The sequence below is a fragment of the Magnolia sinica genome, chromosome 17, assembly GCF_029962835.1.
Source record: "Magnolia sinica isolate HGM2019 chromosome 17, MsV1, whole genome shotgun sequence".
Taxonomy (NCBI): domain Eukaryota; kingdom Viridiplantae; phylum Streptophyta; class Magnoliopsida; order Magnoliales; family Magnoliaceae; genus Magnolia; species Magnolia sinica.
This window is the reverse complement of record NC_080589.1, coordinates 412739-484511: the sequence shown is the minus strand read 5'-3', so window position 1 is coordinate 484511 and position 71773 is coordinate 412739. Positions and strand designations below refer to the sequence as shown.

Genomic DNA, 71773 nt, shown 5'->3' with positions numbered 1-71773 from the left:
GATGTGGTTACATTCACTGCGTCCTAGATCCATTGGCACATGGAACGACATGCAGAGGGAATTCATAAAAAAATTCTTCCCACATCATAAAACGATTACTCTCAGAAAAGCAATCATGAACTTTGCCCAAAAGGAAGATGAAACATTCTTTCAATGTTGGGAAAGGTTCAAAGATTTGGTCAGTTCATGCCCACAACACGGATTTGAAACGTGGCGCATTGCAAATTTTTTCTATGATGGACTAACATCTTCCATGCACTAAATGGTCGAGACAATGTGTAATAGAGAATTCATTAATAAAAATGTTGACGAGGTATGGGATTACCTCGATAGTCTTGCTGAAAAAACACAATCATGGGACTATTACCCAAAGTCAAACACCACGTCTAGGCTGACTCAATTAAAGGAGAAAGGTGGATTATATCTCTTGAAAGAAGAGGATGATCTCAAGTGTAAAGTGACTACGCTCATAAGGAAAGTTGAGGCCATGGAAGGAAAGAAGGATAAGGTTAATAAAATTATTTACGGCATCTGTGATTGCAACATTCATACAACTGAAAATTGTCCTACAATACCCGCCTTTCGAGGAATGTTGAATGAACAAGCCAATGCCGTAAACAACTATCAAAGACCTTTTACTGGACCTAACTCCAATACGTACAATCCTGGTTGGAAAAATCATCCAAACTTTAGTTGGAGGAATGGACAAACGGCTACCCCTCAAGGTTTCTTCAATCAAAATCCAAATCAAGGGAAACCTCAAGAGGAACCGGTTCAAAATTCCATACAAGAGCTGGCTCAGGCAATGCGGGGAATTACAGATTTTATGCAAAAGAGAGATTCTCGTATGACGGTTATAGAAAAGGGGATGCTTCTTTCACAACCTCTCCCCAATCCTAAACCGCAGTACGAGATTAATGATCTCAGCTCTTCAAATCAGATGGGGTACGCTAAATCCATCACCACTCTTAGGAGTGGAAAGATCATTGATAAAACTCTTCCAGTTAGGCCCGAAAAGCCTCAAGAACCAGAAGAGGACAACAATGATGGATCTAGTGATGTCCCACAAAAATTAGAACCGGAACTTCTAGAGAAGCCAGTTGCTCCGTTCCCCCAACGGTTGGTTTCACCAAAACCTCTCTCTAACTCTCAGGATATCCTAGAGGTGTTGAAACAAGTGAAAGTTAACATTCCTCTACTTGATGTCGTGAAACAGATACCTTCATATGCCAAATTCCTGAAAGACTTATGCACGACCAAAAGACGGCAAAGTATTCAAAAGAAAATCTTCTTGACTGAGAAAGTGAGTGCCATCCTGAAGCAAGACGTGCCGCAGAAATTCAAGGATCCCGGTAGCCCAACCATATCATGTGTAATCGGGAACCATCGAATTGATCACGCACTTCTTGACTTAGGAGCGAGCGTAAATCTGATTCCCTACTCGGTATACAAACAGTTAGGTTTGGGTGAATTAAAACCCACCCTGACCACACTACAACTTACTGATCGCTCTGTTCGTGTACCAAGAGGGATAATTGAGGATCTGTTAGTCCAGGTCGATAGATTTTACTACCCTATAGATTTTATCATCCTGGACACTGAACCCATCAATAACATGAGCACTCAGATTTCCGTCATTCTTGGTCGCCCATTCCTTGCCACGTCAAATGCAATTATCAATTGCAGGAATGGTGTCATAACTATGTCTTTTGGAAATTTGACATTGGAGTCAAACATCTTTTTCAATAACGGCAGCAACTCAGAGGATGATGACGATTTTCACGACATTAACATGATTGACTCTTTCGTGGAAGATACGACACCTCTAACCTTATCCTCCGACCATCTAGAGACGTGCCTGGCCCACTCCCATGATTTTGATGATGACATAATTAGGGAGACGTGCGCCTTGCTTGATACTACACCGGTACTTGAAGTTAACCGGTGGAGGCCATAATTTGAAGAATTGCCACAAACCAATGTAGTGCCTCTACCGTCTAACCTCAAGCCACCGAAGCTTGATCTAAAACCTTTGCCCTCTGATTTGAAATATGCCTATTTAGGTCAAGATGAGACATACCCGATGGTGATCTCTGCCCACCTGGAGAAAGAACAAGAGAGTATACTCATATCTACTCTCATTGAGCATAAAGGAGCCCTGGGATGGACGATAGCGGACCTCAAGGGAATCGATCCCTCGATTTGTACTCACCGCTTATATCTTGAGGATAATGCAAAAACCGCTCGGCAACCATAACGTAGACTAAATCCAAACATGAAGGAAGTGGTTAAGGCCGAGGTTCTTAAACTATTGGACGTAGGTATTATATACCCTACATCTGATAGTCAATGGGTGAGTCCAACTCAAGTGGTCCCTAAGAAGTCCGGAATCACCATCGTAGCCAATGCTAATAATGAACTCGTGCCAACTAGAGTCACTACTGGTTGGAGAATGTGCATTGACTACAGGAAGTTGAATACCGTCACGAGGAAAGACCACTTTCCTTTACCATTCATTGATCAGATCCTGGAAAGGTTAGCTAGTCATTCCTATTACAGTTTCCTTGACGGGTATTCGGGCTACAACCAGATAGAGATAGCCCCTGAAGACCAGGAAAAGACCACATTTACATGTCCCTACGGCACCTTTACCTATCGAAGGATGCCATTCGGACTATGTAATGCCCCTGCCACCTTTCAGCGATGTATGCTTAGTATCTTTTCTGATATGGTGGGGCAATATCTAGAGGTCTTCATGGACGATTTCTCTATTTACGGTCCATCTTTCAGCAAGTGCTTGGAAAGTCTTAAATGTGTGCTGAAAAGATGTGAAGAAAAGAACTTGGTACTTAATTGGGAGAAGTGTCATTTCATGGTTCAGAAGGGAATTGTCCTTGGGCATATCATCTCGTCCAAGGGAATCGAGGTAGATAAGGAAAAAATCGATCTTATCTCTAACCTACCTCCACCCAAAAACATCAGAGACATGCGATCCTTCTTAGGACACGCAGGATTTTACAGGCGATTCATAAAGGACTTTAGTCTCCTCTCTCGTCCTTTATGTAATCTTCTTCAAAAGGATGCTCCGTACGAGTGGACTGAGCAATGCCAAGAAGCTTTCACCAAGCTTAAGGGCACGTTAACCACTGCACCTATCATGCAGCCACCCGACTGGAGCTTTCCTTTTGAGCTTATGTGCGACGCTTCTGATTATGCTCTTGGAGCGGTTCTAGGCCAGAGAAAGGATAAGAGACCCTACGTCATCCATTACGCGAGTAGGACTTTAAATCCGGCCCAAGTGAACTACTCAACTACGGAAAAAGAACTCTTAGCCGTAGTGTTCGCCTTGGACAAATTTAGGTCCTACCTGATCGGATCCAAGATCATTATCTATACAGATCATGCGGCACTGAAGTATCTTCTTTCTAAGAATGATTCTAAGCCCCGCCTGATACGATGGATCCTTCTACTCCAAGAATTTGATTTGGAAATTAAAGATAAAAAGGGAGTAGAAAACGTTGTGGCCGATCACCTTTCTCGCCTTAATACCTCTGATTCCCTTGAGACGACCCATATCAACGACATGTTCCCTGATGAACAACTGTTCAGAGTCTCCCATTCACCTTGGTTCGCTGATATTGCTAATTATCTTGCTACAGGTGCCATACCGACACAGTGGACTGCGCAAGATAAGAAGAAATTCTTCACCGAGGTGCGCAACTTTTTCTGGGGTGATCCTTATTTATTTAAATATTGCCCAGACCAAATCCTAAGGAGATGTGTACCAGACAATGAGCATCAGAGCGTCATCTCCTTCTGTCACTCACAGGCCTGTGGTGGTCACTTTTCTGCTAAAAAGATCACGGCCAAGATTCTGCAGTGTGGCTTTTACTGGCCCACTATGTTTAGGGACACTCATGAGTTTTGCAAAGCTTGTGAGCGTTGTCAGAAATTGGGAGCATTGTCCCATCGAAATATGATGCCTTTGAATCTCATCCTTATCATTGAAGCATTTGATTGCTGGGGCATCGATTTCATGGGACCATTCCCCCAATCGTTTGAAAATCTGTATATTTTGCTCGCCGTGGATTATGTCACTAAATGGGTCGAAGCGATTCCGTGTCGAACTAATGACCATCGCACGGTCATTAAATTCCTAAAAGAAAACATCCTTTCTCGATTCGGAACGCCTCGAGCCATCATTAGTGATGGGGGCTCACACTTTTGTAATAAACCAATTGGGAGCTTAATGAAGAAATACGGTATCTTTCATAGGGTGAGCAACCCGTACCACCCACAGACAAGTGGGCAAGCTGAGATTTCTAATAGGAAAATTAAACACATTTTGGAGAAAACGGTTAACCCTGATCGTAAGGATTGGTCAATCCGATTGACCGATGCCTTATGGGCATACCGTACTGCCTTTAAAACCCCTATTGGAATGTCTCCCTTTAGACTTGTCTATGGAAAAGCTTGTCACTTGCCTGTGGAGCTAGAACATAAAGCGTACTAGGCGATCAAAAATCTTAATTTCAATATGGACAACGCTGGCTTGCTACGCAAACTTCAATTGAATGAACTTGAGGAAATCCGGAATGATGCGTATGATAATTCGAGAATTTACAAGGACAAGATGAAAGCATTTCATGACCAACACATTTTGCGAAAATCATTCACGCCTGGTCAGAAGGTCCTTTTGTACAATTCTCGATTACATCTCTTTTCGGGTAAGTTTCGATCTCGTTGGACCGGCCCTTATATTGTTGTTACTGTTTTTCCTAATGGGGCCGTTGAGATAAGAGATCCCGACAATGGCAAGGAGTTTAAAGTCAATGGACATCGATTGAAATCATTTGTTGAGAAATTTGATTCAAAGGACATGTCCATGCCCCTGACTGCTCCTGTTTACCAGGATTGATCTCCTAGTCTGATGGAGGTATAGGTAGGTTTATCGCTTTCATAAGACTAGGATAGTTGCTTTATTTATCTGGCTGAAGACGGTAAACTTAGCGCTCCTGGGAGGCAACCCAGCTCTTCATTTCATTTCATTTTTATTATTAGTTAGTTCAATGTTTGTGGGTAACATTACTGCAAACCCTCACGAGACTATAATTCGACCACTGGGGGCAACCTAGGGGTTTAAAGGCTTGTTGCATTCGCTAAATGCAATCGAGAGTACCTACGAAAGTAGTATAGGTAGGACCTTCTTTTTGTGATTTTATTTTTATTTTTATTTTTTTTATTTCTTTCTTGTGCTAACTCACTTTTTCGTTGATATTTTTGAGAAAGCCTCTTGATTCTTTCATCCAAGTACTATCTTTCCCTCACTCCTCTTATATTTTCGTTGTCCCATGTGCACTGCATGCTTATTTCTTTTACATTGAGGACAATGTAGATTTTAGGTTGGGGTGGAAGATTAGGTTTCCTAATCAGTGTTTTCTTGGTCTTGAGCAAAACATTGTGAAAATTTTTAATTTTTCTGGACTTTCTTGTGAATTCGAAGGGATTTTGACGGCCATCTAGGGCACTTGGAATTTCAAGATACGTGATGTTGGTAATTTAAGACGCTTGGATTCAGCATCTGTTGGATTTCATAGTTAAGTTTGAATTGTTAATCCAGAATTAGAAGTTGTAAACATTAATTGAGTTATGATCTCACATGTCACATCTCGCTTTCACATTAAGGTTTCAGTTTGATATTGAAGGATTTACTTGGTACTCGCTAAACATGAAAGGAACTGGCCTGAGAAAATTGAAAGGATTGGGTGAATAATTTTCACTATAGGTTTGCTCCCTATAGGTGAAGGTTTGATTTCCCAAAGTAGCCGTCGAAAAGGGGTGGGCAATGGTCTTCATCATAGGTTTGCTCCCTATAGGTGAAGATTTGATTCCTCCCCTTGGCGGTATTTTAATGAAAAAATATATATATCAAAGGTCGATTAATGAAAAGATGATCCGTGAGGAAAGTTTTGGTTATTATGAATTATTTTATTGTTTACCGATAATATCATAAAAAGTGAACCTTGATGATAAGTCGAGAATACACCATACACCCATGGAACTCGATGTTTAGAGTTGTTCTAATTAATGGATTAATATTTGAACTAGATTATGAAGTTTACCGTAAGCTTGATTTCAGGAGAAGGTAATGACCAACAGTCATGAATCTTAGACTTCTATTTTTGGATTAGTTTTGAAAATCACTTGAGTCATAGAAATTGTCCTGTAATTCTCAATTTATTTTTCGCATACCTTGCTCGGGACTAGCAAAATGCTGGTTGGAGGTTGTGTTGAGGGTCAAATATTGCATATTAGACCCCAATTATTTTCTGAATTTACAAGCATGATGCCGTTTAATGACCCGATTTAATCGTATTTGTGATGCAGAGTATATTTACGAGCATGGACTGGAAAGGATGCTAAAAGCATGGATTTAAAGCTCAGGCATCACCAAGGCATTGGACGGGGCCCCATGGGACCATGATCGAGGATTTACACGTCAGAGATCAGAGAAATTCCAATCACTCACTTCAAACAGGCCTGAAAGACATCCATAATGCAAGATCACGGGGTTCCCACCATCTGATTGGCTCCAAACTTTATATAAGGCCTGATGATCATGAATTAACCGTACACATCAAAAATCATCCATTGGATCGCTATGGAAGTGACCCAACGGACGGATCAGCCCACAATTTACTGATCTGGGGCCCACCTGAACTCTGGATATACCTCATCTTCGGTCTCAACACCTTAAATTATATGAAGAACCAGATGGACGGAGGAGATTTTGTATATACTCTATAATGGACCCCACGTGTGCATTGCATGTGCACAGTGTGCACGTGTACTAGCCGTGCACCCATGCACTCAAAGTCGATCAGTGGGCGCTGACCGACTAAAACTCAAACTCTCCCAAAACGCAATAGCGTTAACGTTGTCCGGCATTGGGTTTGCTTTGCGGACCCCACTCATCATGTATTTAGAAGATCCGGACCGACCATTAGGATTTCAAAGGCCTTATTACCAAAGCCTAGGTGACGGAATTTTAGGAGATAGCGTATATCATATCTCAACCGTCAAAACGGAAGATGGACGGCAGTGAAAAAACTCCTGTGGGCCATGCATACATCAATTCAAAACCATCCATTCCCTAATGGATATTCGAGAGGATCATAATGGACGGAATGGATTTCTCAAAAAGATATCTAATTGGGGCCCACCATCATCTCAGCGCAAGAAAAGCAAAAGCTCTGTTCGCATGTGACCGGAAGATCTGGGCCGTTTTGCATTCATGGCCAGGATCGGTTCGACGATCTGAACCATTCAGAAGTCTCCAATGACCCAGCTAATGTAGACCTAGGAGAGCGAATTTGAAGAGAGCTGCATGATCAGTTTTTCATCGTTTAAACGCGATTCAGACGGCGGTCTAGAAAGCTCAGGTGGGCCACACCAAAACAGACAAAAAACAGTCATGTACGACCGGTTTTCCATGACAGTCCAATGAACGGACCAAATCTCGCGAGAAAATCCAAGAAATGGGCCACACCATCATCCCAGCGCAGGTCCTGCGCAGGCCGTGCGTCCACGCAGAGTCCGGGCGCTGCCGTTTTCTTGGCTGCGTAAATGGACTTGCGCAAGGAGCTTCAAAGATGGGTGGCTGAGCATACAATCCGACGGCAGCCAGGCCTCTCCGCTACTCCTAGCAGAATATATAAGCAAGGGAGAGAGAGAGAACGAGGGGGCGATTGGCAGGAGGGAGGACTTGAGCTTAGATCTAGAGCAGGGAGAGAGATAGATAGTAAAAGGTTTTTTTTTCCTTTTTATCTTTGTTTAAGGGTTAGCCGCATCATGACGGGCTAAACCTCTTAGCTGGGGCTAAGAGGTGAAGCTTGTAGCCTGATGGGAGCTTTTTACTTATGCCTTTTTTGTTTAAACTGAACTGATCTTGTTTTTAGTTTAATTAAGGAATTGTTTTTAGTTTTTTTATGGGCTGTTGTGACTAAAATTACAATGGGTCTGCGATGACTTTGAGTATTTCTCCCTCCCTTTGATGTTTATGACGTCGAGAAGCCCTGTTGTTCACCATTGTCTCATGGGCATGGTTGGATGACGGTATCCTTCCTAACCTTCATGCATTGTTGAGTGGTTAGTAATTAGTTTAATTCTGTTGTTTGCTTTGCCTCCTGGGCATGGATTGATGATGGAATCCATTCTAATTCATATACCTTTCATCTCTTTAAAAACTATATTAAAAGAAGTTCAGTTTAGTTTACATGGTGATGGCATAAGATCTCCCTGATCTCTACAAGTGGATCCTCTGAATCCCCAGTTTCCCTTCCTCTGAATTCCTTAAGTTTAGATTAATCTCTCACCATTATTCATCAATTTACATTGGATTTAGATTTCATCTCATTCTAGTTCTAGTTCTAGTTAGCTTCAGATTACGTACAGGTTTCAATCCCTTAGGATTCGACCTCGGTCTCACCGAGTTTATTACTACATCACAACCCTATACTTGGGGAGTGAACAGTTTTCAAATTTTTAGCTTCCCTCCAAAATTTAAAAAGTTTTGGTGGTTTTGAATCGTGGATTTTGTCTCACATCGGATTTGGCAAAGAAAACTATCTTGTATATAAGATAGTCTTCTTGCCTTGAGCTTGAGCCCCATTCAGGGGGCATGTGAATTTGGTCATGTGAGGGGCTATACTAATAGCTCTAATCTATGTCATTGACCACACACGTGGGTGCGGGTGCGGTGTGAGTATACTTGCGTGGGTGTGTGTATGGGTACTCGTGGGACTTTATTTGCGAGAGTGTACTCGCACTTGCGCATTTTCGTTTTAAACCAGAGATATGCATCCGTTCCGGTTGATCGCACCTATTGGGTTTAAACCTAACGGACCTAACCTTTTCTAAAGAGTGCTTATGCACCAATTCGGAGTGTATATAAAGACTACCGATTCCAGTTTCAAATATATGAAAATCATTCTCTTTTATAAAACTCTCTCTGCTATTCTAGTTTAAGAATTTTACTGAGTTCATCGCTGAATCAACTCAGCACTTTCGGATTAAACTGCAAGTGGTTTGAGCCCGCATACAGTGAGTGCACCGCTGGGACCAGGTCATAGTTGTTGTATCCTAGAGGTCGATTGCTCTGGAAACCTGTTGCACTTAGGACGCTGTCCAAGGGAAGCAAATTCGATTTCAAGCCGAGTGACTCAATCACGTCTCGACTCAATTCAATAAGTTCTTCTTTCTCAAAATCTCATTTTCCTTTTTTGGTTCTCGATTTTAATAGTTTATTTAATTTAACCAAATATTCCAATAATCTTGAAATCGAATTTGTTGAATTACATAAACTATGGGTATAGTAACTGTAAATGTTTCTGCAGAGTTAGCCAAAATCGAACCGTTCGCCGGACAATGCTTTAAACGGTAGAAACAGAAACTGATGTTTGCATTGACCACCCTTAAAGTTTCATACATACTATCTGAATCATTTACTATAGATCCAGCAAATCAAACTGAAGTAGCGGATGAAAATAATTGTAAAAATTATATTCTAAACTCTTTGTCTAACGAAATATATGATGTGTATGCTTCTTACGAATCTGCTAATGACATATGGACTGTTTTAAAAAAGAAGTACATATTGGAAGATGTAGATGCTAAGAAACATGTAATTGTTAATTTTCTTTATTATGAAATGACAGACGATAAACCTATCACAAATCAGATTCACGATTTTCAAAGTCTAGTTCACGAACTATCGACAGAAGGAATTAAGTTGGATGAAGTGTTTCTATCAGGAGCGCTAATAGAAAAGTTACCGCCCTCCTGGAAAGAATATAAGAATAGAATGAAACATAAAAAGAACGGTGTTTCTTTGGAAACCACTATCGTACACATACGAATAAAGGAGGCCAATAGAATCAGGGACCAAAAAGGAAATAGAAATGAGATAGATTCCAAGGCCAATCTTGTGGAATCAAGTCGGGCAAATAGTAAGAAAAATGGCAACTATCATAACTGTGGCAAGCCTGGACATTACGCAAATGAATGCAGGCTCAAAAAGAAGAATGCAAATAATCAATTCAAGAAAAATGAAAATTGCTACAACTGTGGAAAGCCCGGGCATCATGTTAAAACCTGCAGGCTTAAGAAAAATAAAGATAAGCCGCAGGCTAATCTTACAGAAACAGGCAATGAGTCTGACATGATAGTAGTTGTGGTGTCAGAAGTCTTTCTTATAAACAACTTGGAGTGGGTACTAGACACTGGTGCAACTAGGCACGTGTGCAAGGATTGTAGCATGTTTACCTCCTACCAAGTATCAGGAGATGATGAACAGGTATTCATGGGTAATGCTAGAACGTCTCCAATTGCAGGGAAAGGGAAAGTACTTCTAAAACTTACTTCTGAAAAGACTCTCATGTGCCTGACATTAGAAGAAACTTGGTCTCTGGTTCGATCCTCAATAAGGCTGGTGTCAAGTTAATATTTGATTCAAACAAGCTTGTAATGACTATTAATGAAATTTTTGTTGATAAGGGATACTGTAGCAATGGTTTATTCATTGTAAATGTATCTAATGATAATAATAAGAAGACATCTATTTTTGTTTATATTGTTGAACTTTTTTATCTATGGTATAGTAGATTAGGTCATGTGAATGTAGTATCTTTAAAGAAAATGAAAAGATTAGGTTTATTACCTAATATATCTAATGAAGGATTCGATAAATGTGAAACATGTGTAAAATTAAAATTTATTAGAAAACCCTTTAAATGAATAGAAAGATCATCTATTCTATTAGAGTTGATACACGATGACTTAGGTGATTTTAGAAATCACATGTCTAGAGGTGAAAAAAGATATTATATAACTTTTGTAGATGACTACTCTAGGTTCACTAAAATCTATCTGTTAAGAAACAAAGATGAAGCTTTAGATGCTTTTTCTAAATACAAAATTGAAGTTGAAAATCAATTAAATATAAAAATTAAAAGACTTAAAACAGATAGAGGATGTGAATATGAATCTTCTCAATTTAGAGAATTATATGAAAAGAATGAAATAGTTCACGAAACTACAGCTCCTTATACACAAGAACAGAATGGAATAGTAGAATGTAAGAATAAAACTCTAAAAGATATGATGAATGTTATGTTAAATAGTTCAAGTTTACCCTCAAATATGTGGGGAGAAGTAATTCTAACTACTTGTTATATTCTAAATAGGATTCTTTCTAAATCTTCTGAACAGACACCTTATGAACTTTTGAAGAATCATGTTCCTAGTTATAAATATATTAAAGTGTGGGGGTGTCTTCCTAAAGTAGGATTACCTGAAACTAAGAAAAGAAAGTTAGGTCTTAAAACGGCCGACTATATATTTATAGGGTACGCACAAAACAGTGCGGCCTACAGGTTTCTAGTTTTAAAATCTAAGGATAATATTCTCTCCTAATACAATTATAGAAGCTAGGGATGCAGAGTTCTTTGAGAATGTATTCCCTATGAAATCTAAATCTATAAGAATAAATAAAGTCAATGAATCAGAAATTACGTCTACTAGTAAAAATGCATACGAGAAAATAGTAGAAGAGATACAACTAAAAAAAAATACTAAGGTTATAAGAGAAACTAACCTAAGAGATGGTTTTTTCACCTTCTTCGTAGAAGATGAACCTACAACCTATATAGAAAGAATTAACTCTCCAGATGCAACCTTTTAAAATGAAGCAATAAATGATGAGTTAGAATCTATTATATCTAATAACACTTGGAAACTTATAGACCTATCACCTGGAAATAAACTAATCGGATATAAATGGGTGTTTAGAAATAAACTAAAACCAGATGGGACTATTGATAAGTTTAAAGTTAGGTTGGTAGCAAAAGACTTTAAATAAAAAGAATGAATAGATTACTTTGATACATATTTCCCTGTAACTAGAATTACAACTATCAGGGTCTTAATAGCGATAGCCTCCATATATAAACTGGTGGTACACCAGATGGACGTTAAGATAGTTTTCCTAAATAAAGACTTAAAAGAAGAAATATATATGGAACAACCTGAGGGTTATAAGATATCAGGTAAAGAAAATAAAGTATGTAGACTAATTAAATCAATATATGGTTTAAAACAGACTCCTAAACAATGGCATGAAAAATTTGATGGTGTTTTAAAATCAAATGGTTATCATATAAATGATGTAGATAGATGTGTATATAGTAAAATTTTTGAAAATGATTATGTTATTATATGCCTTAATGTTGATGACATGCTTATTTTTGGAACTAATATTAAATTAGTTAATGTAACTAAGAAATTCTTGTCATATAAGTTTGACATGAAAGACTTAGGAGAGGCTAGTGTAATCTTGGATATTGAAGTCCAAGAAAAATGGTGTTATTATATTATCACAATCTCATTATATTGAAAAGATATTGAGAAAGTTTAACCATTTTAACTGTTTACCTGTCAGTACTCCTTATGATTATAGTGTGACTCTCATGAAGAATACAGAAAATAGTGTGTGTCAATTGGAGTATTCCAAAATAATTGGTATCCTCATGTATCTAACAAACTGCACTAGACTAGACATATCTTTTGCAGTGGGAAGGCTAAGTAGATATACACATAACCTTGGAAAAGATCATTGGAATGCCTTGTCTAGGATTTTGAAATACTTAAAAGGCAGTATGGCCTATAGTTTACATTATAATGGTTTACCTACTGTATTAGAAGGATACAGTGATGCTAACTGGATCAGTGATTCAGATGAGACAAAATCTACTAGTGGATATGTCTTCACTTTGCGTGGAGGAGCAGTCTCTTGGAAGTCTACCAAACAAACACGTATCGCTCGGTCGACTATGGAATTCGAGTTTAATACCTTAGAAAAGGCTGGACCAGAAGCGAAGTAGCTTAGAAATCTCTTAGCTAATATACCATTATGGTCAAAGCCTGTATCGACCATGTCTATTCATTGTGACTGTCAAGCAGTTATAGTAAAAGCAAAGAGTAAAATATATAATAGAAAGAGCAGGCATATTAGACTCAGACACAATATAGTGAAACACATGTTGTGTGATGGAGTAATATTTATTGACTTTGTGAGGTTAGGAAAGAATCTGGCAGATCCTTTGACAAAAAGACTATTTAAAAGGTTAGTCAATGATACATCGAATGGAATGGGGTTGAGCCTAATATATGAGCTGCCAGTGTCGGCAACCCAACCTATACAAGTGGAGATCCCATGAGATAGGTTCAATGGATAACTAACAAGATAAGAGGTAGACGATTGCACTGAGTTATATGAGCCCCTTCTATAGTGTATAGTGCGAGCAGCAACACAGAATGATGAGTTTTTTAAAACGCTTAATGAATCCATCGCCATATATTTGGTGGTGTATATAGTTGCTGCATACACTTAATGAAATTCACCTATATAGGTGTAGAGGTGGAGGCCGCTTCCTATGAGAATCTAGGTAAATTCTCTAGAGCACTAATGAAATCCAGGTAATGGTGTATGGCTGAAACGCACCGAACCGCAAAATCACTTGAAGAGAAAGAGTTGTGTGAGTGACATATACTTTCGATATACATTAAAATGATTCAAGTTCAAGATTATGGTGTCACCTGATTCCTGTAAACCTATCTTACTTACTCTAATGTCGGTTCAAGTCTATGGTGACACCGGTACCATTGCACAACTATTATACCTTAATTCGAAATAGTTTTATTTTAAAACATATGGGGGATTGTTGTATTTTATTTCAAAATATGTCTAAAAAATTTGGTTTCCCTCCAAAATTTGAAAAGTTTTTGTGCTTTTGAATTGTGGGTTTTGTCCTACATTGGATTTGACAAAGAAAACTATCTTGTATATAACATAGTCTTTTTATCTTGGGTTTGAGCCCCATTCAGGAGGCATGTGAATTTGGTCCTGTGGGGGGCTATGCCAATAGCTCTAATCTATGTCATTGACCACACGAGCCCGCGCCGAGCCGAGCCATGCCGTGCCGAGCCGAGTCTGAGTCCGTGTGTGCGTGCATGACATGATGCGACGGGATGGGACGGGCTAGGCTAGGCGTGGACGTGGGTGTGGGTGCGGTGTGAGTGTACTCACCTGGGTGTGTGTATGGGTACTCACGGGACTTTATTTGCGAGAGTGTACTCACACTTGCGCCTTTTCGTTTAAACCAGGGAGATGCATCCGTTCCGATTGGTCGCACCTGTTGGGTTTAAACCCAACGGACTTAACTTTTTATAAATGGTGCTTATGCACCACTTTAGAGTTTATATAAAGACTACCGATTCCAGTTTCAAATATACAAAAATCATTCTTTTTTATAAAACTCTCTCTGCTATTCTGGTTTAAAAATTTTACTGAGTTCATCGTTAAGTGAGCTCAGCACTTTCGGATTAAACTGAAAGTAGTTCGAGCCCACGTACAGTGAGTGCACCGCTGGAACCGGGTCATAGTTGTTGTATCTTAGAGGTCAATTGCTCTGAAAACCTGTTGCACTTGGGATACTGTCCAAGAGGAGCAAATTCAATTTCAAGCCGAGTGACTCAATCACGCCTCGACTCAATTCAATAAGTTCTTCTTTCTCAAAATTTTATTTTCCTTTTTTACTTCTCGATTTTAGTAGTCTATTTAATTCAACCAAATATTCCATTGAGATGGCATTTGTTTTCAATTCATCCTAATGGGCATCACCTTAAGAACGAGTTAGATAACATATAAACATTACAGTGAGTTTCACGAAGATTTCAATGGTGGGCATTTCCATCACGAAGATTTGGACTGTTAATCTTTTCAAATCGCGCGATCCAACGGAGATGCTCATAACTCCCTTGTTTGATGTCGGATTGGGTCAATTTTTAGTCATTTGAAAGGTACTTTAGTGCTTTTTCATTCTTGACTTGAATCATTGTATTTCGAGACCATTTGCACATCCGTAAGTGGGATCGCAGTCTTCGGTCCTAAATTTTTCCTTCATCTCCTTGTCCTATAATAACCTTCATAACTCTCCCTTCAATGGTCGAATTTGGACTATTTTGAGCTCATTGAAATGGTAACATGACAAGCTACCAAATGGGACCAGAATTGTCTAATTCTGAGGCCGTTCGATATCCAAAAAGTACGTTGGAACTCTTCGATCGTTATTTTGCAATTTGGATTGTTAATCTTTCCAGATCGCGCAATTCAATGGAGATGCTTATAACTCCCTCGTTTGATGTCGGATTGGGTTGATTTTTGGTCATCTGAAAGGTACTTTAGTGATCTTTTATTCCTGACTTAAATCGTCGTATTCCGAGACCATTTGCACAACTGAAAGTGGGATCGCAGTCGTCGGTCCTGAATTTTTCCTTCATCTCCATGTCCAATTGTAACCTTTATAACTCTCTCTTCAGTGGTCGAATTTAGACTGTTTTGAGCTCATTGGCATGGTAACTCAACAAGCTTCCTAATGGGACTAGAATTGGCTAATTCTGAGACCGTTCGATATCCCAAAAGCACTTTGGAACTCTTCGATCGTCATTTTACAATTTGGATTGTTAATCTTTTCAAATCGCACGATGCAATGGAGATGCTCATAACTCCCTCGTTTGATGTCGGATTGGGTCGATTTTTGGTCATCTAAAAGGTACTTTAGTGCTCTTTCATTCCTGACTTGAATCGTCATTTTTCGAGACCATTTGCACATCCGTAAGTGGGATCGCAGTCGTCGGTCCTGAATTTTTCCTTCATTTCCTTGTCCAATAGTAACCTTCACAACTCTCTCTTCAGTGGTCGAATTTAGACTATTTTGAGCTCATTGGAATGGTAACTCGACAAGCTTCCTGATGGGACCAGAATTGGCTAATTCTAAGACCGGTCGATATCCCAAAAGCACGTTGGAACTATTCGATCGTCATTTTGTAATTTGGATTGTTAATCTTTCCAAATAGCGAGATCCAATGGAAATGCTCATAACTCCATCGTTTGATGTCGGATTGGGTCAATTTTTGGGATGCTGTCCAAGAGGAGCAAATTCGATTTCAAGCCGAGTGACTCAATCACGCCTCGACTCAATTTAATAGGTTCTTCTTTCTCAAAATTTTATTTTCCTTTTTTGGTTCTCGATTTTAATAGTCTAATTAATTCAACCAAATATTCCATTGAGAGGGCATTTGTTTTCAATTCATCCTAATGGGACTCACCTTATAAACGAGTTAGATAACATATAACCGTTACAGTGAGTCTCACAAAGATTTCAACGGTGGGCATTTCCATCCCCTCTCTTTCCTCGTGTATGAGCAAAGCTGTGCACGAGCAGGCTAAGCTCGGGTACTCGATGACTCGACTCGGAATACTCGACTCGATACTCAACTCGTCTGAGTTAGAGCCGAGTACGAGCGGATTTCTAAGACTCGTTTAGATTATGAGTAGAGTACGAGTCTAGAGATACTCACTCGGTACTCGACTCGTGTGCTCGACTCAGTACTCGACTCGTACCCGTATATATAAGCCTGCCCAAAAAAAACCCTACTCACCCAGTCACCCGTCTGAGTTAGAAACCGATCTACGCAATGGGCCTAGTTGTTTCACGAGATTCTTCCCAGTTAGCGGTCAAAATTTGATTTTTCTATAGTTTCACTAATTTCGATAAATTTTCATTCACCTCTATGTCTTCATCCCCAAATGGGTCGGAACTATCGAGTTTGGCCTAGTATTAGCTCATTTGGTCTAAGACGATGGGTTTGTCCGCCCAAATCTTTCGATTTCTGGCTCGCTCCTAACAATGTACTGGGAGGGTAAAGGACAGAGTGAAGGTAGGCGACGGTTTTAAGGGGATAGGTTGGGGAGAGGAATTTGACTTAGGCTGGTTTGGTTATTAGCATTAAGCGGTACTAAATGAGACTACAATGCTAATCCCAACTCAAGATTTAGGAATGGCCTGTCTGGAATGGGTGTGGGACGGGATTTTAAAACTTATTTCATAGGCTTTTTTGAATAAGCCTTGTGTTGGAAGGTGTGATATGGGATTTCTAAGGCCCATGATAATGGATTACCAAGTATAATTTGAAGGGAAACTACGCGATTTACCTTTAATGGCATGCATCCGAAACCTGGTATTGGAAAACATGGAATACCGACAATCTAGGGACAATACATTACACATGTATTTATTGCTACTCTTACCATTCTATTCACCTTAGTCCCACCTAACGCAGTTGGCCAAATGGGCCCTTAGGGATTAGGTGGACTGGAACACCTAAATTTCCTAGTTAGTCGAATTGGGTCTTGCCGTTAATTTCTCAAGTTCTTGCCCGGGAATGGGCTGAAACATGTCGAAAGGCTCGTAAGTCAAATTCTAATATTGTTATGCTCTCTGTCCTCAGCCTAAGCCCTTCGTAAGGCTCTTGGACCTATTTCCTAGCATCGCTACATGCTCTCGCTACCCAACCCCAATACTCTGGAAGTCTCACCTTCCGTCTAAGAGTGTCAGCTTAGGGACTGGGGTGGTTCCTAGCATTCTAAGTCCCTGTTGCGTTTCCTAATACGTATCATCTCAAGTCAGCGGACGTGTTAGTGAGTTCATAACCCATGGCCCAAGGAATTCCAAACTATTGCTCTGATACCATCTTGTAACACCCTGAAAATCGAGGGTCGTGCATACGCTCGACTCCCGAGTTCCCGGGGTCACTTATAATCGGTTTTCATTAATATGCGATTAATCCAGGTTTAAAGGCGCAGCATGGAATTACTTGAAACATGAAGCACGATCACAACTAGTCTGCTGAAATGAAAATAGATCATTATCTACATGTCCAAAAGCATACAAACGGGTGCACAAGGTGACGCCCAACAAAATCACAAAAAGAATGGCATGTCCTAAGGAATAAAGCTAAGCCGCTGCTCGGCGATCCAATGACCCATCTACTGATCCGATGGGGAACCATCCATCAACTGAAAGTAAGAGAACACGTCCTCCTCCTCGAGGCTCGCATCACCAGGCTCCACAAAATCTATATCACCTGCATCTATGAACGGATCTGGTTGGTGTTTTGAAACACTGTCCCAGAGTGGGAGTGAGTGATCAACTCAGTAGGTGCTATTAGCCATAAGTTGTAACAAGCATCACTTATAATAAGAATTTAATGAAAAGTAATCAATCATAAACATCTATCTAGTCTTGTTAATGTACATGCATGCAGGATGATATGATATATGCCCTCACCACAACGCTCCCTCATGCGACAACATCTAACGATCGCCAATGCCAACACTCCCTCAGTGCGACCTCGACTGCCGAGTCGCCAACCTAGCTAATGACATGCAATGATGATGTTAACCGGGTTCTTAGTTAAGTCCATTCATCCAGCAAATTTAGAAATCTGATACACCCCACGTATCAAATGCCCTGAACTAGTTGCGAGGCCAAGACCCCCCAATGTGTGAGGCCGAGACCCCGCGATCCTTGACCCCGTCGGGTTTCCCCCATCCCCGACTTCAAACACATGGGGGGTGCTGAATGTGGGGTCACTCGCGGTCACTACGGGGAGGTGCGTCACCCCAGCGTAGGCCGACATCTCGGACATAGTGTCTCATTCCACCATGCCCGGCTCACGAGACTGTGGATCAATATTCCATCCGGTATCGATGGGCTACAATGGTGGTGGGGTGTTCCAGTTTCCATACATATGTGAGCAAACAAGGTTAACAAACTAGGTGGGTCAGCCAGTAGACTAAACCGCACGAGCTCAGGCAAGTATGTGGCGGAACGACATCGGGTACAAGCGACCCATGTAGCCTGACTACTGCCGCCCACACATACTCGTCCAAACCCATGGGTTTTGCCTCAAGGTGGTCCTACCAACGGAACCACCTTCGCTCTCCTCATGTTCCTGACCAACCCAAGGGTAGGAATAGTGACTTATAGCATGCCAACTACCAATGCTGCATCAAGCATATACAACACTGTGATCTCATGTTACTCAACATACAATTCAAATTTTTCTACAAGCAAATCATTAATATTATAAATAAAGTGTATGTGTGTGGTGTGGGTTATTGAGGAAGTTAACACTTCCTCCATGTTGAGAAATCATATACACAAGAGTAATGAAATCATATGAAATATGAAGCAACAACGTATAAAAATCAACACGGCATGAGCATATGATCATCCATACATCGAATCATGTGAGAAACATAAACGACATCATGAGAGAGAGAGTCAAACATATAAATCCATACCATTTCAACCAACATACAATTCCTAGGATTTCCTAGCCTTTCAAAAATAACATCCAAGCAATCAAAATCATTAATCTCGTATTAAAATTGGTGCTAGGTCACCTAAGAGTAATAGTCCACACCTATGAATCGTTGGAGACTTGGAAAATGACCTAGGAATGAAGGCTTTTGGGGTCGGACGGCCGGAATCCCTAAAGCAACCATTCGCATGTTAGAGTTTCAAGCAAATCCTTCATCAACTCAAGGTTTTCAAGAAAAGGGATGAGGACTTTTACCTAGACGATCAACGGAGCGAATGTGTGTTGTGGTGGAGGCTTCTTCCTTGAAGAAGAGGTAAGGAGGTGCAAGATTGAACTCCCTTGGGTCCCACCTTGCCTACGGTCCACCTTCGCTCTCACCTTCACTCTCTTCTTCCTCTCTTCCTTCTCCTTTTTCTCTCCTCTCTCCCTTTGTTTCCTAGGGCAAATTCGTATGAGGGAGGGGGTGCCCCAAATAAGGCCTTTATATAGTGTCAGGTTTGATGAAAATGGCCCCAAGTGTTAGGTTTTTACTATACTAGACCTATGAGAGGGTTTTTCTAAGCTCTAAGGCCCACTATGAGGTGTACAATTCAATATACACCGTAGGATAGCTAGCTCTAATGATGATCTACGTATGGATATGATCGGTCCGCCATTTGGATGCGCCGATCGACAGATATGATAAGAAGTCTGTTCAACGGTCACCGATAGTCGATCAGGGCCGCGGCTATACGGATATGAGCAGGGAAATATCCTTACTCCATGCGTAAAGTTTGGTCGCAAACCGACGGTCCGAAATCCTCAACTTTGCATAAGAGTGGACGACTCAATTCACTTAAGTTCCAACTCCTTCCTTTAGGGTATTTGTAATTCTCATGCATTCGTCCTTTGGCTCAAGTTGACCAGTTCTGGACCATACCCATGTCCGATTCCCGTGATGGACGTCAAGCCCAATGAGACGGACATTATTCTATAGTTTTGGAACTAATGGTCCACCAATGAGCGGTCTAGAGCTTGTTTGGATAACTAAGGCAGTTCTGGTGGTCCTCTGGCCATGAAACTTATAGGATAGGTGCTCCATGGCCCGATGAAGGGCCATGCAAAATTTGGGGATGATCGGATATGGGGTTTGGTCGCATGGGTCTGATTCGCGATCAACGGTCACCGTGCCACGATCGGGACCCAGATTTCGTGGGCGGGCGTAGAAAAATACATTAGACCATTACCATAAATCCGGAAGAAATCCGACAGTTGAGATGCCTGAAATCTCAGTTTTATTTACCCGTGTCAAATTCCAATTCTGGTATTGGTGGGGCGCATCTGGCAAGTGTCAGATTCCACTTTTGGGTGTCCACTGGGTCCGTGGTCGGTGATGGTCCCCAAGCCCAATGAGATTTATGCTCCCCTAAATTTTTATAATTTTCTGACCTTCCCGTGTCGCTGTATAGCCCGCACGGGCCGTCGCTAAGTGTAAACGGCCATCTGGCTTGGAGGCCCGCACCAGGTTCTATCGGGACCCGTTTGGCCTAATCAATTGGGCTAATCATAGTCTAATTCATTTGTGATACCTCATTACGAGTAGCTTAAACGAATGGTCTTGTGGCAAATCCTACGTAGATGTCCCAGGACACTGTTCTGGTTGGGTGGGACGTTACACTACACCTAACGCTCAAGTGATCGGGCGGATTCGTTGGCTTCCTTCGGTTGATTAATCGGATTTATGTAGTTCTTTACTGGCTTCACCCCTGTATAGACTAACATTAAGTGTTATTGGTCATTTAAGTGATATTATAAGTTAATTAACAAAAAAAAATTCAAGGATTTTTGGAAATCCAAAACAGTGAAAATTCAGGATATTACATTTATTTTATAGATGACTGGTCAAGACGAAAGTCCAAATACCTCTGGAATGGGTGCATCGGCCACATCTCCTCTAATCGTAGAGGGAGACACAAATACGTCAACTGCATGCAAAGGGAAGAAGAAGAGATCAGCAGTACTGTGAGATGATTTCGAAGATGTGACAGTTAACGGTGTACAAAAGATAAAGTGTAATCACTACAAATGGTTATTCAGTAAGATTCCAGGAGGATCTACGACACATCTAATTAGACATTTGAATACGTGTCCTAAGAAAGCAAGACTCCCTCCTCCTGGCCAACAGATGCTATTATTTACAAAGTCAGAAGGAGACGACTCCCAAGGCATAATGTCCACTCATAAGTTTGACAAGGAGAAACTGAATGAGTGGTATGCCAGATTAGTGATTTTGGAAGAGAAACCTTTCAGAATGATAGAAAGTAAAGGGTTTAAGGCTTTCTGTCAATTCTTTAACCCTCGGGCCGAGAATGTCTCCCGCATCACAGTGCAGAGAAAAAGCATGAAGATGTACGCAAAGGAGAAGATGAAACTGAAAAAAGTTTTGGCTTCAGTGACCAAAATAGCTTTGACTTCTGATTTATGGACGGCGTCCAATCAAAGAAAAGGATACATTTCATTAACCGCTCACTATGTTAATAAGGATTGAAAACTATGCAAGAGAATTTTGAACTTCCGTAACCTTCCTCCTCTACATACTGGTTTACTTATTTCAGATTGCATCTATAGTTGTCTAAAAGGCTGGGGTATTGAGAGAAAAATTTCAGCAATAATTTTAGACAATGCTTCAGCAAATGACAGTGTCATTTCATGCTTACGTAACCAGTTCGGGGCTATAGAAAATTTATTCTTTGAAGGAAAAATATTCCAGGTCAGGTGTTATGCCCATATTGTAAATTTGATTGTATAAGAAGGGCTGAAAGCAATCGACAATACTATAGAGAACATAAGAGAAAGTGTGAAATATATAAGAGAGTCGCCCACTACACTAAAATCGCCAAACTGGTACGGTCGGCATTTTGGTTCAGAAACGGCTTTAAGCCGTTTCTGATTTGAAACGGTAGTAAATCGTACTCGAATAGTGGCTATTGTACGTTGTTACTTTCACTTTTTTGTTGGTGTGTCTCGATTGATTGTTGTATATTCTTATTTCTTATTATTATAGTTTATTGTATTATTTTGAAACAGATTGACGGAATGGATTCTATTAGAACCCTCTAAGTGGACCCCATATGGCCCGAGAGTCACGTTTATGTAAATCTACCACAGACTACTGGATTATTTTCATTTCCGAAATGCCCTAATCCCTTCAAAACGACCAAAACGCCTCCCTCTCCCTCTCCCGATCTCAACCCTCAGCGATGTTCGTGTTTTACAGACATTCATACCCACCAGTTTCGAAAGTTTCCCTCGCATTTGCAATTTGTGCATCCAAACGCCTTTTTTAAAAAATGTACGGTTCCTGATGTCGATCTCTCTCTGATCCTTCAATCGGCCTTACCCAGTATTTGTTGTAATAGATGTAGGATCTGAAATTAGGGATGCAATCTGCTATAAACTCTTGTAATTCACTTCATCTACACTCCAAACATCGGAGACGGGATTTTCGAGATCTCGTTTTCTTCTTTCTCGAACATGGATCGGTTTCAACAGAAGAAGAAATCATCGGTCGGAGAAGGTCGGTGGAAATCGCTCTTATGATGATTTTTTCACCTTTGGATTTTGGTGTTTTGATGAGGCTATATGTTGAATTCTAGGGGTTGTAGGGTTTGATTTTATTTTCTTGTTAAAGATTGTTCGATTCTACTAATAGTGTTTGGAAACTAACCTCTGATTGATTTGATTCCATTTGGGAAAAATTCTGTCTGTGTCAATGTCTTTTGTTTCTGCAAGTTCTAGGGTTTCTGGTGAGATTTATGTGTTGTGTTTTACTGTTTTGGAGTCCTTGGAGCTAATATGTGGGAGCCGACTGTGGATGGGTGGTGGGCTGGGAATGCCTTTCATGGAACAATCTCTACCACCTGATTGGTGGACTTGGTACAATTGGATGGATGTCAGTTGTCTTCTTTTTCAACATCACCTGTCCAGAGTGGGGCTGACCACAGGAAGGACCTAGGTAGCTAGAAGTGGTCTACAGACTCTGAATGGGACCACTTCCAGTAAATGGGACTGTTCATGTGGTGGCCCCAAATGGATGTCGGTTGTCTTCTTTTTCAGCATCATTAGTAGATCTTATGCTTTTCAAGTGAGTTCGATATTTTCCTATTTTCTGAGACTCTAGCCAAACATGAGTAAGTACATATTTCCCCATAGATCCCGCCTGACTTTTGGGCATCTAGGCTCTGGCCAGACATAAGGGGTGCATTTTCTCCTGTGGCTTTGAGTCATGGATCGATTGGTCTGATTTCGGGCCTGTAGCCAAATACTAAGGAATTCATCATGCAATGGACGGACTAGATTTCACAGACACATCAATGTGGGGCCTACACAACCTGGGAGCGGAGACTACCATAATGAGAGACACGTTTCAAATTGAATTAGAGAGGCTTTAGAAGTCCCAAACATGAACGATCTTTCACATCCACCCTTGGTGAAGGAATTGTCTTCTACATGGGAAATAGAAGTCTGGGATATCCTATCCCCATCTTTCTTCCTCACCCCTACAGTTTGGCATGCCCATTACATAAAGTTTAAGAGCCTACCTTATCCATGTACCTAAATTGATTAGATCTGTTCACTTGTCATGGTTCACACATCAAGATCAGTCTACTATGAGTATTCCAAATTACCAAGAGAATCCGGTCTTTTTCTTTCCTGAGTATATAGTCTTCTTATACTGCATCCCATGTTCGATAATACACTATGTTCTTATGCTTTTCAAGTGAGTTCGATAATACGCTATGTTCTTAAGATCTTGGTTATTTTTTCACTCAAATGTACTCAAATTTTAGCTCTTTATTTATATTTTTAGATACACAATTTTTTGGTTATTGCTTCTGTGTTGCAAATTGGCATTCAGCTTTTACATCTAAGTAAATTTCTGTTTTATTGTTTTTATTGAATCCCTTGGAAAGATAAGTAATGATTCTATTTGCTGTTGTTTCTTAATCTAGTGCGGATAAAATCTTTGGTGAAGCCAACCAAAGATATAATGAAAGTTCGTGGCATTAAATATGCTTGACATGAGTTTTTTCCTGAGGGTACTCATCTTCCTCTTACTCCATGATATCCTGGCCTTTTATCATTTCATTCCTATAATTTTTTTGTATTTTATATTTCTGAGAAGTGTGATATATATATATATATATATATATATATATATATATATATATATATATATATATATATATATATATATATATATATATATATATATATATATATATATCATGTAGATGGTTAGTCTTTGTTTTGACATTGATTGAAATGCTGTCAAAAATCATATTGCTCTGTTATTCTTGCTTGGTTGTTGCAATAACTAGTATTTGGTTCTTAAAACTTATCATTTTTCATGTTTTAAATGCACTCAGGGTGGCTCCACAAAATATCATTTAAGCTCAAGATGACTACAGGTATTTAAAAGTGATCGAGATTTATTATTTATTTTGTCGATTGATAGAAAGGAAAAATATATATTTGTTAGCTGTATTCCCATCTCTCTAAGCTGTTGGAGTAACTTCTTGTAGCCATCGCAGGTCCCAGTTCTTGAGAATGTTTACTGGAAGGACCTCAACTTTCTTGTCTTTGTCTGGATTGCATTCCTTGCACTACAGATTGCCAAGGTGAGCTCTCTACTATGCCTCATTTTCATGTTAGCTTATACAAAGGTAGAAGAGTGATCGCTGCTTTTGAATGTGTTGACACATTGCTGGATAGCGGCCTTGATAAAGTGAACCCCTCATCTTTCATTGTTCGATACCTTAAATCCAATTTGGATGGTGAGTACTCAAATATGCTGCTGTGTATACTTCCATCACTCAAAAAAAAAAAAAAAAAACTTTTATTCTTCCCATGATTGGCATGGGAGTTGCTTATCTACTATTCCCATGTTTAATTAACATGATGTTATTGTTTGTCAGATGTTGTCTTAAAGCTTATCATCCTGAATGGCTGGGCAAGGATTCCACATTCTTGGAGACGGGCGATCAATGGACTTGTAGTAAGCCTCTTCCTACTCCATATGCTTGCTTCCTTTGGATGGATTCATTTTAAGTTTGATTTTGTACATACCTGACACTCATTTTCTTTCACTTGCCTCCTAAAACCCATATTATTTTCAACTCTCTCTTTTTCGAGCTTATTCGAACACGGGCCTTTTGAGGGTATATAATCTTTGTTTGTTCAATAGATTCAATTACTTTCAATTTCGATTGTATATTTACATACTCGATTTTCTTATTAATACTCAAACTAATAATACTATCTTGCTATTGGCTTTCCACAGGGAGAGCTGGATGAAAAGGCAAAAATCATACATGAGGATTTGACCAATCACGTATGTACCTTGATTCCCTTTGAGAAACTATGACAATTATGTCTCTTCATTTCTCATTAGCTGCAAAATTTTGGTTTCATGGATTGAAGCAAGCCACAGTACTGTTTCTTCTTGTACAAGTTATTTTGCTGTTGGATTTTGTACTTGGATGGAATGAAAATTGGGTTAGCAAAGATGAACAGTTCTGGTTGGTTGAGCTATCTTTTTACTCTCTTTTTTTATTTTCCTCTCTTGATGCTCTAGCTGCATGGCCTTCGGACTTTTTTTTTCACATCCTTGATAAGGTTCTCTTGTTTCAATTTGTGGATCAGCATGTGTATACTTCTTTCTTTCTTTTATGTAAATTTCCTGATGACTAAGACTTTCTTAAAAATTTCTAATGTTTTTTTATGCTGAATCTAGGTACATGGTGTTGTTTGTTGTCTCGCTTGTTTGTTATGTGGAAACAGTTTCCTTCTCGGGGCTGCTCTTCCACTGGTTTACTCCCTCAGGACATGATTGTGGTCTTAACACTTTTATCGTTATGACTTTGATTCTGGTTTTCATTTTTGCTATTGTGGTGCTGCATCCAGCTGCAAGTTGTTACCTGTTTTATCTAAATCATATGGAACATTCTTTTTACCTATTAGAAAGGCATGCACTAGCATTTAGGGTCTCACACGAACTAGTTTGGGAGTCGTATGGATGAAAATGCATGACAAAACAGTGTGTATACAGTTTGAATTTGTCTTCAATCATTTGCTCAAGGCCCGAATATTCATAAGTAAAATGTGATGGATAGCCATATTTACATGATTTTGCTTTCGAGTGTAATTGGTGTGTTCAAGCTTCTTAATGTGTAGACTATTTATACGCGCATCATCTTCATCTGAAATTGTTTCATTTACGTTTGTTGAGCTGTTGGTTGTTTATTTGTGTGATGGGATTGGATGAAATTGAGTAGCGTTGGTTTAAAAGAACAAATACTACATTCTTACTGATAGCTGCTGATCTATGAATTACTTTTTGAGTTTGATATTCGTAAGAACCTCAATTTGTTCCGAGTGTTATTCAATTGGAGTTCTTCCTACAAAATAGCTTACAACAGAGCATCTTACTGAAGTGAACTAAGTATAACACCAATCCTGGTCATTTTTTAGTTGTATGTGTAGTGTTGTTGTATTCCTCTTCTCAACTATTATGTTGAGGCCACAATTTGAATGGTTGGGTTTTCTATTGAGGAGGTTCCTGGGTCACAGTTCATCCACGTTGGGGCCCAACATACCAATGGTCAGGATTATTGAACAATGGATGAGGATCAAGTAATTCCTAGTAATATAAATATGTTCACATGTAGTCCCAAAATGTAAACTGTTATAAAATAGTGTTTCTGTTACCATTGTTATGAAACAGGGAAAAATTGCTAATATTTGTTTTGTGGGTTCAGGTAGGTCTATTGAAGAGTAAGTTTGGGTTTGATGATGCTTTCAACTACAAGGAAGAACCTGACTTGACTGTAGCTTTAAAAAGGCAAGTATTTGTGTTAGCATATGAGAATCTCAAACACCATTGATTTAATTATCTTCAAAACATCGTTGTTTATTTGTCCACAAGCCCTTACACATAGCTAAACAAACACACCGTCCATGTGTTGACATATAAGCTGCACATCAGCTGGGTCACACAATGTAAATGATGTGGCCTCATAATCAAGTTGGCCCACCCAATAGGCAAGCCACACATGTTGAAGTTGCTTTAGAAAGAATTACCAAAATCTCACATTCTACATGTGCGATGTCCACTTGTTGATTGGACAACTTGATTATTTAGACAGGTCATCTACCCAGACCTTTGCACGTGAATGTGGGCTTAGCAAAGCTCTGCACTGTGGTTGGCAATTTCAATTTTCAAAAAAAGAAAATGGTATATGGGTGTCTCGTTTCCTAGTTTATACAAATGTTTGGAATTTATTGTCAGGCATTTTCCTGAGGGCATCGACATTTATTTTGAGAGCGTGGGCGGCAAAATGCTTGATGCAGTACTAGCGAACATGAAGTACCATGGTCGCATTGCAGTGTGCGGAATGTTCTCTCAGTACAACCTCGAGAAACCTGATGGTGTGCACAACTTGATGTATCTCATCAAGATGTGCATCCGAACTTGTGCTTGATTGGGGAGAATCCAGCTCAGCTGCATTGTCCAGGATAATTTCGATGACCATTGATCAGGGACAAGGGACCCACCATACACATGGTCAGCATGTTTCTGATGACCATTGATCTCATGGGCTACCATGTTGCTGGGTCAGAAGCCAAAAGGTCAAAAACCACTGGACATTTAAGCTATTCTGCTCAGTTCAAATATAGGAACTTCTAAACTCAACCATAGAGAACATCAACCGTAGAAACCATATCTTCTTTCTTCTTTTTCTTTTGCCTTTTTCTTTTTCTATTTGACTCAGCAATGACAAAGGAAGCACCCACATTTCAGTAATCTAAACTGTTCATCTGTTGAGCCCACCATGGGATGGGCCTTGATCCACCATCTCCCCCATCAGATGATTGTGACCATTCATGGTTTGCAAGTGTAACTTCATGGAATGGACTTTTCAAGCCCAGTTCACTTTGTTTCTTGTGATCAGATGGGGGAGATTTTCTGCATTTCTCCCACTCACTGTACAGTTGTGGGGCTGAGCAAATTGCTCTGTCAATTTCAGATTATTTTCCATTTAAGAAACTGAACTTTCACTATCATCTAATTGAATTAATAGATAATGGATGTAAGAATGCTAATAATGGTAAGTATCTCGTGCACATAGGAAAGCTCTATGCATAGAACTAGATAAAAACAAGCAATGCAATCTGGCCATTTGCTTGATGCATACAGGAAGAATTTCAGAAGCAAAATCTCTCCTTGAAAGGATCCAACCTTCATCTTCGGACTCAGACAAGCATGGCACGGATTCGTATATGAAATCCTCTGAACGTGCATGTGAAATGCTAGCAGGTCTCAAAGTGTCAGTTGATGAATGGAGCGATAGGAACAAAAATCCAAAGATCTTCTTCTGCTTCCTCTATTACGGGAATCTTGAATTCCCTAGGTTCTGGTGAGGCAAAGCAGAACTGTGGACTGCAAGTCCAGAAGGAGCTGACGGAAGCAGAAATGCATGATAGGGCCGTGGATATATGCAAATGGGTGAGGTCCAGTCATTCAGTTGGGCCCCACAAGGGCTAAAAATCAATGGTAGGATCGAGTCATCTGAATGCAGAGTCAAATTTCAGTTGGGAATGAATGGTTTGTTTAAGCGTGTTCTGTGTTTTTTTTTTTTTTAAAGGCTGCGTAAGAAATTATTCTTTCTTTGCTCATGAAATTCTTTCTTTGCTCATAATAACTGGCTTGTTCCAATAATGGGTGTGGTCCATTCATCAGGTGTGCCCCCAGCATGTTCTGTCTGATGATGTTGCTCCCTGATGCATGGACAGGGCAGTCCTATTTCAAAGAATGTGTAAACAGCTTCAAAATTCAGATGAGATTCTGAAGTAATTCTGTATTCTTTCTTTGTTCATAAAATTCAATCAGAAATTACATGGTTGTATGCCTAGATCCAATAGCGAGGCTGGTCCATTCATCAGGACCACACTCGGATGTTTTTGCCACCTGATGAGTGGAGCTGGTCCTGTTTCTCAATGAAGGTGGAAAACAGCTTCAGTTTCTGTTTGTATTAGTAATGGGGCTGAGCCTGTGGAGCTGGTCCTGTTTCAATGAAGGTGGAAACAGCTTCAGTTTTTGTTTGTATTAGTAATGGGTTGAAAACTATTGGCAACATTAATCAGGGTTTAAAACCGTTTTTAAAATTTCGTTCCTAAAATGTGACTGTTGGCACCAGAATGGTTAAAACCGTTCCTAAAATTTCATTTCTAAAATTGAAACGGTACCCAAAACGGCTCTGAACTGTTCCTGATTTTCTATGACGCCTCATTTAGGAACGGTATTAAACCGTTCCTGAAGTGTTTAGAAACGGTTTAAAACCGTTCCTAAATGACGATTTTGGTGTAGTGGCCATCGAGACTGAGTGTATGAAATGACATCATCCAACGTTTGAATATGCCATCTAAAAAAACGTTGAAGTTGGATGTCTGTACACATTGGAACTCGACCTATAAAATGTTAGATGTAGCAATGGAATTACAGCTTGCATTTCCTGAAAACGCGGTGCGTGACAGAACGTATTCTTGGTTGTCGAGCACAGATAATTGGGCCAAAGCACAATAAGTTCACACATTTCTTAAAGTTTTTTACGATTGCACAAAGATTTTTTCTGGTAATCAGTATCCAACCATGAATCTGTTTCTTCCGTCTCTTTAGAAGATTAAGAATGCTCTACAAAAAAATATCAGTGCGGGTCCAGATTTCATACACCAGATGACAGTTGGTATGAAGACGAAGTTCAATAAATACTGGGACGAATGTCACTTGTTGATGTCCTTGGCAGTTGTTTTTTATCCTTGTTGTAATATGGGGTTGGTTAGCTTTATTTTCATGAAGCTTTATCCTACTGAAAGAGTGGCAGCAGAGATATCTAAGGTTCGTCAAGCCCTTGAAGATTTATACAAATCGTATGTTAATACTTTACCTGCAGCGGGTGTTGAAGAAAGTAGAGATGCGGATATTTCTATACCTGGTAATCCAGATATGCTTAATGAATACATATCATACTTGGCACAAGCACGAATGGGAGTTGATACTAAGGAATCAGAGTTAAAAATGTACCTCAATGAGCCAATTGTAGTGCGATCCGAATTTGATGTGTTGGAATGGTGGAAGATGAGGGTTAGTGAATCAAAATACCCTACATTATCTGTGATGGCACGGGACATATTATCAATACCAATTTTGACAGTGGCATCAGAATCCGCATTCAGCACAGGGAGCAGGATTATGAGCAAGTATCAAAGCTCACTTTTGTCAAATACAGTTGAAGCGTTGATTTGTACGTAAGATTGGTTGCGCCCGATTTGGGGAGGAGATATGAATAATAATGATGAAGAAGAGGAGATTGAGATTCGTGACGAGTCTCTACCTGTAAATCAATAATTATTTTTGGTTTTTCAATTCTTTTTGGTTAAATGTTGAATGATCTGTAATATTATTTCACTGCAACTGCAAACATGAAAGTGTTGGTCCTTTTGGAATGTGGTTTGGAAGACTTTGAAACTTTGATATTTATTTACATATGCTTGTTCATTTGCTTTTTATTTTTAAATTTTGATATATTTATATTGCTTTTTTTGTTCATATATCAAGTTTAAATTATTTATCAATATTCTGATTTTTTAAAAAAAAAATTGAGTGTAGATATGTCGTCATCTGACCCATCGACAAACATTTGGGATTACGCTTCCATGGTTGAATCTCCACGAAGGTCTGGAAAAATAAAGATTAAGTGTAGTTTGTGTGGCGCAAAATTTGTGAACAAGACTAATCGTTTTCACTTACACTTGTCATGTCGATGTGGTGATGCAAAACCATGCCCCAATGCCCCTAAGGATGTCCAAATTCTTTTTCAAGCCCTGTTAGATTTAAATAGAAAACCTTCCACTCCATCCAAACCTTCTATTTCTGGATCTAGTACACGAATAACATCCACAAAAGATAAAGAGGAGGAAGCCAGATTAGAAGCTTTAGAGGAAGAACAATTCCAACTCACCTTAAAATACAGTATGGAATATGTTTCTAGACTTTAGCGATATTCGAGTAAAAAACAATACGATGTTGAAGCAGGGTCGAGTACGACAAACAAGAAGAAGAAAAAGAGTAACAAATTCAAATTCCTGACCCGTCTCGATGAATTTTATAAGGCATTGGGTACTACATACAATTCTTCACATAAAGAAAGTTTGAAAAATCTAGTTCAAAGTGTAAAAGAGCACAAAGGAAATATCTCTTCGCCTTCTGACTCAGAGGAAGTGAACCAATTTGTATATGAAAAAATAGATAGCAGTTCCGATGGATTGGATTACAATAAAGGAAGGCTCTCCTCTTATGGAGGTTATTAGTTATAAATTGTTATTTTGAACAATGTAAATATGTAATTATCGAAATTTATATATTTTATTGCTTTTTTCAACTTCGAATTTCATTTGACAATTGAATTGAAATTCAAATGAATCTCAATTTATAAGTTATAACTCGAACTCGGCTTAAAGCTCGAACTCGTTACTCGAAAACCCTGCTCGAAATGGGCTCAAATTTGGACTTGGACTCGAACTCGACTCAAAAACTCGTACTCGAACGAGTAGAGTACGAACAGGGCATCCATGCTCGACGCTCGAGTAGAGCCGAGTACGTGCAGCTCTCGGCCAGGGACAGCTGAGCACGAGCAGGGCGATACTCGGCTCGACTCGACTCGTGTACAGCTCTATGTATGAGCTTGTCGGAGGTGGTCGGTTCACACAAGGAGAAGAAGAAGAGATTTGTAATGGTGAATGAATGACACATGACAAAAATGCCCTTGAAATCCCGAATGGACCCGGCCAGCTTTGGGTCAGGTCAGGCCACAGTCTCTTAGACAGAACCTGAGCACAGCTCGATTAATAAGCTGGACGTGTCTGATCGATGGGCCTAATGTGTCAGCCCAATCCCAGCCCATACCAGACTAGGACGAAAGACCGGAGGCCAGCCCAACCCATTACCCAATCCACCAGGCCTCTAGATCTGTGTTTTGGGCTTGGAAGACGATTTTCAGGCCCAAGTGATATTCAGACTAGGTACGGCCCTAGGCCCTAGCTCTCCAAAGCCCAATGAAGCGCCCAACAGAAATAAAAGTCTTTAAATGAGCGACGTTGTTAGAACTTAGAATGTATTGTCTTTTGTACTGATCTGGATTGGGTGAAGCACGGGTTCGGATTGGATTTCTGCAGGGCACGGACTGGAACGCGGCCTAACAAGCTGACGTGGGCCTACAGTTCTGGCCTCCAACAAGCTTGGGCTGGATTTGGGCCTAGATCCTGGTCCGTCGTTTGAGGCATGGACAAGCCCCGGCCCAGTCTATTTGAGACCCTAATCAGCATCGCATAGTAGTTGAACATGTGGCATGCGTTGTGCGTGTCTCATCTCAGAATCCAAATCATGAGCCCCACTACAGATTGATCAAAACCCAAAAATAAACCGAACAAGTAAGAACTGCCTGAATTATATATATATATATATATATAAAAGAACTGCCTGATTGTTGGCAGCTCAATGGACGGTTAAGATGAAAATAAAATAAAATTTTCACGTCCAAAAGTAAATATCTGCTAATCAAAGCGAGTTAAAACAATCAAACCTTTGGACCCTTAATTTGAACGGTTTGGATTGAGTTCAGTGTAAACCATGAGTATGGATAGAGTCGATAGACACGCACTGACGGCGTGCCAACCAGACACGCCATTACTATGGGCACAGATTCAACGGTCGGGAACGTGGAGTCCACTTGGATGTACGTGTCGTATATCTACACTGTCCATCCGTTTTTTCAGCTCATTTTCGGACGTGATTCAAGACAGAAGCCGATCCAAATCTCAGGTGTGGACCACACCACAAGAAACAGTGGTGATCGACCATTAAAAACTTCCCGTAGGATATTTGTGTTTTCCCTTCATCTACCTCCGTTTGATCTTATCAAAAGGTTGGATGGTAAATAAACATTACGGTGGGCCCTAGGAAGTTTTTAATGATAGCCGTTCAATCACCATTGTTTCCAATCGTGTGGTCCACCTGAGATTTGGATCTGCTTCAGTCATCGGCCCACGTCCTTAAAAATGATCTGGAAAAACGGATGGACAGCGTGGATATAACACAATACATCAAGGTGGGCCCCACTGTCGCGACATGACTGAATCCGCGCCCTCATTACTGTTTCTATGGTCCTCAACGTGGGAAACGCGTGCAAGAGACCGGGTCTCACTTGTCTTACATGGCGACTAAGATTCACCATCATATGTCGTCCTGTTGCAGCCGACATGCTGCGTAAGTATGCCGATCTGAACTGTCCATGTTTTGAGAGGCATGCAGTATGGACAACCTTTAAAATCTTGTGCTGAAATCATGATTTCAACCATCCCCAAGTGTAGATGAATGCACAACATTGGAAAGAAATTTTCAACGGTTCACAACTAACTCCAAAAAATTGAAGGTAAAGATAATCTATGAAGCGTTATTATTGAACAAATAGCTCACTTATGGTAATACTTACAAGTTAAAGTCTACGCGTGATTATAAAAGAGGAAGGGTGCAAGAAAGAGATGGAAATAAATTTAAAAAGAAAAGAAAAAAAACCATAAAAATAGACTTAAAAGTGTGTTATGATGTTATTATCTTTTTTTTTTTAATTACACTATATTAGTGATTAAATCAATTTGAAAAAGAGTTATAACAAATCCACATTAGAGACATGTTACAACCTCTGTCCTGAATTATAAAAAAATGTGAGCTTTAACTTGCCAAAGAAAAAAAATCATGAATATACTTTTGCAACACAGACTTTAGTTTTCCTTATTTTCATGATTTACCAACGAAATTTTTTCCTTGCAAATTAGTTTTAAATTTTTTTGCAATTTTTAAATTATGTCACCCGTGTTTCAGGTCTAGCGTCATGGGTTTGTTCCTTGTAAATCATGTGATTAAATTGATTTCTTTCATTGTGCTTTATCCAATGCATGTGGTGCTTTACCCAATGCATGTGGTTGATGAGTGATTATTTGCGTCCAAGACTAATTGAATATTGACAAAAGGGGCGAGAAAATAGTCATAAAGAACAAAAGGGGTGATAAAATAGTCATAAAGAAAAAACAATTAATAAGAAAGATGGAGAAAAAAGACATTAGTAATATCTAAAAATGAATTTTTATACACCAGTAAAAAAAACTAAGAGTACTTTTCATGAAACCATACACAACTTCCCCATGGTAATGTTTTTTCATAATCTTTTAATTAGTAGCTCTTCAAAAAACGAAAAGAAAAAAAGAAGGCCGAGTTTAAAAGTTGATTCATTCACCAAGAGTCACCTTGATTCACAATAATTAAAAACAGGTCACTAAAAATTATCAAAACCCCTTTTTTTTTTTAATTTCTTTATTTGAAAAATCCAACAATTTTTTTCACTTTTTTATCTTCTAAAAATAAAAAAAAAAAATAAAAATAAAAAAAAACCTAACAAATTATACAACTCACTGCAAGGTATGTTTGTGTAGTACAGTTGGTGCTTTCTGCAGTTGCAACATTGTTCATGGTACGATAGACACCACTGCAGATGACCCATGCACCAACAACCTGGCACATGGATAAACTCATACAAAGATATAGCAGCGGACATCGGTTGATGGGCAACTTCAAATGACCAAATTCTTTATATCTAGATTCTTCAAATGTAAAGCGTTTTTGGTACATAGGCCATCGAAAGTGAGGTCCATCATAGCAACCCCTTGGATTAACGAAACATGGGTCTCACCCGTAATAAGGGTACTTGTTCTCTCCCTTAGACAATGTGGAATACTTCTTAGCGTTCCAACCCATTCATCAGGTGATCCCCACCGCATAGATGCCCTGGCCTAAAATTCAAGCTAGTCTTCTAATCGGATAGGTCATACAGCTGTATATATTTAAGAAACAAATGTGGCCCATCCGATCGATAGACCTGTCTTAAATTTTACTCATGAAATCTTCATGATGTGAAACGCCAGACGAGTGGATTGGATCTTCCATATCTACGACAAAAATTGACATGAAAAGCAAATCAATGTCATCCACGTGTCAGATGGCTATAGATGCAAAGTATGCCATGGACACATGTCTATCGTCTGCCACCAAGAACTGGAATATCCACCCACATTCGAAGAAACTTTTAATTCAATAATGTTATACGTCCACCATCGATGAGATCCACGTGGCTGGTCTAGATAAGAGAATAAAAGCCACACAACTTGCATGGCATGCCAAGACGAAAATACAAGCTAACCACCGCAAGACGATATTAATTATGATATTTGTTTTCCTACATTTGTTTTTTTAAAACAGAGAGCTCAGCCAAAGAGCAAGATTAAGGTTGTGATTTATTTTTTTAAAAAAATAATAATAATAAGGATGTGTTTGGTTGATTAATGACGAAAATATCACGGTATTACATGAAAATTGGTGCAACCAAACGCACCCTAATAAACTTAAAGTATATCCTCCGGGACTCGCAGCGCACAGTAAATTAGAGTGCTCCTAGCTAGTTGCAATAGGACACTTACACAGCCCAACCCATTCATCTAGACAGTTAATTAGGTCCAACCCATATTTCATGGGCTGCCTTGGGAATATCGCCTGACCTGACAAATATTAACCATTTCATCAATGAATTTACAATATGGACGGTCAGGATCATTTACACAAAATAGGTCCAGTCAATAATTGGATCCATCTATTTGTTAGGGGCCATCACAGATTGCTTCTAGTTATAAAGAATCACTTTTGTTAAGCAATCTTACAATGCCATCCATGGATTGGAAAAAAGGGTTGGTACAGAAAATAAGGGAAAATTAAGTATGAATTAGATCATTCGATCAGTGTTGTTTTTCATGGTAGCCTATTAAATATGTTCTAAACTTAATGGACGGTTTAGATCAATTGATTGGACCGTACAAGTGAACCGATGCAACTAGCTGCACTCTAACTTATAATGCTATGAAAGCACTGGAATATTTCTCAAGATAAAATTAACCTTCCACCCACTTCATTAACGTCCCCACTTATCCGAATATAGGGAAATTTACAACTGTACGACCCATTTAAGGCCCATTTACATTTTGAAGCCCACTTCTTTTTACCTTTCAAAAATAAGCCCCAGTTGTACGGACGTCTTGCCAAAGGTCGAAAATGCCCCTGCTTTTTCCTTCAAGCGGATCGGTGGTGCTCGAAGACTAGCGCTGACGCTCCTCGAACTCCGAGTTGTACGACCGGTTCAAAAGATATCAAAGTTACATGGGCCCACAGTTTCGTATTTATTATATCCACAACGTTCATCCATATTTGGGAGCATTATCAAAAAAAAAAAAAAAATCATATCCAAAGGTCAGCTGGACCACACCACAAAGAGCAACGGAAAAATTGACTTTCACCGTTAAAAATTTTGTAGGGCCCACCATAATATTTATTTTCCATCCAATCTATTCATAAGGTCACAAAGACCTGGATGAAGAGGAAAAGCAAATTTCATAATGATGCAAAACTTCTGTGACCCCTAAAAGGGTTTCAATGGTAGACATTCAATCCTCCACTGCCTTTTACAGTGTGGTCCACTTGATCGCTAGATCAGTGTCATTTTTCGTCCCAAGCCTTAATACGAGTTCGCCAAATATATGGACAGTTTGGATATAACACATACCTTATAATAGGACCCACAAAAAGTGGTGGGGATTACAACAACAATAATAAAAATAATAATAAATAAATAAATAAAATTATTTTTTAAAAAAAATCAGGAACTTATGGCTGCGGGATTTTCTATGGCTACGGATAAAACCATAGCCATAATCGTAGCCCCTGTTTTTTTCAATATGTCCCTTGATATGGAAGGTCTTTCGATATGTAATTCGATATATCGGAAGTGTTTCGATATTATTGAAAAAAGTCTAGAATTGTCCAACGAATTTGCCTCAAAAATCTTATAATTTTTTATAGCCATTTAACCTATAGCTACGGATTAAAACCGTAGCCATAAGTGTCTGTGCCAATCCATGTAAAAAAAAATTTATTTTTTTATTTTTATTTTTTTCCATGTAAAAAAAAATTATTTTTTTATTTTTATTTTTTTACATGGAGAACTTTATTCTACATACAATTTTCTCTAATACATGTTTATATAAATATGTATATATAAGCATATAAATTTTTTTCTCTCTTTTTTTCATTTCTTTCTTTATTCATTTAACAAGAATATCTTCTAAACCAAAATTAGTTACTTGACGCACCCTATATGATTTTGGGGTAGGAGAAGCTACTTTAGCCAACCAACCAGGTTATTTTTCAATATTCCATCAGGTCAATGGTCGAAAATCCATTTCATTCACTTCACGGTCAATTTCATTCATTTCATTTACTTTGCGATCAATTCCATGCATTTCACGGTCAATCCCAGCGATTTCCCTTCACTTCACGGTCAATTCCATGCATTTCATGGTCAATTCCCTTCACTTCACGGTCAATTCCCTTCATTTCACAGTCAATTCCATGCATTTCACAATCAATCCCAGCAATTCTGCTTTGATTTACGATCATTTCCATGCACTTCACGGTCAATTCCCTTCACTTCACAGTCATTTCCATGCATTTCACGGTCATTTCCCTACACTTCACGGTCATTTCCATGCACTTCACGGTCAATCCAGTTGATTCCGTTTTGATTCAGGGTCATTTCCATGCATTCACGGTCATTTTCATGCATTTCACGGTCAATTCGCTTCACTTCACGGTCATTTCCATGCATTTCACGGTCAATCCCTGACGATTCCGTTTTGATTCAAGGTCATTTCCATTCATTTCACGGTCAATTCCCTTCACTTCACGGTCATTTCCATGTATTTCACGATCAATTCACTTCACTTCACGATCATTCCATGCAATTCACGGTCAATCCCGGCAATTCCGTTTTGATTCACGGTCATTTCATGCATTTCACGGTCAATTCCCTTCACTTCACAGTCATTTCCATGCATTTCACAATTAATTCACTTCACTTCACGGTTAATTCCCGCGATTCTATTTTGATTTACAATCATTTTCATGTATTTCATGGTCAATTCCCTTCACTTCACGGTCATTTTGATGCATTCACGATCATTTCCCTATACTTCACGGTCATTTCCATGCATTTAACAATCAATCCCGGCGATTCCGTTTTGATTCACGGTCATTTTCATGCATTTCATGGTCAATTTGCTTCACTTCATGGTCATTTCCATGCATTTCACAGTCAATTCCCTTCACTTCACAGTCAATTCTATGCATGGAAATGATCGTGAAATGAAACGGAATCACGCGGGAATGACCGTGAAATGCATGGAAATGACCGTGAAATGAAGCGAATTGATCGTGAATTGCATGGAAATGACCGTGAAGTGAAGGGAATTGACCGTGAAATGCATAAAAATGACCGTGAATCAAAACGAAATCGTCAGGATTGACCGTGAAATGCATGGAAATGACCGTGAAGTGAAGTGAATTGACGGTGAAATGCATGGAAATGACCGTGAAGTGAAGGGAATTGACTGTGAAGTGCATGGAAATGACCATGAATCTAAACGGAATCGCCGAAAATGACCGTGAAATGCATGAAAATGACCCTAAAGTGAAGCGAATTGGCCGTGAAATGCGTGGAAATGACCGTGAAGTGAAGGCAATTGACCGTGAAGTGCATGGAAATGACCGTGAATCTAAACGGAATCGCCGAAAATGACCGTGAAATGCATGGAAATGACCATGTAGTGAAGTGAATTGACAGTGAAATGCATGGAAATGACTGTGCAATGAAGGGAATTGACCGTGAAGTGCATGGAAATGACCGTGAATCTAAACAGAATCGTCGGAAATGACCGTGAAATGCATGGAAATGACCCTAAAGTGAAGGAAATTGACTGTGAAATGCATAGAAATGACCGTGAAGTGAAGGCAATTGACCGTGAAGTGCTTGGAAATGACCGTGAATCTAAACAGAATTGCCGAAAATGATCATGAAATGCATGGAAATGACCGTGAAGTGAAGCGAATTGACCATGAAATGCATGGGACCGTGAAGTGAAGGGAATTAACCATGAAGTGCATGGAAATAACCGTGAATCTAAACGGAATCGCTGGAAATGATCGTGAAATGCATGAAAATGACCCTAAAATGAAATGAATTGGCCGTGAAATGCGTGGAAATGACCGTGAAGTGAAGGCAATTGACCGTGAAGTACATGGAAATGACTGTGAATCTAAATGGAATCGCCGGAAATGACCGTGAAATGCATGAAAATGACCATGTAGTGAAGTGAATTGACCGTGAAATGCATGAAAATGAACGTGAAGTGAAGGGAATTGACCGTGAAGTGCATGGAAATGACCGTGAATCTAAACAGAATCGCCTAAAATGACCGTGAAATGCATAGAAATGACATTGAAGTGAAGCGAATTGACCGTGAAATGCATGGAAATGACCGTGAAGTGAAGGGAATTGACCGTGAAGTGCATGGAAATGACCGTGAATCTAAACGGATTCGCCAGAAATGACCATGAAATGCATGGAATTGACCATGAAGTGAAGGGGAATCACCAGGATTGACCATGAAATGCATGGAATTAATCGCGAAGTAAATGAAATAAATGAAATTGACAGCAAACTGATTGAAATTGTCCGCGAAGTGAATGAAATAGATTTTCGACCATCGACCAGATGGAATCTTGGAAAGTAACAAGGTTAGTTGGCTAAAGTAGCTTCTCCTACCCCAAAATCATATATGGTACGTTAAGTAACTAATTTTGGTTTAGAAGATATTCTTGTTAAATGAATAAAGAAAGAAATGTAAAAAAGAGAGAGAAAAAAAATTATATACTTATATATACATATTTTTATAAATATGTATTAGAGAAAATTGTAGGTAAAATAAAGTTCTCCATGTAAAAAATAAAAATAAAAATAAAAAATTTGCATAGACTTCTACAGACTACAGTAACGGCTACGGCTATAATCCGTAGCTATAACTTCAATACATATCAAACACACTTTGATATGTATCGAAAATTGCAGGATTTTTTATACAAACTTATTGAATAGTTCTGGACCTTTTTCAATCATATCAAAAGAGCTTCGATTCATCAAAGTACATATCAAAAGACCTTCAATACATAGCAAAGGATATATTGAAAAAGCATGGGTTGCGGTTAGACTACGGTTATAATCTGTAGCCATAGGTCCAGGCTTTTTTTCCCTGTTGTAATCTCCACCACCTTTGTGGGTCCTTTTACGAGGTATGTATTATATCCAAACCGTCCATCTATTTGATGAACTCATATTAAGTCTTGAGACGAAAAATAAGACAGATTTAGCTATCAAGTGGACCACACTGTAAAAGGCAGTGGAGGATTAAACGTCAACCATTGAAACCTTTCAACTTCATCCAGGTCTTTGTGACCTTTTGAATAGATTGGATGGAAAATAAATGTTATCGCGGGCCCTACAAAATTTTTAACAGTGAAAATCAATTTTCCTGTTGGTCTTTGTGGTGTGGTCCAGTTGATCTTTGGGTATGATTTTTTTTTTTTTGATAATGCCCCGAAATGATCTCGAAATATGGTGAACGTACATACCTGTGGGGCTCATGTAACTTTGATATCTTTTGAACCGTTCGTACAACTCGGAGTTTGAGGAACGTTGGCGGCTGATCCTCTTGCGGAAGGGAAAGCAGGGGCATTTTCGACCTTTGGGAAGCCGTCCGTGCGTATGGGAATTATTCTTGAAAGGTGTGGGCTTACGAATGTAAATGGGCCACAAATGGATCGTACAGTTGTAAATTTCTCCCGAATATAATATAATGATACCGGTACCCCCGCAACTTATGCTGATACCGGGCAGTTGGGGGGTCCATGTGATGTTTGCATCAGATCCATTCCGTCCATTGGTGTTTACCTTCAAGGTTAATCCATGGGACCAGGAATCAGCCTAATATTGATATTAGGTGGGACACACCACAGGGGAGAGTAGGAAGGAGATATGCGACCAATAAATCTTTTGGACTACTTGTGGGTCTACCGTATGCTGTATATACAATCCAATCCATTCAACTAGCGTACCCCACTAGGATGAAGGGACGCACCCGTTCCAAAACTACTTGGGCAACACCACGTGAATCTAGAGGTTTTAAGCTTGATTACGAGTATTCGATCAGGCTAGTTTTGGAATCTATATGGACGGAGATGCACACGAGACGGGGACCCTGCGTAGCTCGGTACCACCATTAAGTTATAATGGTACCGGTATCTAGCGCCACTAATTACACCCACTTTGATTGATAGGCGTGTATTTTTATTTTTTTAAGAGATGGGCTCCAGTGGTACCGGTACCACCACAAGCTAACAAGTGGCACTCGTCAGATGTGGAGCTCACGTGATTCATGGAGTACATCCAACAACTCAGGTGAGCTCCAGAAAATAGGAGGGAAGGCGCACCATTAATTTGCACTAGAGCCCACCTAAGTTACAAAACATGCTGATTTTGGGGCCCACTCTTCATCCAGGCGAGAGAAGGGTCTGTATGGCCTGGATTATAGATACACCACATGGTGGGCCCTCTATTCAACTCAACGGTAGGTGTCCACTCCTAACGTGTTCCGTCTGGTGTGGTCCCCACCAGTTTTGTTTAATGGATGAATATATATTGAAGTTACGCATCTAATGACAGGTTAGATGTAAGGAACACATCACACGGGCCCCACTTCTGTCCTGGAATGGATGAATAGGAAAAAAAAAAGATATTTTAATCGTCCGATTTGTTTTGGCACGTGTGTGCGTCGACAGATTCCATGGTTTTTAATTTTTTTAGTTAATTGAAATGAGGAATTTGGAGAATGAAAGAAAGACAAAGAAAGAAGGTTCAGCTGCCCCACTAGACGGTTGGGAAGATAAGCTCAACATTTCCATCTTGGCTTGCCCGACATGCTAGGTACGAGCGCCACCAAACAATGACATGAGCCGGTCCGTAGAAGGCAAGCCCTTTAGTTTGTGTCCAAACGAGAGAGAAAAAGCAAAAAAAAAAAAAAAAAAAAAAAAAAAAAAAGAAAATATAATATTAAAAAATAAAAATAAAATTTGATACTCCGGCAGAGTGTTCCGGTTGATGCACGGAACATTTGAAATGTAAATATCATCATTTTTATTAAACCTCCAAATCATGTTTAACCAGAAAATCTAATAACCTATCAATACGCGTAGGAAGGATTACTTACTTTAGTGGATCCGTAGACTACCATCATTTTTGCTTCTCATCTAAGTGCAATCATATGATTTAATCTCTCCAACCTTTCATTAGTGGAGTTGTGCTATGCACAGACATATCTCCGCACGTGTCTACTCGCATGTGTGTTGGGCGTGTGAATTATGCATTAGGTGGACTCACTGAGTAGATGACCCGTCTCAAAATCAGGTCTGTGCACAGATCAAGAGAGCTGCACGTGCAACTTAGTAGTGAGGACCATAAGCAATTATTGAAACCATTGAATGTTGTTGTACATACGCGGCCCACCTGATGTATTAATCGAACAGTGTAATTTCGGCATAGGTCATCTACGAATTCATCCCACCAGAGGCAAAGGCTGAGATGACAGAATTCTCCAAAAACAGTAGCCGAATGTACAGCTACTACAAGTGTAGACTATTTAAGCCCTATATAAGGTGAGACCCACCATTCAGGTGATCAGACCAAAGTATTAGACCATTAAATTACCAGGTAAGCCTGACGTTTATTAAAAGAATCCAGATCCTCTGCTTGACACATTCTTACTTTTTCCAATCTAATTGGACCACATCATCAGTGCCGACAATGCTACAAAATTTATAAGGTGGATTCAGTGGGCCATGACCGTGGGCCCATATGGATGTGTGTTGTATATTCATGTTGTACTTCCGTTTACTGGCTAGCTAGTGAATTTTAGGGCCTGAACTTAGAAAAATTAAGCCTATACAAATCTCAGGTGGACCATGTCACGGGAAACAACGGTGACTCAATGCCCACCATTAAGTATTTCTTGTGGGCAACAAAAGTTTTGGATCAAGCTGATGTTTGTGTTATCTAATTAAAAGGTTGGATGGAAAATAAATGTTAAGGTGGGCCTGGAAAGTATCTAACGTAAGCGTTCAACCATCACTTTTCTGTGGTGGGATCCACCTAAGATTTGGATCTGCTTCGTTTTTAGGCTCGTGCCGTCAAATAAGCTTGCAAAATGGATTGACGGTGTGGATATACAATACATACACATCCAAGTGGGCCCCACGGCCACAGCCTCACCGAAGTCCGTGTTTCCCCGCCCACGCAGAAAGAGGTCCCAGAGGATGCACGCACGTCTACCATGTCCAAGACACGTGCCGGTCGGCACGTCTGTATGCGAGAAGAGGATGCGGCTTCCATGGATCCCTGACCTTGGGGCTATATTGATGCACGTGCCTTACATCTACTCCGTCCATTCATTTTGACAGCTAATTGTAGCTCATGATCGGAAAAATGAAGCAGATCCAAATCTTAGGTGTACCACACCACAAGAAACATTATAGATTAAATACCACCATTTAAAGATTCTTGGGGCCACCGGAATGTTTATTTTCCATCCTACTTGTTGACAGGGATGAAAGTACCACATGAATATCAGCTTTTATGGTACATGAGAAGTTTTTAATGGTCAATTACCACTATTCTTGTGGCGCAGTCCATCTTAGATTTGAATCTGCTTCATTTTCGGAATCATCACGTGCAATGAGCTGTCAAAGGGATGGACAGCGTAGATGTAGTTTTCATTGCAGAACGGTGGGCCCCACGGTCAGGGATCCATCGACTTTAGTGGATCCCGCGATCCACGGAGCTCCATTTCAAAACTTCATACTCCGGCAGTTAGACGAATGATCCCCGGCCAGGAAGAAAATGCTTAAGCCCAACACCGCTAAGTAGGTCGGGTCAGACCTCTGTCCCCACCATGATGTAGGGCATGAGCTCAAAAATAAGTCACATAGACAAAAATGGTGATTAAATGCTTACCGTTGAAAATTTTGGGGGCCATGGAAGATTTCGATCAAGCTGATATTCATGGTTTCCCTCCTTGAACTTATCAACAGGTTAGATCACAAATAAACATTATCATATGCATAAAAAATTTTAATAGTGGACATTTAATCAATATTATTTTCATGTAATGTGGACCACCTGATATTTGAATCTGCCTCATTTTTAGGCTCATATTTTAAAATTAGCTGTGAATAAGAATGAACGGCATCGATACAACATAGAACTTTGACACCAGCTAGCTGGATGTTGTCGGGGTAATTAACCGCGTCCGTTTAAAAGTTGTATAAGTGGCCAATAAGTCAGTCAAATGAACTGTCCAAATTAGGAGTCCGGTAGTTTAAATGTACCGTGAGCAAAAAAAAAAAGAAGCTTATCTGACTATCTGATTGGTGGATATTTATTAAACGGTTAAAAACAAAAGATATTTAACAGACAAACAAGTGTCCACGAATCAGAGGTTGGGATTCAAAGAATCTGATTCTCCGCATGTGACTTCACGACAGCATGTTTCTCAATTTACTGGATTTAATTTTATTTATTGATTTATGCCACGTCTATAATATCGGAGTGCCTGTGTATCAAGCGTTATTTACTCTGTCCGAGGATCATAAAGCTAGATCTCAATCTGCAGATAAAAAGAGAGAGAGATGGTCCAGTTCTCTTGAGCACATAAGTTATAGTACTCCTAGTTACATCAGGACAGAGACATTGATAGATTCATTAATCGAAACAGTTCATTAGTTCCAACGAACTCTTCATGGTTTACGATGTAAATATCACATGATTTGACCAATCTTAACTAGTTGATCAATGGACTCTAATTTGGACAGTCAATATCATTTTCATAAGAATAGGCCCAATCAGTAATTTCATTCATCTATTGGTTAGGGACCGTGATGTCTTGCTTATTACTATATATAATAAATATTGTTAGCCAATCATAACTATCCCATCTATGGCTTTGGGAAAAAGGATGGCAAAAGAAATAAGAATAAATCAACGATAGATTGGACCATTTGACAGGGCAAAAATTTTCTAAGTAGCCCATGAAAATCATTCTGGACTTAATAGACAGCTCAGATTGATAGATTGAACTATCAAAGTGAACAGATACAGCTAGGAGCACTATAACATACATTGTTATGAGAGCACCGGAGCATTTCTCTAAGAAAGATGAAAAATAAAAAATTAAAAATGGTGAGTTGCCGTCGACCCGTTGAAGACGCCAAGTAAGCGAGAAGCATGCCAGTCAACGTGTCGCATTCCTCAATTTACTTGAATTTTACTCCCGCAACAACGGACGCGGATTAGCCCTCTCCATCCAAAACCCCAAAACCCAAACCCCTTATAAATCCCAACCCCTCCTTTCTCCCAAACTCAACAATCCTCTCTCTCTCTCTCTCTCTCTCTCTCTCTCAAACACAGGCATGACGTCTACCATCGCCCTCTTCGTTTTATTGGCTATCATCACCGGCACCAGTGCGGCAGATCCCGACCTGCTCCAGGACATTTGTGTCGCCGATCCCACTTCAGGTAATCTCTCTCTCTCTCTCTCTCTCTCTCTCTCGATATTTACATCCTAAAATCAAGTGTCAATTCCCAAATATTTTATACAAATGATTTTAGCTATGTAGCGAACAAATTGTATATATGGGGTGTAACTAGCAAAATTAGGGGTGGATATATCAAATTCTCAACCCCCTTGATTTCATACTAAAGTTGTACTATCCTGTTACCAAAAAGTCGAAAGAAAGGGCGTGTCTATAAATTAAGTGGGTGTAGATGTCAGTTTCCAAAACTCAAGCGTCCATTACTTGAACTTTCAATGCGGCCATTTATTTCCCACCGACGAGTTAGACGTGTAGAATGTCCGATCCATAAGAAAGATGGGCAACCCCTCGATGATAAATGAAAATTGGGCCGATCCATACAGCTCGAATCCAACATCAAAATCATTCGGAAATCGATCGTGTGACTTGATTTGCTTGTGTGATCGACCCATGCCAACACTGTGTTGTGGCCCACCTTTTGCACGGATTGGATATTTTAAAAATGTGACATTTGCCGTGAAAGAAGTGGTTTTATGTGATGATTTCTCGTGGCAAAATTAAGAAATTAGTAAATCTGATATTCGATGCAACCAAACGCACCCTAATACCTTGTCTGACCTTTTTTTTTTTTCTTTTTAATAAAAATTGCGATCGCTGATCCAGCTGTGAAGATCAACGGGTTCGCCTGCAAAGACATAGCGACTGTCAATGCAACGGATTTCTTCTTCGACGGACTAGCAAAGGCCGGGAGCACGAACAATTCCATGGGTTCTCTGGTGACTGCAGCCAATGTACAGAAGATCCCCGGCCTGAACACGCTCGGCGTGTCTCTGTCTCGCATTGACTACGCGCCAGGCGGTCTCAACCCGCCTCACACGCACCCACGTGCGACCGAGATCGTGTTCGTCCTCGAGGGCGAATTGGATGTTGGATTCATCACGACGACTAACACACTCTTCTCGAAATCGATCAAGAAGGGCGAGATCTTTGTATTCCCAAGGGGTCTAGTTCATTTCCAGAAGAACAATGGGAATGTTGCAGCTGCAGTGATCGCAGCTTTCAATAGCCAATTGCCTGGGACCCAGTCGATCGCAGCCACCCTATTCGCGGCCACCCCGCCGGTCCCTGACAATGTACTCACCAAAGCGTTCCAAGTTGGGACTAAGGAAGTGGAGAAGATCAAAACTAGGCTCGCGCCCAAGAAATAGAGGAAGTGAGAGATTGATCCATGTCGGCCGGTGTGTCAGATTCCGGCAGTGGGTCGGGTTTGTACTGTTGATGGACTAGATTGGTTGATGATTTGTTGTGAAATTTGTGGACTTTTGTCCTTTGCAAAATAATCTAATTGTGGAAAACACGCAACAATAATCGCTCAATCAAATGCATTCCCATTCGTGCCAATAGGTAACACGTGTGTAAGATCTCTTCTTTTCATTTAGTTGAAATCACTGCTCGAGTGGGCCACTTAAACTGATGGTTAGAACGGTTTTTTTAGCTGTCCATTTGGTTTACCCACTGGATGTAAAGCTCAGAGACGTACACGTGTTCCATACACGCATGTGTGCCCTGCGTGTGGATGATCAGGATTCCACACGGGTGTGGAATGGGGTGTAGATATTTTGCGTAGAATATTGTAAATGGGCCCATATCCACAAAAATAAATAAATAAATACAAGTAGTGGATCCTTGATCCGCAATCATCCACGTGGACATTATAATAGTCAAAGCGCCATACCGTCATTTTCTATTAGCCGGCGCAGATGGAATTTCCCAACGGATGAGAACGGACTCTAAAAGGGGTGGGTCCCACTATGAATAAGCTATGGGAGAAGGACGCGGATTGTGTCCTACCCCGGCTCTGTGGAGCCCACCGTGACGTAAGTATGTTATCCACGCCGTTAATAATTTTTATATGGTCATTTTAAGGTATAATCCAAAAATAGAGGTAGTTTCAGAGCTTAACTGTTCCACAAAGTGGGGATTGAACGTCCACCATTAAAAGCTTCTTGGGAAATAGAGAAGTGTCAGGTCAAGCTGATATTTGTGTTTTCAATTCATCCAAGCCTGCATGACCTTATTAATAGTTTGGGTGGTAAAAAAACATCATGGTGGCCCTTAGAAAGGTTTCAATGGTGAGTGTCATTATCACTGTAGCTTCCTTTGATGTGGTCCATTGGAGCTGTGTATCTACTTCAATTTTTGGTTCATACACTAAAATGATCATATAAAAACGATTAACGGTGTAGATAACATATTTATATAATGGTGGGTCCCACAAAGCCCTACCTGAATGGATTACCATTGGGGGGTTGGACGCAATCCACGTCCGGTCCCACAATGAATAAGCCATGGGAAAAGGACGCGCATTGCGTCCTACCCCCGCCCGGACGATAATCCGTTCAGGCAGGGTCTGTGGGGCCCATTGTGATGTAAGTATGTTATCCACACCGTTAATAATTTTTATATAGTCATTTTAACGTATAATTCAAAAATAGAGGTAGTTACAGAGCTTGAGTGGACCACAAAGTGGGGATTGAACGTCCACCATTAAAAGCTTCTTGGGAGCTGGAGAAGTGTCAGATCAAGCTGAAATTTGTGTTTTCACTTCATCCAAGTCTGCATGACCTTATTAATAGGTTGGGTGGTAAAAAAAAAACATCATGGTGGCCCTTAGAAAGGTTTCAACGGTGGGTTTCATTATCATTACATCTTCCTTTGATGTGGTCCATTGGAGCTAGGTAACTGCTTATTTTTATTTTTTTTATCATATCTTAAAATGACTATATAAAAATTATTAACGGTGTGGATAACATACATCACGATAGGCCTCACAGAGCCCTACCCGAACGGATTACGGTCCGGGCGGGTGTAGGACGCAATCTGCGTCCATGGGAAAAGCATGAGCTATCAAAATGATCCTATTCATCCAATCGATGGACAAAATAATACAACGGTCAACCGTAAACATTCAAGTCTTTATTCCGAATAGTTGAATAATCGCCGCAGAAAAAGAGGACAGTCCGTGGCCTATTCATGGTGAGCCCCACTTTCTGGAGTACACTAGCAAAGTTAGCTCGGTATCTCGCTTGACTAGGTTCGAAAAAGCTCGACTCGACTTGGATCGAAATTTTGTTCGAACCGAGTTGAGTCATTTTTAATGTTTCGAGTCGAGTCTAAGCTGAACCTAGCTTGACTTAATATTGAGCTCAACTCAACTCGGACTCGACTCGGATTGAGTTTTAAGTGAATATATAAGGATTTAAAATTCAAAAAAATAATTAAAAAAATCTTCATTTGCCCAACTCTACCTATTTCGCACAGCTAGCAACCCTAATCCATTTCTCCCTCCCTCTCGCTCAAATCGCCTAGATCGTCCAATCCTAACCCATTTCTCCTTCCCTTTCGCCTAAATTAGCCGTCAGTTCACCCGATATTCTCGTCGTTCTCCACCACCCAGCGACATTCCTTCTTCCAGTGTCTGTCCGGACAAGCTCCTCTTCCAAAGTGAGTCATCTCCTCCACTCTCTCCATTTTTTCCGACGAGTAGCGTTCGTCCTCGAAAACTCAACTCGAACTCGGCTTGGACTAAACTGAGCTACTGGCCGAGCCGAGCACAAGCTGCTGTTCGAAGCTCGCAGGCCAAGCACAAGCTAAGACACGAGCTATCCGAGCCGAGCTTTACCCACCTCAGGCTTGACTCGACTTGTGTACACCTCTACTTGCGCCCATCCACGAGGCCGGCTGGTAGATTACCACATCACAAAGTGGTATACACAACACCGTGCGGAGAGTTTGTACAGTACCATCCCGTGTTTTCAGTTTGTACAAGTGGGCTCCACGGGTCATTGATTCAAATTCCAACCATTGAAATGATGGACCTAAACTTGGATGGCTCATGCAACAAAGAATCCGCCCTTCGTCCGTTGAATACAATTGTATTTTCTTTTTCAACTTTCTCCCTGCTTGCTACTTATTGAAGGGTTAGGATGTGGTGGGCCACGTAAGCTATTACACGCTCCATGGAAGAGATCTAAAGCACCTGACTTATCATCTACCATACAAGCGGCACGTGTACCATGATCAGAACCATCCACCTCACAGGCTATTCCACTGATTGGCCACTAAGGCAAAATTGACTTGATCGGACAATCCTAACCTTCTAATGAAGTAAGGGTTGGCATTGTCCAAATACAAACAGTGGCTTTTGGTGCATGGTCCACTCACTAATGCACTTGATGAATGGACGGTTGAGATCTCGTTAGAATGTGAAATAAGATGAAGGCACTGGATCAGATCTGGAGATAATCACTCAATTACCAGCTGGGTTTGTTGGGGAAAGTGCGTTGGTTGAGTGAAATGAAAGACCCAAATACAACCCAATCATATTCTCTCATTCCTTGGCTTTTACATACAGCAAGCATCCATTAAAAAAAAGCTTTTTAATTTAGTTTAAGAAGATATTTCATCATTTTGCAAACCATACAAGTTTGTGATAAATCTGAGAGATTCATAGGTGGACCCCACCATGAAATCCACTCAACAGGTGTGCCACACATGCACATTGAATATGAACGGTTGGTGATTATTTTGCTTTTTTTTTTTTTTCCAGATCATCTATATTATATATCTCGTAAACGGGTAGCCAACCTCATGAGCGGACTAGCCGTATGTTAACAGCCATCACCACAGGGGCCACCTTATGCATGGCTCAGATTGCCTACACAAGTGCCAAGATGTCAAGCCTTCTGTGTGGGGCTACAAACTTGTTGCTTGGCTGGCCTGCATTGGTAAGAAGCAGCTAATTACACCCAACTGTGACTTTTAAATGAGAAAAACTTAGACACTCGGGAAGAGTGTGATGGATGATATGCAGGCACTCAAAGATTTCTCACGAATAGCACGTAGGGGTGGTAATGGGCTGGGCTTGGTCGACGCAGGTCAGGTCCAGGACACTTAAAACCCAAGGCCCAAGCCAGCCCCAAACTCCCACACTGGACCTAGTCTAGCGTACAGGCCCAAGTCTGACCATATATATCTATATATATATATATATATATATATATATATATATATATATATTAATGGGCCACTTAGATTGATGGTAGGACGTAACAGAATAATGGCACAGAGCATCGAAGTTCTCTCATCCATAGAGTATTCATCTACACCATATTGATACCACGTCGTGACTCAACCCAACGTGCATCTGAAAAATAAGGAAACGGATTGGCTACGCTGTGTGGGCCCCACATGCTGTTCACCAACACCGTGCATTTATGGGTCCCCTCTAAATTAATGGTTGCATAACTAAGGATTAAAATGGAGGTACAAAATATGGTCAAGCCAGGTTAGGTCAAGTCGGGTAACTTAAGCCCAAATATAACTCAAATATTGATTCGACCACACATGCAAGGCCAAAGCCTAGCCCATAGCACAAGCTACTAGGTCCAAGCTCGGCCTAAAGCAGAGTCCTCATGGGATAGGAAAAGATAGAATGTATTAGCTCCCCGAGCACGTTGTTTTTTGATTGCCAAGCACTTGTTCTTAAAATAATTAGGCTTCCTATAGTACCAACAACCATTCTTATTTTCTTTACCCCTTTCCTTAGGACTTCCCCTAACCTGATTTTGTAACAGGATCTCTTGCTTCCTTGGGGTCTGTTTGGGCAGTGGGATTGGAAGGGATTAGGTGGGATGGGATTCAGAAGACGTAATTATTATCCATGGCAGGGATTGTCCCCTATTGCCATGGGATAGAATTAATGTCATGCTTTATTGATAATACGATGGTGCATTGAATGGGTATACCCACCATCATTTGAAATTACTTAGAATAACATACATGCGTTATATCTAAATGGTTCATTTGTTTTGTAATCTCATTGTATGGCATAGGCCTAAAAATGAGGTAGAACCAAAACTTACGTGGCCCCAAAGAAGTTTTCAACGCTAAATATTCAATTCCCATTGCTTTCTATGGTAGGTGGGACCCACACAACTTCCCAAACATTGAGTGAAATTGGCACGAGACCCAATGCAATTCCATTTAATGTAATTCCAAGCTTTTCCATTCTTCCCAAACATGGAGTGGAATTGGCACGGGACCAGATGAACCCCATCCCGCCTAATCCCGCCTAATCCCACTCCATGTTTGGGAAGAATGGAAAAGCTTGGAATTACATTAAATGGAATTGCATTGGGTCTCGTGCAAATTTCACTCAGTGTTAGCAAGTAGTGTATGTCCCACCATGATGTGTGGGCTATATCCACACCATCCACCCATAGCTCGGCCTAAAGCAGAGTCCTCATGGGATAGGAAAAGATAGAATGCACTAGCTCCCCGAGCACGTTGTTTTTTGATTGCCAAGCACTTGTTCTTAAAGTAATTAGGCTTCCTATAGTACCAACAACCATTCTTATTTTCTTTACCCCTTTCCTTAGGACTTTCCCTAACCTGATTTTGTAACAGGATCTCTTGCTTCCTTAGGGTTTTGCTTGATTTCCTTTCCAATCACACCTATTGTTTTTTTTAGGATTGAGCTTGTTGCCAGATGATTCTTTAGTTAAATAAGCAACATGCAGTTTCACAATCTTATCATTGGCCTCATAGAGCATCAATTGAGTGTGCAATGGAGTCTGTAAGTATTTAAGCCCATTCAAAGTTGTAGTTATATACGAAATTGGTATACATGGGAATCCAAAAAATGAGAATTGCATTCTATTGTGGCTTCCTCCTTTGGCAGCTACAATCATTTTCATGTATCAATTCATTATCAAATTAAATAAGCCCATGGAAAACAGGCCTTCAGATCCCCTTCTCACCACACCTAGGTCCAACCCCAATTCATTACCAAATAAAACAAAGAGGGTTTACATATACTAATATCCCTTCTTGCCACATGCCAAAGACCCTCCCATTTTATATTGTCAAAGAAACTTCCTATCTTTCATATACAGTTATAAAATACTTTGTGATGGACTAATATCAAAGTTGAACATTAAAGGGAATAGCTAACCATTACATTTACTATTCACACTTTTTTTTTCTTTTAATTTTTATAGATAAATGAGATTTTCGTTTTTTATATGTATAAAGTTAAGGGCAAATGCATCATTTCATAGAAGATACTTTTTTTCTCGAAAGGGTAAAAGCATCATTTTATAGGTCAACAGTCAAATTTAATAGTTAACGGTCCCCTTTAATGGTCAACATTAATAAAAGTCAAGTATAGAGTGTTTTATGACCATATGTGAAAAATGAAAGGGGTTATTTAGCAATATTAAGAAGGAAGGGGTTTCTTTGGCATGTTGCAAAAAGGGTGGGTGCCATACGTCAAAAACTCCAAAAATAAAAAATAAAAAGAAAATAAAAATCATAAAAATAAAAAAATAAAAAAAATTCAAGGAGAACCAACATAACCCATTGATGGTAATTGAAGATTCTAAGGTTGTATCCTCATTTTGGATTGGCTTTACAGATCCTGTTTTCCAAACATTCCTATCTAAGGCTGTATCCTTAGTAAACAGGCCTCAAGCTCCCCCTGTCACAACACCCCGATCCATCTGGATTCGGGGATCATTGCTGAATAAAACAAATTAATTAGAATCAACATAAACACATCAATGGTAATTGAAGATTGAAAAATAATTGACAGACACCTTCCTGTTTGCAACCCCAACCACTTCCATATATGGAGAGGAATGATTCTATTTCTGGTTGTGGGGGTCTCAAAGGTAGCTTGCAACCCATGGAATTCTCCCATCAGCCATAAATAGATAAACCATATCCAGTATCAGCTCTGTTGCTACTAACAACAGCTTTAGCCATTTCATCCGTTCTCTCCAACCATTGAATGCCCAACAGCGTGTTAGGCTTGCCCTTCTAGACCTATCAGCCTTTCTGCCCTGTTCAATAACTAATCGAAGATGGCATTCCAAGTGCATCTGGATATTCTAATTATATCTTTTTTCAATAACAGAAGTTCTCATTAGATTACTAACAACACAGAAAAACGAGCCAAGCCTAAAGACAATGTTATGAAGGTTTGAGACCTTAAATATAGTCTTGGAATAGATAGCTCTACAAGATTAAAACCATAACAACACCACACATTTTGTTCCCAAAATCCATTTTGATATACATGATTTCATGCCAAGTTCAATCAGCAACTATCCAATTTTATGCCAAGATCTTCTTCACAACTGTTCATATCAATCCACTATGCAAATAGTTGTTAACTGATGAATCGATAAATAAAAAATTTCCTTTTACTCTTCCAAACTGCTTATTGGAATTTTCTACAAATATGAGTTGAGAGAATAATCAAGACTCTAGCTTCATTGAAGAGAGAAAAAGGTGTATATACAAAACACAATAATTACAGTGACCAAACTACCTTAAATACAAGAAACGACTAAATTACCCTATGGACAACATGTAACACCCCCGCCCCACGGCATGATGGGTATCGTCGAGATTTTGCTAATTAGAATTGAAAACATACCGTGATAACTGATAAGGACTTAATGAAGAAATCAGCAACATGAGACTTGGAGTTAGTATAGGGGGGAGAGAGTGCCATCTTGATAGAGATGACACACAAAATGACAATCAGTCTCAATAAGCTTGGTTCACTTGCAAAATACAAGATTGGAAAGACTGCCTCAAAAGTATTGCCAGCCACAACATGATACTCAGCTTCAGCATTCCAGTGACAAAGTGTGGCCTAGTGAAGAATAGGTACCTATTTGCTCAAACCTTGGACAGAACCACGAAAAAAAAAAGGGGTAAAATTTTTGTTGCTCTCTGTAATGTTAAGGTAAGAGCACGGTCAGCAATGAACTCGGGCTCCATGAAGGCCAGCTGGTCCCGAAAACCGGTCATAATGGAGTAGAACTCCTTAAGTGAAGATCCTCCTATCGAGTAGTCAGAACATCAATTTCCAACTGATACTCTTTGGTAGAATTGGACTGCATATATGGCACAAATAAGTACTCCTGAGCTTCTTAGGCAGTCTGAAACTTGGCAAAATGCATATCCACGTAAGGATTGATGGAATTTTCCATCCACGTTGTGGTATTGAATTATTCACTCTCCATTCATTCATTACTGTCATTCCAAAGGCATAAATTTGTACTTCCAATTTAAACATTTATTACTTGCATAGAATCAGCCACCATTCCAATTATCTCCAAAGGAAAATCACTACATCTTTGAGAAGGAATATGAGTCCCATGGACGGCTATGGATGTCTGATCGAACGGGATCTGATAACAAGCAGCCATGGTACAAGTGAAAATTTCCTCCAAAATTGCACAATGAATGCTGAACAAATATCCAAATCAGAACTTCCTTCAATTCCAGAAAAAAAAAAAAAAAAAAAGAAGAAAAAAGGCAAGGAATATGGTTCGATGAAAACTCTAGTGAGGGGTTTTGATGCCACAAGCCCAAATCAACAGCAAAGATGAGGATATTAGGCTCAAAATGTTGCGAAAATACTACTTTTTCCAATCCCTTACAATATCGGTCACCCAGCAACCCAACACAAGCCAATGCTTGAAACCAGAAAAACAAGACTGCTTTGCAATCTACAGGAGGAAGGAAGGGGGATGAACTAAACTGATTTGATGTCTAATGTATTAGAAAACGCTCATACGTGGAGGAAGCTCTGATACTATGAAAATTGCAGTAAGGGTTGAGAAAATTTTCCTTCCCTACCTTCATTGAAGGGAGAAAGAGGAATATACAAAATACAATTATCACAATGCCTAAACTCCCCTTGAATACATGAGATGACTAAACTACCCTTAAATACACATATTACTAAATTACCCTTAACTGAGAACATAGTAATACTCATTTACAATGTTGCAGTTTGATATGATTAATTTCTTGCAGAGTTTGATTTGTAATGACACTGGCCAGCATAAACACATAGACGCAATTCACAATCTGTTTCATTTCCCAATCTGATATATGTTTTGGTTCTGATCCTGTTTCCTTTTTCTTGTATTAGTAAACCAAAAACAATCACCTTCAGCGGCAACTGACATTGATGTAGAGCGGATTGCGGACAGTTACATGGCCAAGATGGATCAGAAAAGGCCCGGTCGATGACAGAAGTGATCCAGACCATCGAACCTTAAATCGGGCGTATCTTGCAATCCGGAATGAGTTATCTGACGTAAAATATATGATTTTGGGGTAGAACGAGCTACTGAAGCCAACCAACCCGGCTATGCCGGGTTGCGCAGCCCGAAATTGCGAAAAACCCCTGGATCGACGGTCATTTTCCTGTTTTAATTTCGTTTTTACTATAAATAGTAAGTTTTAGTTTGATTATAACTCTTCATCCATCGGGCTTTAGGAGTTGCGCCCAACGTGAAAAGAGCTTAGAATAATTAGGAGAACGGTTTGGTGAAGCCAAATAGGACACTTACTATTTTTGGCCGAAAACCTTGCGCACTAGTAGACATCACGACCGTCTATAAATAGTAAGTTTACTATTTATAGTAAGTCGCGGATTCTAGGAGTTTGAGTTGTAGTTTGATTCTGATTTCTTTCTCATTGCTTGTTACCCTTATTTAAAGGGTTGTGAACTCGTTTTTATTCATCAATTAATCAATTTCGAATTTCTTAGAATTTATTTCTATCTTCTGCTTTCTTTTCCTCGTGGATTCGAGAAGTCTCTGTGAGGAGTCCAGAGAAGCTCCGTGGATTCGGAGTAGTTATCCTCATCAAGTTCATCCCGTTCATCCCTGCGTCAGACATCAACCAACATTTGCGACTAATCACAGAATCCGTTGAGCTTACATGCCTCCAATGGAAGATGTTTGTAAACCAAAACCAACTGTTCGCAATATCGTCAAAATACTCTAATGCCGAATATTAGAGAGATAAGTCACATTGACAAGGAAACTTTTTAAAAATATATATCATAAAATTCAAAAGAAAACACAACTTTCATATCAAATTACCTTTTTTTCACACAACACAAACTAACTACAATTCTTCAACACTAAATACAGAAAAGAGCAACTACTCCTACTGCATCTGAAACATGAAAAGCATACAGATCACAGGCACAAGGATATAAAACAAAACTATTAAATTACAAAGAAAAACAATCCGAACAAACCTCAATCACTTTTCGAACAGAGTCTCAAGAGAAGCAGACTTGGGATTCACCATCGGTGGGCCCTTCTCCCTCCGTTCGAGCTCATCGAGCCTAAATGTGATGAGCTTATCCCAATTCCCGCCCTCGAAAAGCACCCCAGCCTTCCCATCCGTGATTCTCTGAATAATCCCACAATACATGTGAAATGGGTTGTCAGGATTCTTCACAATAACAATCATACCTGGCATCAAGAGAGGCAATTCAGGTGGTTTGGGCTTCGAGCTCGAAAACCCAACACCCATTTCACCACTAGAGTCGATCTTTTTTGGAGGGGGGTTTTCCTCGATGAATCTGTTCAGTCCTTTCTCTCCACCAGGGAAACCTCCAGTGAGACCTAAGAGCTCCTTCTCAAAAGCGTCCTCATCGACATCCAAAGGCGAGAGATTCGAAGAAGGCAGCGTGCCTGGTTTTTCCTGTTCAGTAGAAGAAGTGGGTGGACTATCGACAGTTTTCTTGAGTTCTTGTTCAAGGCCTTCTTCTCCACTACAGAGGCCTCTGCCACCCAAGAGCTCAAAGAGATTGAATTTTGCTGATGGTTTGAGAGGGAGAGAGGCAGTGGGCTTATGTGGGCTTTTGAAGAAGAGACGGACTGGTGTTGGGTTTCCAAGGAAAGTAGATTTCTGAAGGGAAGGAGCACTTTGAAGGCTCGGGAGAATGAAAGGAGAAGAAGCCATGGTTTTTTGCAGAGAGAGAAGGAAACGAAAAGCTTCGTCCGATCAGCTGGAGAAAACTTTGTAGAGGAGACGGATTGGCTACTCCCCCTTACACCAGCCCCGTGGCTGGTGGTCGGTGCTCTGTGGGCCCCCCCGTGATGTATGTATTTCATCCACTCCTTTCATCCATTTTTACAGATCATTTTAGGGATTGAAATAAAAAATTATGTAGGGATATAAATCTTAAGTGGACCACACCACAGGAAAACAATAATGATTGGATATCCACCATTAAAATCCTCCTAAGGCCCTTGAACTATTTATTTGACATCCAATCTATTGATTAGGTCATAAAGATGCAGATGAAGCGAAAAAATAAATATAAACTTGATCCAAAACTTTTGTGGCCCCCAAAACGCTTTTAATGGTCAGCGTTCATTAAACACTGTTTCCTGTAATGTGGTCCACTTGAGATTGAGATATATCTCATTTTTTCCTTCGTTACCATAAAATGATCTATTAAAATAGATGGACGGCATGGATGAAATACTTAAATCATGGAGAGGCCCACAGAGCACCGACCATCAGCCAATGGTGGAGGCAGGGGGAGTAGCCTATCCGTTTCCCGAACTCCCACATCATCTACTATTACACGTGGCATTGTTTCAAGCCCCTGGTGCCGGGAACGGATTGGCTACTCCCCCGACACCAGCCAATGGCTAGTGGTCGGTGCTATGTGGATCCTACCATGATGTATGTATTTCATCCATGCCATACATCTGTTTTTACAGATCATTTTACGATATGAATCCAAAAAATGAGATATATCCAAATCTCAAGTGGACCACATTACAGGAAACAGTGTTAAATGAGGATCGACCGTTGAAAACATTTTGGGGGCTATTAAAGTTTTGGATCAGATATTTGTTTTTTTCTTCATTTGGGCCTGTATGACCTAATCAACAGATTGGATGTCAAATAAACAATATAGTGGGCCTTAAGAGGATTTTAATGGTTGACATCCCATCACTATTGTTTTCATGTAGTGTGGTCTACCTGAGATTTATATCCCTCTCATTTTTGGAATCAGGCAATAAAATTATCTGTAAAAATGTATGAACCGAGTAGATGAAACACATACATCATGGTGGGCCCACAGAGCACCGACCACCAGCCACAGAGCTGGCGTTAAGGGGAGTAGCCAATCCGTTTCCCTAGTGCCACGTCATTAGTCGGGGATCTGAAATGAAAACCGATGTACGGAATGGATAAAACGTGGCAATAGCAATAAGGTACATCCTCCAGCTGCGGGTAATCTGCATCTCTTCACTACCACACACGTGGTATGCACTCATCGGAAATAGTTTCACGTTTCCGTACGAAGCAGTGGCAGGATTTGATTGGCGATCAGGCCATCGTTAGAGATTTGCCGTAATTGACTCAAGGCCCACGTGTAACATCAGCTGCCCTCCAATCAAATCCTGTCATGTTGGAAGCGAATTAGCTGATGTATCACACACCGGCTACGGATTGGCTACTCCCCCTCCACTAGGGCTAGTGATCGGTGCATTGTGGTCCCCACCATAATGTATGTGTTTCATCCATGCCGTCCATCTATTTTTCTAGATCATTTTATGATATGAGACCAAAAACGAGGTATATACAAATCTCAAGTGGGCCACATTACAGGAAACAGTGTCCAATGAACTTTGAATATTAAAAACTTTTTGGGGCCATAAAAGTTTTGGATCAAGATGATATTTGTTTTTTTTTTTTTATTCATCTAGGTCTGTATGATCTAATCAACAGATTGGATGTCAAATAAACAGTACAGTGGGCCTTGGGAGGATTTTAATGGTGGATATCCAATCCCTATTGCTTTCCTGTGGTGTGGTCCAACTGAGATTTATATGCCTCTCATTTTTTTGGAATAAGCCCTAAAATGATCTGTAAAAATGGATTAACGGAATGGATGAAACAAATACATCATGGTGGGCCCAGAGACCACCGACCACAGCCACCTGGCTGGTGGCAGGGGGAGTAGCCAATCCATTTCCCCACACACCACCCAGATTTCCAATTTTGGCAGGAGGCTCTCATTCTGGCAAGCTAAGCTATGTGGGGGCACAGCGTGATGATTGTGATAAATTCATCCAGTCCATCCGTTTTACCAGATAAGTCATAGTGGCCGTTCAATCTCCCCTATTTCCTCTCATGTGTCCCAATTGACTGTTGGATCTCCCTCATTTTTGTTGGAAGTTCTAAAATAAGCTGGAAAAAAATGGATGGACAAGGTGGATTTATTACAAATGTCACGGTGGACCCACCTAGCTTTCCAGCACCAGAACTAACTTCGAAAGCTTTCAGCAGTTAATCCGCGTTCCACCATATAGAAGTGGATTGTATAGTAACTCTACGGTACAGCAAGGCTCAACGATATGCATGTGCTGAAATCAGAATGCATATACCGCGGATGCTCATGTTGTTTTTTAGGACTTTTTTTTTTTTGGAAAAAAGATTTATATTTTCTTTCATTTTTTCAGTGCTTATGAGTACTAAAATTCTGCACTTGATTTAATTTTCAAAGTTTATTTTTCAGTTTATCAAACAACACTTCGATTGGACATTTTAAAGTGATTAAATCAGAAGCTTGATTGTTCAAATAAATCTAAATGCCCTTACATTATACACACACACTTCTGCATTTCTTAACTGATCATTCTATGAAAACTGATGGATATGGTACGTGTAATGCACATGGAGAGAGAGAGAGAGGTTTGCGAGAGTGGGAATCCATGGTCAAAAGGAGTATTTGATGAGGGGTTTGCTACAATATGTCTAGAGGTATTGCTATCTTACATCCTGGATGTACATATCCAATCTGAGGTCATGTTTTAGTGATACAAACAGTTTATAAGATGGGCCTCATTGTAGATGGGGATGCATGAAAAAAAAAAAAAAAAGATTAAAAGAGAAGGCTGATTCCAATATTTCAACCATCTGATCATTTAAAACTCTTTTCCTTTGTATATGAATAATCTCCTTTAAACATTCTTTTGTGGATCATACATAGGTTTTTCCAATTTTGAAAATTGTTTTGGTTATTAACCATCCACTATGTGGCCCATCATATAATGTTGTGGATCATTACAAAATGGCCCCATATCCAATTGCTAATTCCCAAAGAAAAAAAATACCAGTAAGTTGGGATGCACATGTATTTCTGAGGGCCCAATAAGTTGGGATGTATTTCAGATATCACTAATACAGACGCAGCACGGCAGAGGCAAGCTGCTACTGATGAGTCCATGCTCAAGCATCTAACAAGAAGGCCATCGCGTCATGTGCAGATAATACATATCAGCCTATGATATGATCTTCAGCCACTATTGAAATGGCACCACATCGGGTTTTCCGCTTCTTATCACCTGTTTCAAGCAATTCGTGACATGATGTTCTTCCTATGGAACCAGCACATGGACTGTACATGGGGGACCAACAATTTAATTTCTTGATTTCAACCATTGGCTACAGGCAATCTCCTTATTCAATGACAAGTCGTAATCATGGGGCTCATGAATCACATGACCGATACGCCCTTATATCGTTACTAGTTGTAATTTGGGTGGTTTGTGTAATTTGATGTGGTAAACTGGATGCTTAAATAGTAAAATACAGGCATCTCCTGATCAAATTCTCCATCCAAAGCAGTTGGAACAATTCCTTGTTATCTCTTACAAAAACTGCAAAGCACATATTCTTTTGGTTACAAGTCAGCTTCCACTATACTAAAGGAAAGAGCCCAAGCACAATAATTTTAGGCTAAGCATAAAGTTCACAGAATAATCCCCTTTTTGGTCCATGAAAACCAGCTTTGCACACAAACTTGCTACAATCAAGACTAGCTAGCCATGCTCACCAATCTTCTTGTCCTGCTGAGAACCCTTAAAACCATCTTCAAAACGTCCCTGAGTCATTCTGCGCTCGTGTCCTTTCTCTTCTGTTTCTTACTATTGGCTGCAGTTTTATGCCTACCAGTTTTGGAGATTATATGGTACTTCTCTCCCCTCACTTTCTCTGCTGGAATGTGCTTTATGGCAGTTTATCGGTTCATGGTGTCAGAAAACTTTGAAGGGGAGAGGGAAGTTACGCCTGCCGAGGGGAGTGTGGATGAACATTGCAGACTAGGAGTAGCGTGGATGAATGACAAAGCTGAATGTTGCATTGACATTGATGATGTTGAATTGGGGTGTTTTCAGATGGAGGATTTGAAGAATGAGACGGCGGAGGGTGGATGGGAGGAAGATGGAGGTGGTTATCTAGCAGAGAAGCTGGGCTCTCTCAGAGGGAAGCTAGAGGCAGGAGACGAAAATAGTGGTTGCAGCGAAGATGAGATGTCTTTCCAGATAGATAGGTTGGCTGAGGGACTGTGGAATTGCTATTTTGGAAGATATTCAAGTTGGAATTATAAGGGGACTGATGCGGAATGGTGTGGTGAATAGTTTAAAGAAATTGGAAGTACCCATAACTAATTATGGGTGTGTTTTCTTTCATTTTCTGTTAGCAGCATGGTGTCAAGAGGCCTTTGTTTTCCTTTGCCTCCTTTCAAAATAGTTTTTTTTTTTTTTACTAAGATTGTAACTTGATTGACAACAACCACATGATTGGCTCGATAAAAAACCACGACATGGTCATGGTAGACAACCATGGGGTGTTAGGTAGCACATGTTGCAGGTGCAATGGTGCATCCATAGCACCCTGGTAGAGAAACATGGGGTTCATGGTCTTTTGGTGCAGCCCTTTTGGTAAAGATTCCTTGTGTTGGTACCACTCATATGCTGATATTCCAGCTCCATAACTAATAAGAGTGCGTTTGGTTGCACCAAATATCATGAAATTTCGTGTTTAGTGAAATTCTGTTAACGAAATGCACGACAAGAAATGCAGTCACAGGTTTCCTTGTGAAGCTTGTGAACCTTGCAAGAGAGACGGAAGCTCGCACATCTCTAGCATCTCCACCATATACATGGCACCCTCCTTGGGTGATCAGGGCACTTGAAAGACCATGGCCCTAAAATTAGAGCAACCAAGTCATCTGATCAGCGCGACTTTTGCCTATTGAATATGGATTGTTGAAGCTCATTCTCTCTAACTGTGCAATTGCATGCTGAATATGTGATGGCTACGATAGTTAGATCCCCAAGGGTTTTGTCCTGTGATCCATCCATGTGATGCCCAATAGATTAATGGCCCATCACTCCAGAAATGTGCTGCATATTGGCCTTGGATTAACTCAAATGCAATCATTGTCATAAAGATTGTATTTAAATAAATGCTTTGAAGATACAAGTGGATTTCATATAACCAACAGAAGCTCTCTCAAGAGAAGTGGATTTCATATAACCAACGGAAGCTCTCTCAAGAGAAATTTTTCTATGTTTCTCTTTCTTACACTAAACAAGTGGTGAATTCTTTACTAATATTCACTAGGTGGGCCAATTTTTATTCTTTAGCCACAACCAAATTCTATACAAATCTACTAAAAAAACAAAAGAGGTAAAGAGAGGAAGTTTTCAAAATCCAATGGTTAGAATTGGATGGAGCTGGTGAAGGTCTGACCAAACCTCCAATTGGAAGGCACCACGTTATATACAGTTCGGAATTTTCCATTGCTTGTTTGGATTCTGAAAGAAAGGCTCTGGCCATTGAGATAGGAGTTGCTCTGCCAGTTTGCACCCCAGTTCCTAGTCATTGCAAGCCAGTCAGTTTTAGACCCTTTGATCCACACCTTAGATATCTCCCCATTTCCACCCACATTACTAATCATCACAAGCTCAAAGTAATCCCGTCCGTTGATGGTAAACCTCATGCCCCCAGTTCTCTTGCAAGTGACCCTGGTATCAAGAATAATTTTATCATGGTTCTACTCAAATGGTTAGAAATCCCAAATTAGAAACTCTATAATTACAAGATCAAAAGTATGGCTTTGCAGATCATAATTCCACAGGCCTGAAAGCCAGCCCTCTACATGCAGCCACATGTGTGGAAATCCAAGCTGCCCATCAGGTGTTGAGTATATCCACCGGGCCCAATAATCAGGTTCGTCCATACATCATGTGGGTCAATGTGCAAAATAAACAGACGGCTGAAAAGAACTCGCTAAGTTCTCTTCATTGGTGTAAATTGTGGCCCACCTGAGTAAGTTGTCTGATCAGGGGGCAATCATCTACATGATAGGGTCTGTGGCCCACCTTGTGGCCCCATCATCAAAGATGGCATGGCTGAGGTGATGATACATAATCAAAGGGACAGAAATAGGTACCTTCTGTAAAAGACTGGCACAATCCCTCCCTTGTAAATTGCAATCTTCTGAAAAGCAGGTTGGGACAAGTCAAAGTGCTGATTTGGAGGATTACACCAACCTCCATTGTTGTTTGGGAGGGCATAGTTTGGTGGACAGAAATTGGTGGCTGTGATTGTGATAGATGTCCCCTTCAAACACCATTGAGGATCCTGTGTTGAGTCACATACTATTTGAAAACATGCCCCACATGCATTCCCATTGTTGAAGAGAGCTGTGCTCAAGGCAGCATTGTTTGTCCCATAACCAGAACTGTACAGATTCTCATAGCCACAAGCACCACCTGCATCCATTTAACATTTTCATCATTTTATTAAGCACATGATCACATTTGAAATTTTCAGTTTGTCTAGGCACGTTTGGATGCATTATCAAATTAAATTAGCAAACAGATTGGCTGTTTGGGCTTTAAATTGCAATCACATTACTTTCAAGTTTGTGCTCTGAAGAAACATAATTTCAGATTTCAAGGAAACATTTGATTGTGGTCGTTTATGAATCTTCAAAATTCAATCCATTGTGCATCCAATCACAGTCTTCGATGGACGGACATATGGATAGATTAATCAATAAATGGATGAGAAATTCAAATAATCTTCACCCCATGTCTTTCCTCAGCATCAATTGCTGTCTTATTGGGCCATCTAGGCCACAGATCAACCAAGTAGCTAGAAAAAATCCAAAATGCAAAGCATTTGCACTCAAACCAGCACATGCGACGGTAAGTAATGTGTGCCTGATCTTGGTCGTTCATCAAGCAGCCCCACCAGTCTGATCAGTTGGACAACATATATATGCTGAATGTGTTTTCTAGTGATCAAAGTCCATTTGTTGATGTGGCCCAGCTGATGTGTGGACAGCCCGGGTTTCTGCTCAGAGCACATAATGTAGATGGCTAAAATCTGTGTGCCCAGACCAAACACAAAGTTAAGAGAGAAACCATAGCAATGTCCCACATCAGACAAAAGAAAATCCAAAAAACAAAATCAATGGCTGTGATATTCCCATTTCGTGGGTAGTTGGTCCCATCCATGTGGGACTCGTGAAATCAGAAGTTTGGATCACTGAACCATGGACCCCACTCATACAAACCAATGCATGATGAACTACACCTAAATTATCAATGTCATGAAAACTTAGAAAATAGGAGTGAATTAATGAAAGAAGCAAGCATATGGTACATACCCATTGTACCAGAAGCATCACTTCCACCATAAAATGTTGCATGGGCACGCTGCCAAACAATAGCTGCACCTACATATTTAGCGGCACACACAATGAGAAATAGCAAAACTCCTCCATATTTAGCAAACTTCTCCATTTTGGATTCTCTTGCAAACCCAAAAAGAAATACTTATGTTTTGCTAGATAGAGATGGCTTCTCCACAACCCCACCACACCACTATTTATATTGGATTTCATCATCAGATCGCATGTGCCAACTGTTTTCCAGACTCAACATACATGAGTCATGACCACTGCCAAACACTCCCATCTGTCTAGAACAGCTCGCAAATGATGGAACGAGTTATTTTATGATAGTTGACCACCGTTTAAAAAATGACGGTGACCCCTTTTCCGTACACATGCCAGGGTTTTGCATAAATTCAGACCGTCCAAATTGCTGACCCAGTTTTAGATGAAGCTTTACTATCAAGTTAGGCTTGTTGAATTTGAACCACTCATTACTTTTCTTTAACTGTCCATTGTTAGCCACTGAATCGACGGCCAGGATTTCTCGATCGGGTTGATCTTCGAGATTTTCTCCATATACAATGTGACCCACAATTTTGATCGTTCTGATAGCCACGCATGCGTCCTGCGTGTGATGATGATGAGTTGCTACCATTTTGTAAATGGTGGTGATTTATACCATGGAATTCTTATGTAAGTGATGATGTACACATGTATGTTTTGACTGTTTCAGTAGAGAGAACGGATTACCTGCCTCTGGCACATACGTGGCACGTGTATGATGATCTAAACCATACATCCTGTGGATTCGGCTGTTGGTTAACGGTAATTAACTTAATATTAATTTCTTAATAGAAGTCATTGATAGTTTTAGTGTTCATTTGACTCCACAGGTTAGAACCGTCTAAACACTGATTTTTGGACTATGGGTCACGAAATGAACGGTTTTGATCTGATCCATGATGCATGTTTGCCACGTGTTCAGAATGACATGTCGGTGCCTCCAGATTCATGGAATCTGCTCTGGATCGTTGATGTACTTTTGTGGGACACATCAGACCAGTGCTCTGGATTATCCAGTATACTATGCAAAGCCTCGAATTTCCCCAAGTCCAATAACCCAATCCGGACCGTCCATTAGGTCCAGCTCACACTTCATGTGCAACAATGACAAATCCGGACCGTCATGTATATGTTCTGCCATCATTTTAGGCCATGAGTCAAAAACTGAAGCATATCCAAAGCTCAATTAGACCACACCGCAGAAAATAGTGGGGATTGAACGTCCACCGTTGAAAACTTCTTGTGGGCCACAGAAGTTTTGGATCAAGCTGATTTTTGTGTTTTCCCTTCATCGAAGTTTGTGTGACCTTATCAACTGGTTGGATGACAATCAACATCACATGTGGGCCCTGAGAATGTTTCAACGGTGAACTCATTATCCCTACGGTTTCCTGTGGTGTGGTCCAATTGAGCTTTTGGGTTCATGCGCTCAAATGAGCTGGCAAAAATGGATGGGTGACCTCATAGAGTCATACTACCATGGAGGCTGGTGGTGGCTGGGTCATCAGGCAATCCTGTCCACATGGTCTGTATAATTGGCACACGCATACCCAGAATAAATTCAAACAGTGGTCCATGCTATAGATGGGACATATCAAACCCATTTTGGGTCTTGTTAGGGAAGACTGAGATAAAAGGCCAATAACTAAATACTTTTCATAAACAACCTGTTTATTATTCAAGAAGTAGAAAAGTATATTTGATTGTAAGTAATTTATTGAAAGTTTGTTGTTCCCTTTACATCCATTGTCCATCATGTGGGGCGAACCTTTGTTGTGGATCATTCATTGTGTGGGCCCCAACTTTGTTGTGGGCTATCCATCATTAGGGTCCACCTTGGTTGTGGGACATTCATTATTAGGGGTCGACTTTTAATGTGCACAGTTCATTAGATAGGTCCACTTTTGATATCAATCATCCATCATGTGGGGCCCACCATCAATGTCATTGTCCATCATGTGAGGCCCATTTTAATATCCACTACCCATCATGTGGAGCCCACCTTTGATATGGACCGTCCATCAAGTGGACCCACCTCTAATGTGGGCCATCCATTATACGGGACCCACCTCAGACATTGGCCACTCATCATTAAGGTGACCTTTGATGTGGATTGTCCATCATGTGGGGCCCACCTTGATGTGGATCATCCATCATGTGAGACCCGCCATTATTAATTGCCCATCATGTTGAACCCGCCTTCGATGTGGGTTGCCCGTCATGTGGGCCCCACCTTCAATGTGAGTTGCCTATCATTGCCAGGCTTGTCTTGGATGCAATCCATTCATCATTTGGGGGGATCTTTCATGTGGATCATCCATCATGTGGGGCCACCTCAATATGAGCCATCATCATATGGAGCCTACTAGATCATCTACCCATTCATTAGATGATTTTCTATATACACGAACTTATGATGTAGGAGGTGGCACAAATATACTCCTAGCATGGTTGGATCTAAAGAAGGTGATCTATCCAAATTACACGCAACCTAATTTGATTGGTTCTCACGAGGAATGAACATAATTAGGGCCCGTTTGGACGGATGGATTAAAAGGGAGTTATCAGTACTCTATGGGATTCGCAAGTCCACTCCACCAATGTAGGGGCGATGGCGTGTTTGGTTTGATGAGGAGATAAGGCGGATGGCAGTAACAGCGATTTTCTGCTGGATTCGGCAGTCCATCCATCTCTCTCTCTCTCTCTCTCTCTCTCTCTCTCTCTGGATGGTGCCTCGAGCCCATTCCAATCCCATCGGCAGTCCTGCATACGGACGTGGACCCACCGGTATGGATGCAACATCGGTATGGACGGTGTCAAAGGGAGCACCCACCGGTATGGATAGAAAACATGCATCATGGTGGGGTCCACAGAGATTGGTGACGCCACGTCAGTAGCAATTTGGCTACTCGAACAGGAAATGGATTGGCTACTCCCCCTGCCACCAGCCCAGTGGCTGATGTTCGATGCTCCGTGGACCCCACCATGATGTATGTGTTTCATCCATTACGTTCATCCATTTTTTACCGATCATTTTAGGGTTAATGCCAAAAATTAGGGGGATATAATTCTAACGTTGACCACACTAGAGGAAAATAATAGTCATTGGATATCCACTATTAAAATCTTCTCAAGGCCCAATGTACTGTTTATTTGACATCCAATTTGTTGATTAGGTCATACAGACCCAAATGAAGGGGAAAAAAAGAAGAAAAAAAGATCAGCTTGATCCAAAACTTTTATGACCCCCAAAAAGTTTTAATGGTTAACATTCATTCAACACTGTTTCCTCTAACGCGCTCCACATGAGATTTGGATATACCTCATTTTTTCTCTAATAACATAAAATGATCTTTAAAAAAAATTAATGGACGGCGTGGATGAAACACATACATCATGGTGAGGCCCACAGAGCACTGACCACCAGCAATTGGCTTACTCCTAGCATGGTTGGATCTAAAGAAGGTGAACCATAAATTGATTATATCTTTTGATTCGAATAACATCAGGGCCGCACAACCTATTAATCTTTATTGTGATGGGTCATTCGGGATGAATTAACTTACAAAATGAGCCGTGTCTCTTCATTTTGTCAGAAATTGTATACTTTCAACTCAAAAATGAAATTTTAGAAAAAATTATTATTTTTAATCATTTCAATTTTTGTAGAATATCATTATTTTTAAAGTTTTCGATTTTCTTCTTCTTTAAAGAAAAAAAAAAAAAAAAAACTTGTAATCACGCTAGGACTCTTATAGCAAAAGTTTATTTAGAATTTTTATTTTTAGAAATTATATTTTAGAAGAGTTTTACTAAGAGTAGGGCTTTTATTAGAGTTAGAATTTTACTATTTTTATAATAATAAATTTTGATTTATTTTTTTCTTTATCAATTATGCAATTGAGACACATGCACCTTAGACAATTATTGATAAATAAAATTTCTAATTTTCTTTTATTTGTGAATTCAAGAAAATATCCTCATAGATTCAAAGTTTTAATCACTTGAGAAAAACAATGATGCTTTCATTATCCCTTCACACTCTTCCTGCGTCAACTTAGAATTGGTTCATTGCTAGCTACAAAGAGCAAATTTCCTTAAATAATTTCTTGAGTTAATATGTTATCAATGAAAAATGAATGAAATAAATTACCTTTGGAAGTTGAAAAACAATAATAAAATAATTAATAAAAGTAAGTTATTTTTTAAAAAGTTAACCAAACTAATTTATTTAAGAAAAGTAATTTATTAACTTACACAAGTTGAAAAAGCTACTTATTTGGTAGCATCCAAATACGCCCTAACTTTGATAAGACAGCTTAGATAACATGCTCAGGCTCATCTTGATTCTGGTGGGCTATGCAAAACCAAACTATTTGAAGGTTAAATCAAGAATTAGGTTGAATTTTGGATCCTGGCCTACTTAACTTGGGTTGATTTTACATTAATACCAGTTGGCCTCACCCAAACTTTTGAAGGAGAATCTCTCTCTCTCTCTCTCTCTCTCTCTCTCTCTGTATATATATATATATATATATATATCATGGGGTACTCGTCTTAGACTTGCTGCGGACGGTACGAAATGGAAATTTGGATGACAAGTCAACTGTTCATGTACAATGTTATATGTAAACTATCCACATACAACTCCTCTTTTATGGCTCATGTGTCACTCGCGTAGAACATCTGAACCATGAAGAAGGTACGGTGCACTTCCAAGATCATCTGAAGCTCAAATGTGATCTCACTCCTCTCATTGGGTGGGAAACAGTTGTACCTTATACCATTGTCTGTCCATTTATTCCTACGGTGTAGCTGGCCTGATAAGTGGGCCACTTTGGTTTTCATCTTAGGTGATCTTTAGGGTGCCACCTACCGGCTAGGATGTTCTGCACAAGTCAGATGTATGGAGGAAAACAAACGGTTGAATGCCAATGTTCATTTTAGTTTAATTTGAATATTTCTCAAGTCAATCAAACCAACTTTTAGTACTGGCTTACAAACATAAAATACAATATCTAGAACATGCAAGAGCACAAAACAAGGAGTCAATGGGAAATGATCCGATGGAACCGGAATGTATTAGCATCATCTCTTATGAGTGCTGATGGGGGCATGTTGACCATATGGCACATTATATTTTAAATCATTGGAGATTAAGTGACACAATTGTAAAATAATTTAAATGGGAAGTCAAAACATGAAAATGGATGGCTCACTTATTAAGTTAACTAAACAGCGATAAGATGACCTAATTAACTAATCTGATTCAACTAAAGATTAACCAAAACGATGGTAATTGATGAAATTAGTTTTTCAATCACATGGTAAAAGCCATAAATGGAAATATAAAAAGTAAAAGTTAAAATTATAAAAATAAAAAATAAATAAATAAATTGTACTCAAAAAGCCCTACATGATGGTCTGATCATAGGACGTGAATTGCAGGTACCCCAGCCGCAAGAAGTTCTTGTGATAGTAAGCTATGTGGTCCACTGAGATGTCTGTGAGAAATTCATTTTATCCATCAGTTTCTCAACTCGTGTCAGGACATGATCGAAAAAATGAGACGATCCAAAACTCAAGCATACCATACCACAGGAATTGGGATGGAATGCCCAGTTTTAGAGCCCACCATAATACTCATATGCCATATCCAAACCATTCATAAGTCATTCTAATTTATATGAACTGAAAATACAAATATTAGCTTGATTCAAAACTTGGGTGGCTCTATAACAGTGGGCGTTCCATCTACACTGTCTCTAATAGTGTGGTCCAATTGAATTTTGGGTCTGCCTCATTTTTGGAATCATGACGTAAAATGAGTCCCAGAAACTGATTGACAGAGTGGATTTCTCACGGAAGGAGCATAAGTGCACCCAAGAGACCACACTTTTAAACCCCTCAGCACGTGGCGATGTGGTGCACTTGTGCAAGATCAAAACTTGTACATAACAGATGTACAGTAAGGATAGAGATATGGCCCACAAGATCATTTCAATAGCCTGATTTTTTGAGATAGGAATCTAGATGTTGGAAGAGCTTCCATCTCATAGACGTGTGGAAAGAGTGTGAGGTGGGAGCCAAAAGATCCATGCACTTCACAGATCATTCCTCATATGACTTGCATTTATGTTTCACATGGGTTATGCTCATTCCTACTCATTCAACAGCTTTACAATACGGGCTTATACTCATATGCTACTTGTAACATTTAAAAAACTGTGGTGCATGACATGGCACTGGTTTACAAGCTACCCAGACCATCCAGATTATGGGTCTGATTTTGGACAGTACATTACTAACATTAT

The 71773-nt window shown here is 39.9% G+C and overlaps 5 protein-coding genes and 1 non-coding gene across 11 annotated transcripts; 3 read left to right on the top strand and 3 right to left on the bottom strand.

The window, feature by feature from the left end:
* Positions 1-97: 97 nt before the first annotated feature.
* LOC131232161 (small nucleolar RNA R71) lies at positions 98-204 on the bottom strand. Its single transcript, XR_009164775.1, has one exon. It is a non-coding gene; the product is annotated as a small nucleolar RNA R71 (small nucleolar RNA).
* A 21954-nt stretch (positions 205-22158) lies between these two features.
* LOC131231542 (uncharacterized) lies at positions 22159-25752 on the top strand. Of its 4 annotated transcripts, none has more exons than XM_058227757.1 (5): positions 22159-22840; positions 24858-24944; positions 25039-25100; positions 25242-25321; positions 25607-25752. In XM_058227757.1, exons 1-5 carry the CDS (start codon positions 22704-22706, stop codon positions 25688-25690), a joined length of 450 nt encoding a protein of 149 aa, XP_058083740.1. In that variant the 5' UTR covers positions 22159-22703; the 3' UTR covers positions 25691-25752. The 4 variants fall into 4 exon arrangements, 2 of the variants coding, with proteins under 2 accessions (XP_058083740.1, XP_058083741.1); XR_009164422.1 differs by lacking the exons at positions 22159-22840; positions 25039-25100 and adding exons at positions 24086-24362; positions 24693-24734; XR_009164421.1 differs by lacking the exon at positions 22159-22840 and adding exons at positions 24086-24362; positions 24693-24734 and having other exon boundaries at positions 24858-25100.
* Positions 25753-25759: 7 nt separating this feature from the next.
* Positions 25760-29422, top strand: LOC131231541 (uncharacterized). The gene is made up of 5 exons (XM_058227756.1): positions 25760-25844; positions 26060-26235; positions 27088-27166; positions 27614-27712; positions 28455-29422. The coding sequence occupies exons 2-5, from the start codon at positions 26064-26066 to the stop codon at positions 28744-28746; spliced, it is 642 nt and encodes a 213-aa protein (XP_058083739.1). The 5' UTR covers positions 25760-25844; positions 26060-26063; the 3' UTR covers positions 28747-29422.
* A 16372-nt stretch (positions 29423-45794) lies between these two features.
* LOC131231260 (germin-like protein 5-1) lies at positions 45795-47413 on the top strand. Its single transcript, XM_058227400.1, has 2 exons — positions 45795-45995; positions 46676-47413. Exons 1-2 carry the CDS (start codon positions 45890-45892, stop codon positions 47218-47220), a joined length of 651 nt encoding a protein of 216 aa, XP_058083383.1. The 5' UTR covers positions 45795-45889; the 3' UTR covers positions 47221-47413.
* A 6030-nt stretch (positions 47414-53443) lies between these two features.
* On the bottom strand, positions 53444-57937 carry LOC131231225 (NAD(P)H-quinone oxidoreductase subunit S, chloroplastic). 3 transcript variants are annotated; one of them, XM_058227351.1, is made up of 2 exons: positions 57150-57937; positions 53444-53593 (listed from the first exon to the last, which is right to left on the bottom strand). In XM_058227351.1, the coding sequence occupies exon 1, from the start codon at positions 57860-57862 to the stop codon at positions 57155-57157; it is 708 nt and encodes a 235-aa protein (XP_058083334.1). In that variant the 5' UTR covers positions 57863-57937; the 3' UTR covers positions 53444-53593; positions 57150-57154. The 3 variants fall into 3 exon arrangements, with proteins under 3 accessions (XP_058083334.1, XP_058083335.1, XP_058083336.1); XM_058227352.1 differs by lacking the exon at positions 53444-53593 and adding an exon at positions 53960-53974; XM_058227353.1 differs by lacking the exon at positions 53444-53593 and adding an exon at positions 54306-55278.
* Positions 57938-63337: 5400 nt separating this feature from the next.
* Positions 63338-65586, bottom strand: LOC131230862 (putative expansin-A17). The gene is made up of 3 exons (XM_058226886.1): positions 65388-65586; positions 64164-64485; positions 63338-63735 (listed from the first exon to the last, which is right to left on the bottom strand). Exons 1-3 carry the CDS (start codon positions 65521-65523, stop codon positions 63429-63431), a joined length of 765 nt encoding a protein of 254 aa, XP_058082869.1. The 5' UTR covers positions 65524-65586; the 3' UTR covers positions 63338-63428.
* Positions 65587-71773: the final 6187 nt, after the last annotated feature.

What these genes read in the sequence shown, in the direction of transcription:
- LOC131231225 (XM_058227351.1), bottom strand. Translation starts at nt 57,862, where the DNA reads ATGGCTTCTTCTCCTTTCATTCTCCCGAGCCTTCAAAGTGCTCCTTCC.
- LOC131231260 (XM_058227400.1), top strand. Translation starts at nt 45,890, where the DNA reads ATGACGTCTACCATCGCCCTCTTCGTTTTATTGGCTATCATCACCGGC. An exon ending in TGTCGCCGATCCCACTTCAG is followed by an intron (nt 45,996 to 46,675) that starts GTAATCTCTCTC and finishes TCGCTGATCCAG; the next exon opens with CTGTGAAGATCAACGGGTTC.
- LOC131231541 (XM_058227756.1), top strand. Translation starts at nt 26,064, where the DNA reads ATGGTGTTGTTTGTTGTCTCGCTTGTTTGTTATGTGGAAACAGTTTCC. An exon ending in GGTGCTGCATCCAGCTGCAA is followed by an intron (nt 26,236 to 27,087) that starts GTTGTTACCTGT and finishes GGGTTCAGGTAG; the next exon opens with GTCTATTGAAGAGTAAGTTT. An exon ending in TTGACTGTAGCTTTAAAAAG is followed by an intron (nt 27,167 to 27,613) that starts GCAAGTATTTGT and finishes ATTTATTGTCAG; the next exon opens with GCATTTTCCTGAGGGCATCG.
- LOC131230862 (XM_058226886.1), bottom strand. Translation starts at nt 65,523, where the DNA reads ATGGAGAAGTTTGCTAAATATGGAGGAGTTTTGCTATTTCTCATTGTG. An exon ending in TGATGCTTCTGGTACAATGG is followed by an intron (nt 64,486 to 65,387) that starts GTATGTACCATA and finishes AAATGGATGCAG; the next exon opens with GTGGTGCTTGTGGCTATGAG. An exon ending in GTGCCAGTCTTTTACAGAAG is followed by an intron (nt 63,736 to 64,163) that starts GTACCTATTTCT and finishes TCTTGATACCAG; the next exon opens with GGTCACTTGCAAGAGAACTG.
- LOC131231542 (XM_058227757.1), top strand. Translation starts at nt 22,704, where the DNA reads ATGCAATCTGCTATAAACTCTTGTAATTCACTTCATCTACACTCCAAA. An exon ending in TTGCACTACAGATTGCCAAG is followed by an intron (nt 24,945 to 25,038) that starts GTGAGCTCTCTA and finishes ATTGCTGGATAG; the next exon opens with CGGCCTTGATAAAGTGAACC. An exon ending in CCTTAAATCCAATTTGGATG is followed by an intron (nt 25,101 to 25,241) that starts GTGAGTACTCAA and finishes ATTGTTTGTCAG; the next exon opens with ATGTTGTCTTAAAGCTTATC.